This window comes from Crocodylus siamensis, chromosome 3 (genome assembly GCF_052110815.1).
Source record: "Crocodylus siamensis isolate JL-2025a chromosome 3, ASM5211081v1, whole genome shotgun sequence".
Taxonomy (NCBI): domain Eukaryota; kingdom Metazoa; phylum Chordata; order Crocodylia; family Crocodylidae; genus Crocodylus; species Crocodylus siamensis.
The window spans coordinates 50582449-50654537 of NC_143397.1; positions in this window are offsets into that span (position 1 = coordinate 50582449).

The following is a 72089-nucleotide window of genomic DNA, read 5'->3' on the forward strand; positions in this document are numbered from 1 at the left end:
CATGGCATTAAATGGTTCAGAAAGCAACTAAAAAAAAAAAAGTGCCAAGTGAGGAGGGTGGCACTCACTCTGTCTGCATGTGGAGCTTAGGGAACACCAGCAGCAGGAGGTTCACCTTGGGGAACACCAGCTGCTCCATCAAACCAGGATGCAAGGAAGTGTGGTGGGGTGTCACAACATCACCACCAATGCTGAACACCCTCTCACTTGAAACACTAGTCAGTGGAAAGGAAAGGTGTTCTTGGGCAACCGTAGCCAGATCCTGCCACACCTGGCTGCGGACTGTCCTTTAGGTCATGGGATTGCAGTGTGGCAGCTCCACATACTTGGCAAGATAGGTAGCCACCTAGAGCTCTGCGCTACCTGCCACATGGTGGGGTCTGGTGCCTCTGGACCCCAACATTGAAGCCATGCCTTTGGTCCACGTTGGCAGCAGATGTGGTGGAGGAGATTGGCTGGTGCTTGGAGTGCTAGCACGGGAAAGTGGATCCCCCTCTTCCACATCCCTTCACATCTGTCCTTCTGCCTCCCTGACTCTGTCCACTACCATCTCCATCCAGTGTTTTTCTGCTGCAGATGCTCCCTGATGGGAGCACCTGTCCACTAGCACATGGACCATAGTGGACTGTAATGGATCCGGCCATTTCTTGATGCCCTTCTTCAGCTGCTTCATCAGTGCCTGCACCTCTGGGGGAAGCGGCTTGCCCCAGCCAGGAACATTGATCCCCTGGAACTTCTCCACTTGATTCTCATGCTCCTTGACTATGGGGGTCACCTGGCTAAGGAGGGCATCACCAGTACTGAGGCTGTCAGTGGCCTCAAGGAATGGCTTGAGGACCACCAAAATCTGGGAGATGGTATCCCACTCTGTTTTGTTAAGGGAGCCACTGATCCCAATCTCCCTGAGCCAGGCCCATCTCATGGATGGCTGTCTGTTGCTCGATCAGCCTTTCAAGCATCAGGTATGTGGAGTTCCACTGAGTCTCCACATCTTGGATGATTTTGGGCTGCAGGATGCTCAGCTCTGCCTGTTTGTCCCTCAACATCTTGGAGAAGGCTTTCCATCCAGAGCAAGCATCTCCCTAATGCTTTGGGGTGACTTTGCTCACCTTGGGAATGCACCCGTCTTTGTCTCCTCCTTTTCCCCACTGACCCAGGGTGCTCTGCCTCTGCTTCTTGGGGATGGGACCATTGGAGCAAGAGGGAGACTTCTTTTTGGGCTTGCTCCCACTGGTGCCAGGCTGAGGAGGAACAAGGGCAAGAGGATGCTGCCTCCTGAGATGCAAAAACATCACTGTAGTGGTGAAATGTTTGTCATCCTTGCCCTGGCTGATCTGCTTTCAGCAGCGCTAGCAGGTAGCACACCTCAAAATGATCCAACACTACACTACCCACCCACTTCCAGATCCAGATACTCTTTTGGCAATGGAAGGCGTATACTGGGAACTCATGCTGGGGTGGAGACTGTCATGCTGGTGCTGATGGTTATTGGTGGCATTAGTGGTGGTGGTGCAGGTGCAGACACTGCTCCCACCTCCTTGCTCCCACTAGCAGTAGATGACTCACTGATGCTAGGAAAAAAGGTGCATCTATTTTTTTTGGGGGGGGGGACTTGCAGCTCTCCCTCTGCCATCTCTCTGTCCCCTGCCAGAAGACCTGACACCTGCCTTTCCAGCATGCTACATAATACTTGGTGTGCTGCAAAAATGTGTATATGTCTGTAATATATGTTGTGCTTTCCTGCAGTGCATAGTGATAACACTGTCAGGGAAAACACAAAATAAAAGAGAGACTAGCTAGCTACTAGTAACTACCAAGAGACTAGATAGCAAGCCAGAGCCTTTCAGATGCTCCTGTTCCAAGAGAGACAGCTCACAAAAGGCACAGATCACTTCAGACACAGCCTTATATGCTGTTTCTGTGTTCTTCCCCTAGAGCACGGTGATTGGAAGACAACTCAGGCAAAGATCACAGTCACTGGCCAGCTTAGATGTCAAAATCAGAGCAGTCTTCCCCCACACTTCTTAGTTTCTGTTTCCTGTATGTCTGCCTTCTGAATGTCCAAATCTTTCTGAATCTTTTCTGAATTGATTTAGAGGCCTTTTAATAGGTCTTCTGATTTGATTGGGATTTGGAGATTTGGTTGCTGAATCAGGCCGAATCTCCTCCAAATCAAATCGGCTGCTGAAGCTTGCACAGTCCTAATGACAACATACGTTAAACTATGTGTCCAATAATAAAGAGACATTTTAGATTGGTTTGGGTATGTATAGGGTTGTGGGGTAAGATTGGCAGCTGGTGCTAGTTTGTAACTGTCAAGGTGAAGAGCAGAAATGCCAGCTAAGTGCTACTTCTGCATCAATAGCATAATATTTTTACATACTGTGAAAGGACTGCAGAAATCCCTTGGATGAAGAGTCATTCATAATTTAATATTCTCTAGTTGCATGCAAGTCAGGCATTTTGCCTTTATCATTCAAACAAATAAACCTACAACTGTAGCTTAGTTTTTCCTTCAGCTGTTCTACTTATAGTTCATAACACAAGGGACTTTAAAAAACCCACAAGTCAGTTATGCCATGAATTGATCAGCAGTGAACTGGAATTCTGATCTACACTCTCTGAGTGTTTATTCTTTGTTCTCCAAAGGAATAAAGTATTTCTTTTTACTAGAAGTCACTTAGCCTTCAGACGCTTGAACTTGTACTGACCTCCAAGGAAGTTCACTGCCTCCACCTGTGATTTGTTTAAGAATATGTATATAGTTCACATATGTAGATCTATAAAGGCCTTTTAAAGACCTAACTAGATGGATGTAGAAGGAAAACCTTTCAAATTACTGCTTTTTATAGGCTAATAGTCCCTTTAGGAATTCTTTAGAAGCAAAGCGGTCTGTCTGTTGCAAGGTTTTTTGCTCTAAAGGTTTTGTTTTCTTTGTTTGTTTTTTACACTCAGACACACTTGGACCAAATTTGGGTTCTCTTGGTTATTTTTTCTAATGTCTACCATTAACTTTCTCCATGCATCACTCACTGATCACTTTTCACTAACAATTTTGTAAATAAATGTTTAAGTTATATATTGAAGCTGTGTGACTATCCTGTTTGGACTTTGAAGGGAAATGTTATCATCCAAATGCCATATTGCTAGCCAATAGACTTGGAAACAGAATTCAGCAGATGCCCGCAAGGATGAAAAACCTTACTGACACAAAAGAGCCAAATGTTATGATACTGAACAAAAAAAGCTAATACGTACTGGGATTTCTGAGATCCCTCCACCGTATGTGGAAAGGAAGTGTATGTGGGAAGGAGACAGTTTGCATAGTATTTTTTTGCAGCTGGCATTGCCATGTTTGCCAACTTTTCATTTCTCCACAGTTCAATAACAGGTTGGGCATACTTAGTAGTTCTGCAACACTGTCAAATTGTATTGTGCTTTTTCAAATACTGTTACAGAGTCCCCAGTATAGACAGGATCCTCAACTCCTACTATTGTAAAAAATATACCTGAACATGCCCAAAATGTGTAGCAGCACACCTATACATACTAATATGCAGCATCACTATTTCCTAACTTGGCTGGGGGGAACCAAATGTATGTATAAAAAGTAGAATGTGCAAAGGACTTACATTGCCTGTGCTCAGTCCAGGGTGAGGAACAGAAACCCATGAGTCCAGCTCACACACCCAAGGTCCCAGAAACCTTGGATGCATTTAGTAGCCCATAAAGAGATAGGGAGTGTTTCTCTGTTCTCATCTTTTAAAGGCAATTTCTAATAATAATGGTTAATCAAGTAATGGTCTGGAAACATGTTCGCTTGATAGAAAGCTGTTTCAGAGAGTTTGTTACATAGCTTAAGGTATGCTGCTTGGAGTCCCATAGATACATACTTAGGACAGCTAGTTCTTGGAACTCTGTGTTTGTTAAGCTCCCACATCATTTATTAGTTGCCATTTGGAATTGTTACTTTTCCTGGTGATACAAATAACAATATCCAATAAGCCTGCTAGCTTTTGGTAGCCTTAATGTAGTATTCCTTTCTTAGAGTAGCTGACTATTAAAAAAGAGCCCTTGAGACACAGAACACGTCTATACATACCTTTACACCAGCTTAAATTTATAGGAAATAGGCTGGCATCTATACATCAAAGCATTAAAGCACATTAATGCTGTTTGTGGACTGACTTGGGACTAAAGATTACTGTGCAGTAAGGTGTCTACACATGCATTACTGAGCAGTAACTGATTGGGCATCAATTTGATACCTGCATAATGCAAATATCAAATTTATGCTCAAGTTGGCACAAGCTGCCATTTTACTGTATAGTATGGACATGCATATGTACATGCGTGCCTGTACTACGCACTAATTTTGGTCACTGCACAGTAAATGTGCATGTGTAGACACGCCCAGTGTCTATGATGTTCCCCTTAAAAAACACCTCACATTCTTCTATGGGAGAAGAGGAAACTCTTTCCCTGCCTCCCAATCTGCTGCCTGCAAAAGAAGCAATGGTTTTATTTTTCCTTCTGAACCTAGTAGATTCTCTAAAATCTGTATGGAGTTTAGAAAGCCAAGAGACAAACAGGGCCATCCTCCTGAAGCTCGAGTGGAAGCAGTCAGGTTGTCCCATTTGCCAGCTCCTGCCCCAGAAATGATAACTTAGGATCACCAGGTATTTGGTGCTGATTCAATATTCCATCAGGTTTTTTTGAATTGCCTAACTAACTGGTGCCCTAATATTAGCAGCTAGTAGAAGGCATTGTATGTCTGAATAACAGGCAGTGGAACCACTACCTGCAGCACCAATAAAATACATTGTTTACCAAGAAATTCTTCAAAGGTTTTCAAAGGCACTGTTTGTTTGCACTCAGGCAGCAACATTCCTATTGAGTGTTTTCTGAAATGGTCTAATAGATCAGCATTTCCCAACCGGTGTGCCATCAGGCATGTTCAGGTGTGCTGCAGTATTTTGGACTGGAGACACGCCCCCCATCTGTCGCTGCTGTGGACACAGACCGAAGGGGAGTGTGGCTCCAGCCCAAAATGCTGTCCAGCAGGCCATGCACCACCTCTCCCCATCAGCATCCGGCTGACCACGTGCTATGCACCCCCCACCCCCCATTGGTATCCAGATGACCATGTGTATCTGGTGTGCCACGGTGCTTTTCTATTTAGGTAAGTGTGCTGTGGGGTGAAAAGGGTTGGAAAACGCTGTAACAGATAATGCAGTGAACTTTGTGGGGGAGAGTGCTTAATTGTTTTTAAGTTTATCATACAGTCCTTCAGTCACACAGAAGTTGTTGAAATGTAGTAATATTTAAATCTGAAATCAGGCTTGTTGTTTTCAAGGATTTATGAAGTCAGGGGTAATTTTCCATTGATTTCCATTGGAGCAGGATTGGGTCTTTGTACTGCACTCTTTATACACCTGTAGCCTGCCTTTGTTTTGTCTCCTAGCAATGAATTAGAGAAATAGCCTGAGCTGTGGAAAATCCCATTCACAGCTGGCTAATCATTAGGAGCAGTTACAAATAATAAAAAATTCTACAGTTTGGGGAAAGGGGGAGAGATAATAACAAATTCAGGGGTGCATTCATCCCTGAATAAGGCTTCTCAGATGAAGCTGCTGAGCCCTATACAGATGGGAAGAAAATTAGAATAAAGTCCAGGTATGTATGTGGGTGAACATTAGGAAACAAAATCTTGCCTGAAATATTTTAATATTTAAATTATTTAATATTCAAGTTTATATATCTTACACCATCCAAAGACTTTCATGGGGAATAAAATAAAAAAGGAAACTATTTCTTGTTTTGGGTATCTAAAATCCATACTATTTACTCTCTCCATCTTGCATTCTCCAACAAAACTTCAGATGTATCTGAAGCAGTAAGCACCTGCTTACTTTATAGTTTATATATAAGAAGCAAATGTAATCCGCTTGCTACCTGTCTTCAGACACACGTAACTAAATACTTCTCTGGGAAGAATTTTGTAATGTCCCAGTGAAAACATTGTCTAGTTCAAATCAGTTTGTGTTTGCTTGAGATTTTGGTTAGATCTGAATTTTGAACCAAAATTTCTCTGGTTTTGCCTGGTGCATTCAAAAATCACTTTCACATAGAGAAGGAATAAAGCCTTAAATATTAAATTTCAATTTAGGTGAGTAGGGGGAGTGTTTGCATTAGAGTCTTGGATCTGAAACTGGTACGTGCATTTGGTTCCAACACTAGAATAGTTCTGCTTATGAGATCTCTCCTTATCTCTGTCTTATACTGCTTTTGTAATCTCCTTTGTTTTAAAAACTCATGCTTCTCCATATAGCATCTGCTGCTACAGTTCATCTCAACTTTGTAACTGGCTCAGATTTGTAAACTACATATCTAGATGTATTTATTTATATTTTAAATATTGAAATGAATTCATAATAATGCAAAATTATCGCTTGATAGTGTGATGCCTTGTGCCTTTTCTCTTGTGACATCTATATTTATATTGAAATTCTTCAAAGCACTTGTACAGTGCCAGTAAAGGATGGGGAAAGAAAGTAAAAGTGAAATTTAATAAAATTTGGGAAGTAGGATTTGGGATTGAAATTCATAATATGCCACTAATAGAATGCAGTAGACTGAAGTCCTCTATCTTACAAGGGTGACAGGGTTGGGCCTCATTTGGCAATATTTGGCATCATTTAGATGCCGATATTTAGCATCATTTAGAAAAAAAAATTGAGGGGGAAGGTGCTTCATTCTCATGCAGTTAAGGTTGACTCCTCCTCTTTTTCCTCTCTAATCAACTACTTAGTAAGCGAGCTAGTTGAGTTCTGGACACTGAGATGCCACGGACCATGGACAAACTCACCCTATCCGCTGCCACCAGCCAAACCTGGGCACATAACTGGCAGTTCAGGGAAATAAAGGATCTCATCACCATCTGGAGTGAGGAACATATTCAGTGCCAGCTCCAGAAAGGGCATCAAATCAGAGACATCTTCAAACACATTGCCCCACAGATGTGTGGGGCACAGCAGAGCCTGATCACAGTGGCTCACCAAGACCATGTTGAAGAACAAACATTATTACTGTGTGTTTGATGCTAGGAAATGGTTTGTGGATCAGAGGCAAAGCATGCCATTCTACAAGGATTTGTCCACTTCCTTGCCAAAAACAGAGCAGTCAACACCCCCCACACCCGTGGGACCAGGGGGTTCCAGAGAAGTCACCCACAGTGACCCCATTGGAGGAGGAGGTGGTTCAGGGAAGTCCTGGGAGACAATTCCTCACAAAGGTGCCATGGCTGTTCCAGAGCAAGTGCTATCACATGCCAATACACTATACATGCCCCCTCTCCCCCGCTCCCAGTAACAGCCCAGTGGCCACTGTGCTAGTATGAGGTCCTGTATCCAGTCCTCCTGACACCACTCTTGATGAGTCAGGCCACATGCAAAGTTGTGCAACCCATTATGGTAAGGTTCACCTTAGCCCCATGCAACCATGATGGGGATCCAGGTTCCAGGGGAAATATGGAGCCCCCAGGAGGGAAAAGAATGGGGAAATAAGGGGAAGTGGAAATGCCAAACTAGCACAGCCCACCCCCTGTAGTCATAGCTCTGTATCAGGTCATTATGGGTGAGAAGCCCACAAAGGGGTTGTGGCAGGGGGGAGAAGGCAGGCTGGGAGAATTGGGACTTAAGGGGTGGGTGAATTTTCCACTCCCCCCCTGACCCCAGCCCTTACCTGGTGAACCCTGGAGCCCAGCTAAGGTGTCAGGTCCTCCCCACCCTTGGGTGCTTAAGAGACATTTCCCATTCAATGTGATCATTAATCTGCATAATTGACATGTCCTTGCCATTTCTCTCATGACCATTATGTGCTCTACGGGAGATTGGTGTCTAAGCATGAACACCTCAAGCACTTGCACATAAACAGCTCCTCTTCCCTTCAAAACACTCACAGAAAGGCATTACTAGCATTTATTGAATTCAGCAGGCAAATAGTAAACAGCAGTTTTGGCAGAGAGCACCCCTAGGCCAGGGACAGAAGATAGCAGGCCCCTATGTCTGACAACCGCTGCAGTCATGGTGCAGCAGGAATGAGAAAAAAAGGTCCATTTTGTCAAAAACAACCCAGACCTCCCTTCCTCATTCCCTCCTTCCCAGTCCAGGAAACAGACACATGTGATGGAAGGTTTTCTGCATGGGAACTGTAATCTCATCCACTCAGGTTTCACTGCCAGGGTGATTCCAAGGTTGTGCATCTGGGCAGGCTGGCAAGTGGCCCAGCAGCACTTTCCCCCCCCCCTTCTCTGGTCTGGTCCATGGGTAAAGTCTAATGGGTGCTAGCTGATTCTGCTTCTCGTGGTGCAGGCACTCACTGTATCAAACCCTCAGGGCAATCTGAAACCCGCCTCCTGCATCACAGCCCCAGACCTTCCTCCTTTTACTCTTCCACCCCAACCCCTGAAAGCTAAGCAAACCCACCTTGTCTCCAGGCTCTGCATCTATGTGCAGAAGGCCAGCTCATGCTGGCCAGGATGGTGGGTCCAGATTGAGTGGCTGAACACTTGCAGAGCACATGAAATATGTATATATGAGGTGCTGGTGAAATAAAGAAAAGATTTTACAGGGGAGGAGGGAACTTCCTCACTGCAGTGATCCAGGGGAAGCCCTCGAGGAGAGGGTAGTTTTAAGGTTATGGGCCCCCTCCTAGTTGAGTGACCTGGGAGAGAGTAATGATGTGCTTTTAGGTAACAGGATCCTTCCTTGGGTTTTCATTTCTTCTTTGGGCACAGTTGCTATGCCATTGTGGTGTTATGGTTTCTCCTGTCATTGGGATGTTTGATGTAACCCTCATCCTTACTGTTGTATTAGGAAAGGATTGTAAGCTGTTTTATATTTTAATTCATTGTATTGGTTATCTGTATATGCTTGCAACTCTTCTGATGTAATCTGATTATGTATGTTCATTTATTGTCCCATCACTGCCAGCTATTCCTATCATTGATTTGTTAATTAATCTGTGTTTTATATAGATGTATGTAAGTTTATGGTTATAAATGTTATATTATATGTATTCATTAAACCTGTACATGGTTAAATGCCACTGAGTGTCCTGGGTCTCTGCTCTGCTCTGTAGGGAAAGGGAGGTGAGTGGGCCTACAGCTAAGCAGCCATGCTCCTCTCGTTCCCCCCGCCCAGCATACACGCACCTGCTGACATCCCTTCAGTTGGAAAGGGGGTACCTTCTGTGTATCACCCAGGTTACATGGGCATGCATTATTAATCTCAATTTAGCCTTTTAGCTTAAGATAACATGACATAATCGTCCAATTTGGGCCAGTTTTCAGATAAGCACTGAGGCAAAACTTCTAGGTTATATGATTTTGTTTCATTCCTATTCAAACTCCATTGTAAAGTTTTATGCTTAGTTGCTCATAGCATGCTAGAAAAAACATAGATTGCTTACTTTAAAATAGGGTAAGAGAGAAAACAGAGGATAATAAATGCAAATATAGGCATCTGCATTGCTTTTACTGGATATACCTGTGACAGCTTTAGTGAGTGTTTCTTGACAGTGAGAGCAAGAGGGGTAGCCTAAAGTTATCAAGCTTTTGACAGAGAAGCACTAGGAAAAGATATTCAGAGCTGACACAGCTTGAAAATATTTAAGAACTGGTGAGTACACCAGAATCAAATCCAAGATAATGCTGTCAGAATACCTTAGTGGTTTAAAGGCTTTGCATCAGTGACTACATTTTACCAGTAAGGCTTCAGTGATTACTGTCACTAATCAGGTCACAAAAGCAGACACTGAATTGCTGTGATGGTTTTCTGTAGCTTAAATATACATTGGCCTTTCTTTCTAGGGAAAAGCAGAGCAGTTTTCATGAAGATGAAAGCATTGTAGCCTTAAATGGCACTGAGCCCAGTCTTGCTTAGTCAGCATTTCAGTAATGTGACAAAAGTTTTACACTAGCAAACACCATGGAGTGGATTGCACAGTCTGCACTTAGCTACTACATGACACACATACTCATTCTGTGAAACCCAGACTTCTAGAAGAGTGAAGCACAACTGTATTATGGGAAATAAAATTAAGCAAATTTAAGGGATTAACTGAAGTATATGCTAGCAAATGTTCTCATTTATATTGTCAAAGTAGATTTTTTTACTGATAAAATCAATGAAAGTTTTTGTTGTTTTTCTTGTTTTGGTTACATAGAGACCAAAGACCAGGAGGAAGTGGTGGGTAAGACTTTCTTCAAACAGCTAGCTGTAGTTTCCTGATCACAGGTCCCGGTCTCATGGGGGATTTCAATCACCTTGACATCTGTTGGGAGGGCAATACAGAAGTGTGCAGCCAATCCAGGAAGTTTTTGGACAATGTTGGAGTGGCCAACTAGGGGATGTGCTTTTCTTGCCCAGCTGCTCACAAACAGAGAGAACTGGTGGGGAATGTATTAGTAAATGGCAACTTAGGCAGCATGACAATGAGATGACTGAGTTCAGGATCCTGAGGAAAGGAAGAATGGAGAACAGCAGAGTAAGGAGCCTGGTCCTCAGAAAAGCAGACTTTGACCTTCTCACGGAACTCATGGGAAGCCAGTGAGAGACAAAGGAATCCAAGAGAGCTGGCTGTACTTCAAAGAAGCCTTACTGAGAGTGCAGGAACAAGCCATCCCAATGTTCAGGAAGACTAGAAAGTATAGTAAAAGACCAGCTTGGCTTAGCAGGGAAATCTTTGAACAGAAAGCACAAAAAAGAAGCTTACAAGAAGTGGAAAACAACTTGGACAAACAACGAGGGAGAAGTATAAAAGTATTGCTTGGACATGCAGTGATGAAGTCAGAAAGGCCAAAGTGCAACTGGAGTTGCAGCTTGCAATGGATGTGAAGGGTTTCTACAAATATGTCCATAAGAGGAAGATCAGGGAAAGTGTGGGTCCCTTACTGAATGGGGGAGACAAAATTGTGACAGAGGATGCAGAAAAGGTTGAAGTACTCAATGCCTTTTTCACCTCAGTCTTCACAGGCAAGGTCAGTTCCCAAACTACTGCACCTGGCAGCACAATCTGGAGAGGACCAGCCAACAGTGGTGAAAGAACAGGTTAGGGACTATTTAGAAAAGCTGAACATATACAACTAAAGGGTGCTGAAGGAGTAGGCTTATGTGATTGCAAAGCTGCTGGCCCATTATCCTTGAAAACTCATGGTGATTGGGAGAGGTCCTGGATGACTGGAAAAGGGCAAATATAATACCCATCTTTTAGAAAGAGAAAAAGGAGGATCAAGGGAACAGCAGTCTGGTCAGCCTCACCTCAGTCCCTGGAAAAACCATGGAGCAGATCCTCAAGGAATCCATTTGTAAGCTCTGCTAGGAAGAGCAGTCAGCCAGGTCTGACTGCTCACATAGGTTCTTAGCCGAGTTACAGGACCTCCACCTAACCCAGGAGGTGCACAGTCCCACCAGGGGAAATGCATTATTGGACCCAGTCCTGGCCACAGGTGATGACCTGGTGAGGGGACTGCGGGTGCTCGACCACCTGGGTGATAGTGATCATCGCCTATGGGAATTCATCATCCAGCACAGGGTGTCAGAAGCCTGCAGCAAGGCAGCAGCCCTGGACTTTAGGAGAGCAGATTTCAATGAGGTAAGGAGACTAGTCAAGGAGGCACTGAGGTCCCAGAGGGGATGGGATTTGGGAGACCAAGAAGAGTGGTCATTCCTGAAGGAGATGATCCTCCAAGCCCAAAGCGTGACAATCCCCACATGGATCAAAGGGGGAAAGAGTGCTCAAAAACCCCCATGGCTCACCAAATGCATCCAGAAATGTCTCAAAGCCAAAAAGGAGGCATACACCCAATGGAAGGGAGGGGCAATCACCAAGGAGGATTATACCTCCATTGCTCGAGATTGTAGGGGGGCTGTAAGGAAGGCTAAGGTGGAGATGGAACTGGAACTAGTGACCTAGATCAAGGATAACAAGAAATCCTTTTTTAAGGATAGGGGGTAAAAAGAAGGTACCGAGTAACGTGGGACCTCTGCAGGACATGCTTGGAAATCTGGTGGTGCACCAGATGACAAAGCTAACCTCTTTAACAGATTCTTTGCTTCCATTTTTCTGAGCAGGGACAGGGACATTCCCCCCCCACTGGGATGCCTGACAGACCCAGGGGAGGCGCAGCCAGGCCCAGGGTCAGTGAGGACCTAGTCAGGGAACTTCTAAAGGGACTAGACGTGTTCAAAATCAGCAGGTCCTGACGATCTCCACCCCAGAGTACTGAGGGAATTGGCAGAGGTCATTGCAGGACCCCTGGCACAGCTTTACATGCACTCGTGGTGCTCTGGAGAGGTGCCAGAGGACTGGAAAAGGGCCAATGTGGTCCTCATTTTAAAAAAAAGGAAGGAAAGAGGAACTAGGAAACTATAGGCCTATTAGTCTTACCTTGGTCCTAGGAAAGCTCTTTGAGAAAAATTTCCAGGAGCACATCTGCAAGGGACCAGCAGGGGAGATTATGCTTAGGGACAATAAACATGGGTTCATTAGAGGCAGGTCCTGTCAGACCAACCTGGTGGCCTTCTACAACCAGGTCACACAATCTTTGGATGCAGGTGTCATGGTGGACGTAGTCTTTCTGAACTTTAGGAAGGCCTTTGACATTGTCTCTCACCCCATCCTCATTAAAAAATTAGGTGACTGTGTTGTTGATGCCAACACAGTCAGATGGGTCACAAACTGGCTAGAGGGCCACACCCAGAGAGAGTGGTGGTGGAGGGTCATTTCTGACTTGGAGGGATGTGGGCAGTGGAGTTCCCCAGGGCTCAGTCCTCAGGTCCGCACTGTTCAACATCTTCATCAGTGACTTGGATGAGGGGTTGAAAAGCACTGTGTTCAAATTTGCAGATGACACTAAGATGTGGGGGGAAGTGGGCACACTAGAAGGAAGAAATAGGCTGCAATTGGACCTAGACAGGTTACAGGGGTGGGTGGATGAGAATAGGATGGGTTTCAATACTGACAAGTGCAAGGTACTGCACCTCAGGAAGAAGAACCAGCAGCATACCTACAGGCTGAGGAACTCCCTTCTCATCAGCACAGAGGCAGAAAAGGATCTAGGAGTCACTATTGATTCCAAGATGAACATGGGCTGCCAATGTGGGGATGTGGTCAGGAAGGCTAACCGCACTTTGTCATGCATCCATAGATGCATCATGAGCAGATCCAGGAGGTGATCCTCCCCCTCTATATGATATTGGTCAGGCTGCAGTTGTAATGCTGTGTCCAGTTCAGGGCGTTGCACTTCAGGAGGGATGTGGACAGCATTGAGAGTGTCCAGGGGAGGGCCCCTCTCATGATCAGGGGGCAGCAGGGTAGGCCCTACGAAGAGAGGCTATGAGACCTGAACCTGTTCAGCCTCCACAAGAGAAGGCTGAGAGGGCATCTGGTGGCTGTCTATAAACTTGCCAAGGGGGACCAGCAGGCCATGGGAGAGCCCCTGTTCCCCTGAGCACTACCAGGAATAACAAGGAATAATGCCCATAAGTTGACTGAGAGTAGATTCAGGATAGACATCAGGAGGCACTACTTCACTGTCACGGCAGCTAGGAGCTTGAACCAACTTACAAGGGAAGTGGTTTTCACTCCTACCCTGGGGGTCTTCAAAAGGAGGCTAAATAGACACCTTGCCAGGGTCATTTGACCCCACCATTCTTTCCTGCCCATGGCAGGGGGTTGGACTTGATAATTTGATTAGGTCCCTTCTGACCCTACCAACCAGGAACTATGGAGGAGGAGAAGGTGATTAGGAACAGTTGGCATGTATTCACCAGGGGCAAGTCATGCCTGACCAATCTGATTGCCCTCTATGACTAGGTGACTGGTTCTGTGGATGTGGGGAGACCAGTGGATGTGATATTCCTTGACTTTCACAGTGTTTTTGATATGGTCTCCCACAACATCCTTGCAAGCAAGCTAAGGAAATACAGTGTGGATGAATGGACTCTAAGGTGTATAGAAAACTGGCTGGATCATTGGGCTCAGAGGGTAGTAGTCAATGGCTCAATGTAAAATTGGCAGCCGGTATTAAGTGGAGTGCCCCAGGGTTCAATCTTGGGGCCTGTTTTGTTTAATATGTTCATCAATGACCTGGAAAATGGCATAAAGTGCACCCTTAGCAAGTTTGCAGATAATACCAAGCTTGGGAGAGTAGTAGATATGCTGGAGGGTAGGGCTAGGATTCAGAGAGACTTAGACAATTGGAGGATTGGACCAAAAGGAATCTCATGAGAGTCAATAAATACAAGTGCAAAGTCCTGCACTGAAGATGGAACAATTCCATGCACTGGTACAGACTAGGGGCTGACTGGCTGGGCAGAAGCTCTGCAGAAAAGGACCTTGGGGGTTACAATGGATAGTAAGCTGAATATGAGCCAACAGTGTGCCTTTGTTGCCAAGAAGGCTAATGGCATACTGGGCTTTATTGGCAGGAATGTTGCCAGCAGGGCAAGGGAAGTGATTATTCCCCTCTATTCAGCACTGGTGAGGCCAAATCTGGAGTACTGTGTTCAGATTTCCCCCCTCCCCCCCCCCACTACAGAAAGGATGTGGACAAATTGGATAGGGTCCAGCAGAGGGCAACAAAAATGGTGAGAGGGCTGGGGGACATGAATTATGAGGAAAGACTGAGGAAAATGGGCTTATTTAGTCTGGAGAAGAGGAGACTGAGAAGAGATTTAATAGCAGCCTTCAACTACCTGAAGGGAGATTTGAAAGAGGATGGAGGTAGACTGTTCTCAGTGGTGGCAGATGACAGAACAAGGAACAGTGGTCTTAAGTTACAGCAAGGGAAGTTTAGCGTAGCTATTAAGAAGAATTTTCTCATTAGGATGGTAGTAAAGCGGTGGAACAGGTTACCCAGAGAGGTGGTGGAGTCTTCATCCTTGGAGGTTTTCAAGACCCAGGTAGACAAAGCCCTGGCTGGGATGATCTAGCTGGGGATGGTCCTGATTTGAGTAGGGGGTTGGACGAGATGACCTCCTGAGGTCCCTTCCAAACTAATTTTCTATGATTCTAGAGTGAACATGACTCAGGAGTAGACCCAGATCTTTAGTCACACTGTGTTCAAACCATTCATATCTGATGGCTCTGTAATGCTGCAGTGGAAATATTATGTGTTTTGCCGAACGCTGTGTTTCTAAACTGACCTGGAAATACATTACGATCTCCTTTTCCAGTGTTGTTATCAGAACCAAGAAGTATGCCAAAGGAAAAGTTAACTAACATTCTTAAATGAATTTATTTCATAGCTTTCATAGACATTAGGGCTGGAGGGAACCTCAGAAGATCCTAGAGACCAGCCCCCCACCTGAAGGGCAGGAAGTCAGCTGGCGTCATAGGATGCCAGCAAGATAAGCATCCAATTTACTCTTGAAGATGTTCAATGTAGGTGCTTGAACCACCCCTGATGGCAGGCTGTTCCAGACCTTGGGGGCTCGGACAGTAAAGAAATTCTTCCTTATGTCCAGCCTGAAACAGTCTTGCAGTAGTTTAAAACTGTTCAACCTCGTCATCCCTTGGGGCGCTCTGGTGAACAAACGTTCCCCCAGATCCTGGTGGTCACCCCTGATAAACTTATAGGCGGCCATCAGATCACCCCTGAGCCTGCGCTTTTCCAAGCTAAAGAGCCCCATGGCTCTCAGCCTGTCGTTGTAAGGTCTGTTTCCCTGACCTCTGATCATGCACGTGGCTCTCCTCTGGACTCTCTCAAGCTTTTCCACATCCTTTTTGAATTGTGGAGCCCAAAACTCCACAAAGTTTTGTGCAATAGGCAAACAAATTTTGAAGCAATAGGCAGAGCCAACCGCACCCTGTCATACATCAACAGGGGCATCACTAACAGGTCCAGAGAGGTCTTGCTCCCCCTCTATGCAGCGCTGGTCAGGCCACAGCTGGAGTACTGTGTCCAGTTCTGGGCACTGCACTTCAAGAAGGACGTGGAGAACCTGGAGACGGTCCAGAGGAGGGCCACTTGTATGGTTGAGGGCCTCCATGGCCAGCCCTATGAGGAGAGGCTGAGGGACCTGAATCTCTTCAGTCTCCGCAAGAGGAGACTGAGGGGGGGATCTTGTGGCTGCCTACAACCTTATCAGGGGCCAGTAGCAGGGACTCGGGGAAAGTCTGTTCACCAGGGCCCCCCTTGGAGTCACCAGGAACAATGGCCACAAGCTGAGGGAGGATAGGTTTAGGTTAGATATTAGGAAGAACTACTTCACTGTAAGGGTGGCCAGAGCCTGGAAGAGGCTTCCCAGAGAGGTGGTGCTCTCACCTTCCCTGGAAATCTTCAAGAGGAGACTGGATAGGCACCTGGCTGGGGTCTTATGACCCCTGCCACCCCCAGTGCTCCTTCCTGCCCATGGCAAGGGGTCAGACTAGATGATTTGTCTAGGTCCCTTCCGACTCATTGATTCTATGATTCTATGAAAACTGGACGCAGTGCTCCAGTTGTGGCCTCACCAAGGCCAAGAACAAGGGGAGAATGACATCCTGGGATTTGCTTGAGAAGCATCTATGGATGCAAGCCAGCAATCTGGTAGCTTTAATAGCTGCAGCATCACATTGCAGCCTCATGTTCATCTTGTGGTCAATGATGACCCTCAAGTCTCTTTCTTCCATAGTGCTAGCCAGGGTAGCACTGCTGAGCCTATAAGGATGATGCAGGTTTTTCTTCCCAAGGTGGAGAACCTTGCATTTTTTCGGTGTTAAACACCATCAGGTTCTTGTCCACCCATTTGCTGAGTCTGTCCAGGTCAGCCTGGATGGCCATCCTGTCTTCTGGTGTGGATGCTTTGCCCCAAAGTTTGGTGTCATCGGTGAACTTGGCCAGTCCACTTCTGACTCCAATGTCCACATCATTAATGAAGATGTTGAAAAATATGGGTCCAAGGACAGACTTTGGGGGACCCCACTGGTCACAGGACACCATGATCATTGACTTCTGTCAATTACTATCCTCTGGGTCTGACCATGGAGGCAATTCCCCAGCCAGCAAATCGTGGTGGACCCAAGGCCACAATTAGCCAGTTTTGCCAAGAGGTGATCATGGGATACCAGATCAAAGGCTTTTTTGAAGTCAAGATATATGTCATCAATCTCATCTCCCTTGTCCAGATGATAGGTCACCTGGTCATAGAAGGGAATGAGATTGGTCAAGCAAGACCTACCCGCAACACACCCATGTTGGCTATCTCTTGGGATGTTGGCATCAGCCAGTCCATTAAGGATGGCCTCTTTAATAAACTTTTCTAAGACCTTCCCTGAGATAGAAGTCAGACAGATGGGCCTATAGTTTGCTGGATCCACTTTCCTCCCTTTCTTGAAGATAGACACAACATTGGCCTTCTTTCAGTCTTTGGGCACTACACCAGAGCACCAGGAGTCTTCAAAGATCCGTGTCAGAGGCTGGGCTATGATGCTCACCAGCTCCTTGGATGTAGATTGTCAGGACCAGCTGACTTAAAGGTATCCAGCCTCTCAAGGTGTTCCTGCATGAGGTCAGCATTGATGGAGGGCAGAGGATCTCCCTCACCAAGACCTCCCTGTCCTATAGTGGGCATGGGCGTCCCATGGGATTGATGAAAGACTGACGCAAAGTACCCATTTAATAGGTTGGCTTTCTCCTGGCATTACTTGTCAGTTGTCCCATCTGGTTCAGCAGGGATCCAATGTTGCCCTTGCTTTCCTGGTTTGCTCCCTGAAGTACTGGACCAGTGCAGAATATTCCTCCTTGGAGGTGAATCCCATCCTCCATCCTTTGTAGGCTTTTCTTTTTAGCCTCAGGAGGTCTGCTAGATCCCTGGAGAGTCAAGGGGCCTGCTGTGCCCTCTTGCTGCCTTTTGTCTGAGATGGAATAGAATTAGCTTGTGCATTAACAATCGCTCCCTTGATGAACAAGCGCTTTTCCTGAACTCCCCTCCCACTGGGGTCGTGGTCCTTTAGGGCCTCACTGATAAGCCTCCTGAGTTTGTCAAAGTCGGCTTTCCTGAAGTCAAGGACATCCGTGCTGGTGACTGACTTGCCAGCTTTATGGCAGATAGTGAAGGTGATCAGCTCATGATCACTGTCACCCAGCTTCCCATCAATCACTAGGTCACCAATTACGTCATCCCCAGTAGCCAGTACCAGGTTGAGCAGCACTTTACCTCTCTTTGGCCCATAGACTTCTTGAGTCAGGTAGAGGTCATCCACATATGATAGGAAACTTTGCAATCACTCGGATTTTGCTGAGTGATCCTCCCATGAGATGTCCAGTTAATTGAAGTCACCCATGACAACCATGGTCCTGGAGCATGCGGCCTCAGCCAGTTCCCGGGCAAACTCCTGGTCAAGCTCTTGACTTTGGGTAGGAGGTCTATAGTAGACTCCTACCGTTGTTTCCCCTGTGCCATGTTCCCCATGAATTTTAACCCAGAGGGTCTCCAGTCGTCCACCCTGGTTGCCAACATCAGCTTGCAGGGACGCGTAGTTTTCCTTAACATAGAGAGCTACACCCCTGCCCCTTTTATCTACTTGATCCCTCCTGTACATCTATACCCATGGTCCAGTAATGGGTGGAGTCCCATGAGGTCTCCCTTATCCCTATGATGTCATAATTATTAGTGTTAAGCAAGAGGACGAGCTCCTCCTGCTTATTCCCCAAGCTCCTGGCCTTTGTGTACAGGCAGGCAAGTGTCCCCTTGGGGGCTCTTGCCTTGCCCACAGATTGTACCAGGGCTGGAGCAGGGGTGGGGTCCCTTAAGTGCCTTGGCCTGCTGGCTTTGCAGGGGTTGCTCAGCGGAGCAGCAGTGGCAGTAGTCCCCCCGTCCCTCAGCAGGCTTAATTTAAAGCTGGGTGGAGCAGGTCAGCCAGTCTGGCTGAGGAGAGCCTCCTCCTCAGCAGAGAGAGGTGGAGGCCATCTCTTCCCAGCAGCTTGCTGCCTCTCTTGCCAAAGCTGATCTGGTTTTGGGCTATGGTCAGTGTTAAAGACTGTTTTTTAGGGGGTTTTTTTGGACAATCAGGCTCACCCATTCCTAATTTTAACTAAAGTTTGATTGAGGCATAAGCATAAGGGCAATAAAAACACAGCACAAAAAGAATAACACTTTTGATCATTAAACTTTAAAATTTTAGGAGAATGAAATTCTAAGAAAGAAGTTTAATTTGTGCCAGCATGCAGGAGTTTTACCCAACTTTTAGTGAACAAGAATTTATCTTCATCCCATCTTCCTCTTCCTCATAATTGGATGAAGTACTGTAAAAGTAGTTATCTGAGGAGATAGAATGGGGAATAGTAGTGTGAGACATAGTGTTTTACCATCAGGGTTAAAAATGTACTCTACTTTGCACTGAACATTTTTGTCTAAATTACCTTGTCTAAATTTCCCCTGGGGAAAGATTTGGAAGACTGCAGTTTAAGGACTGTACTTTTGTTGAATCATTAGAGCAGTGCACAGCACCCCAACATAATTTAATGTATTAGACACTCACATACTGCATTTAAGAGCAACTGAGCTGAAAATACATTTATGATCATGTGGTTCTTAAAGTAGAAAAGTCAGAGTCAAGTGCTCTCCATGTGAAGGAGAGGGACTATGAAGATAATAAAAATACTAGTGCTAAACTCTTGATCCTGTTCAAAGTGATGGAAATATTGTTATTGATTTAAGTAGGGCCAAAATTTCACTCTGAGAGTTCAGGAAGAAATAACAGATAAAGTACCTGATCTATCAAAGAGTGGGCACTGAAGAGTAATGTATAAGGTCTGATTGAGTCTATACAGTCACATCAATAAAAACTTTAGAAATAGATTTGCAAAATCTGCATGTTAAAAATAAATCATGCTTATGAGGTTTGTCAATCCTAATTTTGAAATCTACTTTCACTTGGATGACCTCCAAAATAAGTACCTCCGAAAGTTCATCAATACTGGAAATGTCTCATCAGATTCAGGGAAAACAAAGTAAGCAAATAATCATACTTTTCTGTATCTCTATGCACTAGGTTATCATGCAACCCTATATCTTATTAAAATTACTAACCACTGCCCCTTGATTAGTGAAAATCAAAGCTGACATTGAATGTTCAAAAACTTTATATTAAGGCCTTGTTACATATTAATTTTAGGTGTCTCCTGGAGCTCTTAACCCCTGCATTATCCACACATTAACACCTGAAACTAGTTTTAAGCACACTTTATGCATCTTAAAATTACACCACTCCAGGGCAGGATTATCTGTATTCCATGTTACCTAGCTCATGTTTCATTAATGTGTGGCCACTCCCCACAGATGAGCTGCCTAAGTTGCAGTCCTCCAGCATCCAAGGATAATGTGAACCCTCTACCACCCTTCTGTTCTATGTGGACAAACTTTCTACCCACTGAACTCTAAAGCCCAGGGAGCAGTACTGTCACCAAACCCCTCCCACCCCCAACCTGGGTGTCTGTCTAAACTCCCCACCTCCATAGGTACAATCCAATGTAAACAGTCTACAGAGTACATGCCAGCTAGCCAGGGTGCAGGGCTTGGATGGGTCCATGAGTGGAGTTTGGAGGGATGGGAGACAACAAGGTAGAGGGCTGGATTTAGATCCCCATGAGCTGGGGCAGCAGCTCCCCCAAAGGTAGTTTTCTTCACTTCTCCCAGCCACCCTAGGAACCATGACCAGTACCTCCGATACCTCAGTCCTAAAGCACAGTTTATTAAAACATGAGACCTTCTTTAATTTACTTCCTCTTTATTTCCTTGTAAATAATTATTTTTATTATTTCCTTTTATTTTATCTTTCAGTGGCTGACTTCTTCCATTGTACCACCCTTTCCCCACCCCCATTTCTTTTGCACCTCCCATTTCATTACTCACCCCAATTCCATTCACTCTGCCTCCAAGCTTCATGTTCCTGTCCCCCACAATCTATGTCCTGCACCCCACACTTAAAGCAGGCATAGAAGCCTGTCCTGGCTTATAAGTCCTGTAGTGGCAACTCACAGGTATATCTCCTGTTCAGGCCACTGCTCACCAGCTCTCTAGTGGATGTGGGGGATAGTCAGAGGAGGTTTTTAGCCTTAAAGTGTGACTGCTTGAAACTTGAGCTAACACTAATGCTGATCAACATTTCATCAGCTCAAAATGAAACGTATAATAAAGTCCTTAGTCAGTGCTTCTCCTAAGGATTCTAGCAAGGAATTCCCAAAGCCCTCAGAAGGAATTTCATAGATTTCATAGACATTAGGGCTGGAAAGGACCTCAGATGATCATTGAATCCAGCCCCCAACCCAAAGGGCAGGAAGTCAGCTGGGGTCATAGGATCCCAGCAAGACAAGCATCCAATTTGCTCTTGAAGGTGTTCAATGAAGGTGCTTGAACCACCTCCGCTGGCAGGCTGTTCCAGACCTTGGGGGCTCGGACAGTAAAGAAATTCTTCCTTATGTCCAGCCTGAAATGGTCTTGCAGTAGTTTATGATCATTTGACCTCGTCATCCCTTGGGGTGCTCTGATGAACAAACATTCTCCCAGATACTGGTGGTCACCCCTGATAAACTTCACCCCTGAGCCTGCGCTTTTCCAAGCTAAAGAGCCCCATGGCTCTCAGCCTGTCATTGTAAGGTCTGTTTTCCTGACACCTAATCATGCGTGTGGCTCTTCTCTGGACTCTCTCCAGCTTCTCCACATCCTTTTTGACTTGTGGAGCCCAAAACTGGACACACTACTCCAGCTGCGGCCTCACCAAGGCCAAGTACAAGGGGAGAATGACATCCCAGGATTTGCTTGAGAACCATCTATGGATGCAAGCCAGCAATCTGGTTGCTTTACTAGTTGCAGCATCACATTGCAGGCTTATATTCATCTTGTGGTCAATGATGACCCCCAAGTCCCTTTCATCCATAGTGCTAGCCAGTGTAGTGCTGCTGAGACTATAAGGATGCTGCAGGTTTTTCTTTCCAAGGTGGAGAACCTTGCATTTTTCAGTGCTACCCTTTCCACACCCCCTTTCCTTTGCACCTCCCATTTCATTACCCACCCCAATTCCATTCACTCTGCAAACACCATCAGGGTCTCATCCGCCCATTGGTGAACTTGGCCAGCCTGCTTCTGACTCCAATGTCCACATCATTAATGAAGATGTTGAACAACATGGGTCCAAGGACAGAGCCTTGGGGGACCGTACTGGTCACAGGGCACCATGATGTTTGACTTCCATCAGTTACTACCCTCTGGGTCTAACCACAGAACCAATTACCCAGCCAGCAGACTGTGATGGACCCAGGGCAACAATTGGCCAGTTTTGCCAAGAGGTGACCATGGGATACCAGATCAAAGGCTTTTTTGAAGTCAGGATATATGACATCAATCTCTTCTCCCTTGTCCAGGTGATAGGTCATCTGGTCATAAAAGGAAATGAGATTGGTCAAGCAAGACCTACCCACAACAAACCTGTGCTGGCTATCCCTCAGGATGTTGGCGTTGGCCAATCCATTGAAGATGGCCTCTTTAATAAACTTTTCTAAGATCTTCCCTGGGATAGAAGCCAGGCTGATGGGCCTAGTTAGTTAGCTGGATCCACTTTCCTCCCTTTCTTGAAGATAGGCACCACATTGGCCTTCTTTCAGTCTTCAGGCACTACACCAGAGTGCCAGGAGTTTTCAAAGATCCATGTCAGAGCCTGGGCTGTGATGCTTGCCAGCTCCTTGAGTACCCTGGGGTGTAGATTGTCAGGGCCAGCTGACTTGAAGGTATCCAGCCTTTCAAGGTGTTCCTTCATGAGGTCAGCATTAATGGAGGGCAGGGGATCCCCCTCACCCAGACAGCCCTGTCCTGTAGCAGGCATGGGTGTCCCATGGGACTGATGAAAGATCAACACAAAGTACCCATGTAATAGGTTGGCTTTTTCCAGGGCATCAGTTGTCATTTGCCCCATCTGGTTCAGCAGGGGTCCAATGTTGCCCTTGCTTTTCCTCCAATTCCCCACATATCTGAAAAAGGACATTTTATTGTCCTTGATGCTCGAAGCTAGTTGGAGTTCAGTTGCAGCCTTGGCTTTCCTGGATTGCTCTCTGCAGGACCAGACCAGTGCAGAAAAATCCTCCTTGGATGTGAATCCCATCCTCCATCCTTTGTAGGCCTTTCTTTTTAGACTCAGGAGGGCTTCTAGATCCCTGGAGAGCCGAGGGGCTGGTGTGCCCTCTTGCTGCCTTTCCTCCAAGATGGAATAGACTGAGCTTGTGCATTGCCGATCGCTCCCTTGAGGAGCAACCACTCTTCTTGAACTCCCCTCTCCCTGGGGTTGTGGTCCTTTAGGGTCTCACTGACAAGCCTCTTGAGTTTGTCAAAGTCAGCTTTCCTGAAGTCAAGGATTCTGTGTTGCTGACTGACTTGCCAGCTTTATGGCGGATGGTGAAGATGAGCAGTTCATGGTTACTGTCACCCAGCTTCCCATCAATCACTAGGTCACCAATTACATCATCCGCAGTAACCAGTACCAGGTTGAGCAGCACTTTACCTCTCTTTGACTCATAGAATTCTTGAGTCAAGTAGAGGTCATCCATGCATGAGAGGAAGCTTTGTGACTGCTCAGATTTTGCTGAGTGATCCTCCCATGAGATGTTCAGTCAATTGAAGTCACCCATGACAGCCATGGTCCTGGAACACGTGGCCTCAGCCAGTTCCCAGGCGAACTCCTGGTCAAGCTCTAGACTTTGGGTAGGAGGTCTGTAGTAGACTCCCACCATTGTCTCCCCTGTGCCATGTTCCCCATGGATTTTAACCCAGAGGGTCTCCAGCCATCCACCTCGTTCACCAATATCAGCTTGCAGGGACGCATAGCTTTCCTTAACGTAGAGAGCTACATCCCCACCCCTTTTATCTACACGATCCTTCCTGTACAGGGTATAGCCATCTATATCCCATGTCCAGTAATGGGTGGAGTCCCACCAGGTCTCCCTTATCCCTATGACATCATAATTATTTGCATTAAGCAGGAGGACAAGCTCCTCCTGCTTATTCCCCAAGCTCCTGGCCTTTGTGTACAGGCAGGCAAGTGTCCCCTTGGGGGCTCTTGCCTTGCCCACAGATTGTACCAGGGCTGGAGCAGGGGTGGGGTCCCTTAAGTGCCTTGGCCTGCTGGCTTTGCAGGGGTTGCTCAGCGGAGCAGCAGTGGCAGTAGTCCCCCCGTCCCTCAGCAGGCTTAATTTAAAGCTGGGTGGAGCAGGTCAGCCAGTCTGGCTGAGGAGAGCCTCCTCCTCAGCAGAGAGAGGTGGAGGCCATCTCTCCCAGCAGCTCACTGCCTCTCTCGCCAAACAGCGGGCTATGGTCATGGAAGCCACAGCCTTCCCTATGACACCAGCGCCACAGTCTTTGGTTAACTATGTGGATCCTCCTCTCCCTCCTCAGCCCATACCGCGAGACTGGGAGGATCAATGAGAACACCACATGTGCCCCCAGACCCTTTAGCCTCAGTCCCATATCCCTCATGACCCACCTGGGAGCACTCCCAGCTGTGTCATTGGTGCCCACATGAATAAGGAGCATGGGATAGTGGTCTGTGGGCTGGAGGAGCTTAAGGATCCTCTCTGCAGTGTCCCAGATGTGGGCCCCTGGGAAGCAGCACACTTCCAGGGCTAAGGGATCGGGGAGGCAGATTAACCCCTCAGTCCCCCTCAGAATGCAGTCTCCCACAACAAACACCTTACGTTTTCTCTTGGGGAGAGCAGGGGCAGTAGCTGCAGTTGAGCCTGTGTTGTCTGTGGGAGCTAGCAACTCAACAGGCTCTGCTGGAGCAGCAAGGGATTTGTACATGTTGCTAAGCTCCAGTGTGGCAGGGGCCTTGGTGTGGTGGGCCTTAGAGCACTTGGCCACCTTGGTCCCTGCCCCTGACACCTTGGTCCATGTCCTGGAGTCCTCCTTTGTCCTGGAGTGAGACTGTGGTCTACCCTCTGGCTCCCGGGACAGAAGGGCCTGGCAGTAGGAGTTGATCTCCTGCTCGCAGTCCCTGATGGCATGCAGTCTCTGGATAGTGGCCTGGAGCTCCTCCAGCTGGCATGCCAGAAACCCCAGTAGGGAGCAGACCCCACAAGGGGAGGTGGCCATGATCCTGGGCCCCAGACCCTGAAAAAGGGACAGGCATCCCCCACAGCCGAGAGCCAGAGGCTCCGTCTGCGTGAAGCCCGGAACCATTGACTACATCTGGGTGGCCATCTCTGAGGTGCCAGATGGGCGGGGGGGGGGGGGGGCCGCAGAGCCCTCAGGGACCCTCGGGGTGTGTCGCGTGCCCATCTGTGTCATGTCTCTGGTAGGCTGGCTATGGCTGAGACTGTCTACCCTGGGAGGCTCACAGGCAGGGCCTGAGCCCTCCCACTTTCCTTCCTGTGTGAACTTCATGCTAACTCATGCGCCAGCAGACAAGCGCACCTGTTTGCGTAGCCTGTTTGCACGGCTCCGGTTGCATGGCTTCCTGGGGGGCTGGGCCAAGGAGGGGACTGGGTGGGACAAGACGCGGCCCGGCTCCACTCAGCCACCTCCTCCCACTCTGTAAGGGGTTAACCCCCTCACAGCATGGGTCCCACTTACCTCCGGCTGTGCTGGGGGTTGGCAGGGGACTCTGCGGCTGCTGGGGGGGGTCTCTGAGGGACTTCAGGGGAGCGGCGGCGCAACAGACTTTTACTCGCACGTCTCTCGCTGCTCCAGAGCCTAACTGGGGCTTTTTTGAATTATATAGCACAGCCTAGTTTTAGCTTATGAGAAAGTCTTTATTCCTTCTCACCATTACCCAGGGTCTCCTGCAGCCAGTGCCCTGGCCCCTGCTAATCCCACAGCTGTCCTGGGGCCAGGGTGGGGTGGGGTGGGGGGGTCAGCTCTTGGGGCCACCGGGCCAGCACCATGGTCAGCAGCAGCTTGGGACACTGGTTGTCATTGGCAGGCAGCATTCCCCCTAAGCTGCATGGTGTGCATGGCCACACAGGCACACCTGGCAGTGCAGCATGAACACACCTGTGCAGCAGTGCAGCTTAGAGGCAATGCTGCTGGCAGGGGCTGGGCTGGAGCAGCGGGGCACTGGCTGTCACTGGCAGGGGCAGGGGCAGGGGCAGCTCTGGCTCGGGGGGGCAGGATGAAGAAGGAGGTCACTGGCACATGCTGCCCTTGCACTGGGCATATGGCTTCTGTGCAGGAAAGTGGCTGGTGAGTTTCCAAGGTGGCTGCCAAGTGTTTGCAGCCCTGAGGCCAGAGGTTGGAGTTCCCCCTGGTGGCCACAGAGGTACATGACATAACTGGATAGACTTGGGACTAACTTTATTCTCAAGTCTCTGCACGTGTAGACACCTGCCAAAAATCATTTAATGAGCATTAGCCTAGCATTTAATCACATTGATTTTGCACGTGCATAAGTGCCGAGTGAGTGGTAGATGGAGTCTCCCTATGCCTGAAGAAGAGTTTTTGTGCCTGAAAGCTTGCAAAGAACTTTGTTCCGACCACTCTGTTGGTCTAATAAAAGATATCACATCTACCCAAAGAACCTTGCCTGCCTATGTCCTTAGATCAACATGGCTACAACCAAAAATCCTGTGAAAAATGTTAATTTATCAATATTAGATCTGACCTGCAGAGCTCTCCATGAGTCCAGAAATTTTGTGGCAGCAATTAACACTGTCACCGGTCTGCTGCTGCCAAATTTCTGAGATCCATGTAGCTGGATAGGATCATGGCATGCTGGCCCTGCATGGGCTGGCCCTTTGCAGTTGGATGGGGCTCCAGTTGCACCTACACTCAGGAAAGAGATCAGGCTTTGGTTATGCCAACCCCACATGGTGGAATGAAGCTTCAGCCATGCTGACCCCATGAACCATGTCTGGATGAGCAGGGCTGTGTGGTTTGTGGGACCACAGAACTCTTTGTGGTGCTACAAATCATACATGTTGAATGTTAAAACATGTGTCACACCAAACATTTGCAGCACAGTGGCAAAATTTATTACTGGGATTTCCCAGTAGTAATCCCCCCCTCAGAAACAGAAGTGGCTCTGATAGTAACTTTGTCTTCGTTCAGCCCTTCCTGCCAGAAACTTACATGCAATAACTGTATTCATGTACTATTAAGGCTGAACAATGAAGCACTCAAGTACAGAAATGCACAGTTATGGTTGAAATAACACTCTATATGACTTCTGTGATTGTGTTTTACAATTCAGCCTGATTATTCAGTCTCTTAATAACACTCAAATAACAGGCTACATTTAAAAAAACTTAGATTACACATATATAATTTTTAAACAATATGGAAATAAATTTTATCTCAGCTTTTGGGACAGTAATATGTGAACCCAATTGTGATACATTGAGGATGGGTGATTATTGAAATTAAGTAAAATTCTATGTTAGAAACAACTAAGAAAACCTAAAGAGTACATTGTTAAAACAACTCTATAAGGGTATGTCTTTGAAAATATGTTTCGTATGCCATAACAATACAATACTGAATGCAGTCATGTTTGTCGTTCCAAAGACAGACTGGCATATAAAACTGAGTGTGTAAAACACTGATGTTGACAGTTATTCAAATACATATTTTAGAGAGAAAATAACTCTTCACAGAAAAATTGAAGGCAATAAAGAAATATTGGATCATTATTGCATCTATATTAGTGTTAAAATGTGATAGCATTAAAAGGTACAAGCTGTTCCATTTGTTGATAGAAAAAGAGCATTGTATCAAAAATCATGTGGGATCGATACTTGAGTGGCACACTTATAAGGGGTAGAGATAAGGTTGCACATTCAACCTTAATTGTGACATTTCCTGATTTTTGAGTGCTTAAATGTGCATCCTTAATGCTGTGTGAACTTACATTTTCATCTGGCAATATGTATCAGGAAAGATGTACAGGGTAATGCTCCATAATGCTTAGCCTGGAGGGCATCCAGATGGCAAACTGCTGTGCACTCCTATCAAACTATAATTGCAATTTAATTGTTTCTGTACAAGCAATTTAACTTTTAGTTGGAGTGATACTTTATGGCCAGCTCAACACAAAACTGTTTTACAGCACTGTACTGACCTCAGACATAAAGCAAAACAATTTCTATTTTCTACAGGTGGCTAATTTTTCCTTTTCTCTCACTTCCTTACTGCTATCACCAGGACACCTGGTTCTGAAGCAGAAGCAAAGATTATCTACACCATAGAACATGAATGTTGTCTGCTCCAAAGAGGAGAACTACTGCATTGGCGGCTGCCTAAGAAAGGTATATTTTCCACAGATAAGTATTAACTTTTAATATTCCCGACCACTGTTGGGAATAACACCCAGTTTATGGCGTTCTGAAGTAGTGAATTTAGCAGTAGACTTGCATGAGTTTGGGAAACATTGCATCTGAGCAACTTCACTTTTATTTTTGTTTTGAAAAACAGCTCAGAATTAGCGGATTACATGGTACAGTGAATTAATGTATTTTTCTTTTCCCCTCTTAAGAAATAAGCCTCAGATTCATCTCACACACATAAATATTCTTATTTAGACTGAGCTCATGAGTTAGTGAATATTTATGGGTGTCACATCTTAAGACATATAACTCTAACTTTGGAAGATTTTCCTTTAAATTTTCAGGAAGAGTAAGGAGCAAATCAAGTTGCTTCATAGTCAGACACAAACACAAATAAAACATAACTATGAGATGAATGGAAACTGTCTTTCTGCCTCATCAAAAATAAAATAGAACCATGCAAGCCCTGGGCATAATAAACTTCACAGGCTGGAATAAAATTGAAAGGTACTCTTGGAGTCCTCATGCATTCCCTGGTTCCCAGCCAAACATAAAAAGGCCTTCAAATCTCTGAAATTCCTTAGTGATTTATATAACTCTTCCTCCCTTCCAAATATATATTGTCTTTTCTATTGGAGAAGGGTCTCAGGTCTTGATATCTTGATGACCAACCGTCCTACCCTTATTTCTGCCTTGAGTCTAAATTCGTCTTTCATCATTCAACTATTTGATGGCTCCCTTTGAGGGAACTTATTATATAAAACAGTCAGTGCTAACAAAAGTTGGTTGTGATTGAAGCCTTAGATTTACAGGTAACTCTCTTGATGCTAGAAAGCAGCTAACTACATAGACATTGAACAATAGGACTAGCATCTCAGAATGTATTGCTGTTTTGGGGATGATACTGGCCTGTGTGGCCTAAAAGACAAGGCCTGACTATAAGGGTTTAATTTTTTGGCTCACTATGTCCACTTAAATCAACTCTGCTGCCTCCTAAATAGAAACCAACCTCTTACCAATGTCCCAAAGAGAGAAAAGGAATGTATCAGGAGTCTGAGGTATGATAGAGAAGCAGAGGCAAGTGCTTACTAGAAAAAGGTTCTGCTATGCTCATTTCCTAGGTTATAAGGTCCCTGGCAGGATTTTTCCTTGGGGTGGAAGTGGCTGTAACCTCCTTTACTCCTTAATTTCTTCTAGGACTACGCATCTGAGAATAAGGGACTTACAAAATCGTGCTGATATTTCCTCCTCTCCAGTAGTTGAAAATTAAGCTGTGAAGCAGTAGGATTGAAAAGATCATTGCAGGTGAAATTTTACCCAGATAATTTCATTTTCTATGTATTTTTCCAGTGTTACACCAAATATGTGATTATTACCTTGATTGGATAGCCTCAGGTTCCTATTTGTACATTTTAACTTGAGCATTAGTGTCCCATTGAAAGAATGAGACTGCTTATGTATGTAAAATTAAGCAGAATGATATCTTAGATTGCTCTGGTTATGATCATATATTTAAATTAATCATATCTTGGTTTAAAAATCTTGTCCTTTGTGACAGTTAATATGAATTAACTAAATAAGTCTGCTTAATGATAGACAAACTAAAATGAATGCTGTCCCTTCAAACATTAAAATCCTATTGTAAACAAATGGTTGAACTAGCAGCTCTTCACCATATCATTTAAAATCATGTGGTAAGGAAAAATCATGAAGGTGTCTGAAGAAAGTGATGAGGATTGATTATTCTACTGTATTTTTAGTCATGGTAATTATATAGTGTCAGTAGCTTAGAAATGACCTCCAGCTATGTTGTTGGGATAAATCCCTATTTAACTGAAATGAACAGATACGACATTGAAAACTTATCTCAAGACCAAAATTGAAAGGGTTAATGTATGATACATACGCAATTAAATTTAAACCCAGTATAGCCATGTGTACATATAAGACACGCATTCCTTATTCTTTTTTTATTTACCTTTTGCTATCCATGAGTCTTGCATTGTAGAAGGGCAGTAAAGACCCTATCTGGCTCTACTTTTAAAGAATTCAGCTCATATGATGACTTGCAGGGGGGGGGTGACTTTCATTTTTGTTAGGGGCCTAAGATGATGGATTGTGCACTGACAGTACTGCACAGTAGTAATGGGCTACTGTGCAGTAGTGTCAGGAAAAAATCATGTGGAGATAGTACTGTGCAGTAATACTGATTATTGCACAGTCATTATTGTGCACTAAATGACTGTGCAGTAACAACTGTGTAGTCTGCTGTATGTGTAGACATGGCCACTGAGTAATAGTCAAACTCTCATCTATACCACTGTAAAATTACTTTTAAAAATTGCAAATGGGGGATCAATGAAAATAATATAGCCGCTTATTCCCCAAACCCATAAAGGATACTCTTTGTTGACTTATTTTATACAACCATGATTTTGTGTTAGAGGGACACGATATAGGGCTGGGGCCCCCAATGTCCTGGTGTCTTGTTAGTCTACGCTGTGAGCAAGAGCCTCTGTGCCCCACTATCATCAACCTATCAGAGCCTGGTTCTCGCCTGCCACATATTGATTTAATTGATAAAATTTGGAGGGTGTTGTTCTGCTGGAGGTTAATCATTAGGGCATCTGGCTCACTTCTACTGGGGCTCTAACCTCCACTTACACCCTAGCCAAAAACCAACCAGTTGTTAATATGCAATTGATAGTTGTTTAGGATTCAAGTTTATGTTCAATTAATATCTATTCCTCATTCTGTTTTTTCATCCCCTTTTCCAGGTTTCCTCCAAATTGTAAGGTTTACCACAGTCTCTCCAAGGGAATAATCCACCGAAAAAATATAGGGTGAAATGATACCTGGAGTGATATGTGTCAGGTAAGTATTTACCCTTTACTATTTTACGGTCTCATTTTCTTTCTAACACTTTACTTCTACAATTTCTTTATTTTTGGTCCCAGTTTCCCTTGGTGGGGTTTTGAGCTTTCCCCATTACACCCCATGGGAAATAATTCCCACAACCCCCCCCAACACCTGACCAGTACTATTCCCTGCCACTGCTATAGTTCTCTAGTACATTTAGAGCCTGATTCTCTCATTTTCTATTAGAGTCAAAGTCAGCCTTTCCTACTATCTCAATTTTGCACAATTTAAATACCCCTGAAGTTCCAAAAGGAAGGGAGAAACATGAAGAAACTTCCCTGTCAGTTCAGCGTCCTTTAGTTTCTTCTTCCTGCTTCCAGGTTCTGGGCTCTAGGGTTACAGTGCTTTGGCATTCAAGCTCCTCCAAGCTCCAAGACTGGCATCTAGTCTTCGCCCTGTTCCCAGGGTGATTCTGCTGGGCATCAGGGAAGGCCGTGGGACTTGCCTGCTCTCTCACCCCAGCTGAGTCCCCTTCCGGGATAGGTTCCTTCCAGGAAATAGGGCACGGGTGCATGGGACACCAAGCTGGATAAACCGGTGGCTTGAAAAATATTGTTCCGGCCACGGTGATGTTTCTGTCAGCATCATCACTTCCACCCACACTGGTAAGTCTTCCCCGGGCTTTATCTTTGTCTCTGAAGAGGTGTAGGGAGCCTCTTCACACTCTGTTATATTTATTAGGTTTTTATGTCACTATATATTTGCCAGTGAAAAGTCAACCACAAAGGCTGCATCCACACAAGTATGGACATTTGGTTCCCCAGATCAATGATCCTGCCATTTAGAGATTGGTCACTAGTCAAAGCATGGCTCCAGCTGATCAGGCTCCAGTTTTGAGTGGTGCACACTGTCCCTGTGTGCACTGCTCCACTTTTTTTGGTGTGTTTTTTTTTGATCGCAGGCCCGCTCCCTTGCTGAATATGTGGTATGTGGCACCACAGATGTGTCTTGGGTGCCTCATACTACATAGTCACACTCATCTGGACATAGCCAAAGAGTTTAAAGTTTGGTTCAGATATACTGTTAGAGTTTGAATTTCCATACATGCTTAGACCTATGTACTTGGATCTAAGTACATCGTGGGAACCAACATTTTTTTTGAGAAATAATTTTCAGCTGAAAATCCAGTTTTCCTAATTTGATACTTTAGAGTACACCAAAATTAGCGTTTAGATCTGTAAAGAAGTCTTGATTTTCAATGAGCACCATGAGGTCATTTAACTGAAAGTTCATTTTATTCACTTAATTGAAAGTTCCAGGCCATAAATATTGATAGCCTTAGAAATCTTGTTTTGAAATTGTTTGCAATGTCCTCCCACCAGAACCACTGACAGTGTATATGATCATATATCCTTGAAGTATGATAGATCTTGGAAGAGGTCTTTACTTTTCCTTTATTTTAGTCTTGTTTTTAGTGCATGATTTAACAGTAGTTTGGCTGGAATGACTTTCTGCTGTTATCATTAGAATGTGGTAATTTAAGTAGTGTGAAGAACCATGACTTCTTTTATATAACATTTTAAAAAATACAGTCATTTTCATATGATTTTTTGGTTGACAATGGATAATTCCATTTACTTTTATGATTTCACTTGATGTCACTTTTAATTTACTACTTCGTTATAAACATTAACCCATACATTTTTACATGCATATGGAAAGAAGTTGTTATGAATTGTGTGTTCATACATAGCCAAACCTTAGCATAGGCACATACATGATGCCAAACTGTCATATTCAACTGATGTATGCCTTAGAGGTATACTAAGGATATAACATGCTAACGTAATAGTGGGCATGTCTACATATGCAATTAATGTGAAGCAATAAACTCCAGAGTTTAATGCTCTGGAGTTAATTGCTCCTGGGTGAGCTGTTTGAATGTACACCCAGGAGCAATAAACTCTGGTACAATAAATTCCTGGAGCAATAAACTCCTGGAGTTTATTGCCATTTGCATGTGTGCCTGGAAGCGCAGCACATTGAACTAGGTTGGAGCAGGCTCTGGCTGGCAGAGGGCCTGGAGGTCAGTTTGCCAGCCTGGGGATGTTCCCACAGCCCAATGTGCTGCTAAGGGGCTGGCTGAGGCAGCCCCCATATGGAAGCACCCTTGTGCCCCAGCCAGCCAGGGCAGCATCTACATGTGCAATGCTGTGGAGCTTTTTACTAGTACTTGTGGTTACTCCAGCCTCATAGTGGTGTAAATGTAGATCCTGAGATGTTTACAGCATAGCTAATTAGTCTACTATAAAGTAAATGTCTTGTGTAGATGTGCCCAGTATGTAGTAAGTTAAACATATTGCTTTAGTCTCAAGATTGCCCATGGGTAGAAATGAGTGACTGGTCCACTTAACCATTTAGAGATGAAGCTAAGACAGCATTAAATATGTTCATAGATTTCATAGATTTCATAGACATTAGGGCTGGAAGGGACCTCGGGAGATCATCGAGTCCAGCCCCCTGCCCAAAGGGCAGGAAGTCAGCTGGGGTCATAGGATCCCAGCAAGATAAGCATCCAATTTACTCTTGAAGGTGTTCAATGTAGGTGCTTGAACCACCTCCGCTGGCAGACTGTTCCAGACCTTGGGGGCTCGGACAGTAAAGAAATTCTTCCTTATGTCCAGCCTGAAACGGTCTTGCAGGAGTTTGTGACTGTTCGACCTAGTCATCCCTTGGGCCGCTCTGGTGAACAAACGTTCCCCCAGATCCTTGATGCCTTCCTTTTGTTAGAGATGTCATCCTTGGTTGAATGGACTAGGGACTCAGTTGTATTTCCTTTCTCCTTTTTCTGTCCCCATAACAGCAGTGGTGACTCCTAAAGTATAATAAAGAAGAAGAATCTGCAGCACAGAAAGGGAAGGAGAGGGATCTAAATCTATGGAAGGCTGTTCAAGGTTGGTTAGTATATGCTCTCTATATCTTGTTCTCTTAGAGATTAAATATCTAAATCCTTCTGTCAAATTCAGTCAGTCAGCTGTGGCCAGGATTAATCATTTTGACATGGAACTGCAAAAAAGGCAGTGAAGAGTTATAAGATCTTTATTTCAGGGATGTACTTGGTAGCCTTGTTGGTCTGAGACAAAAAGACATACAGCTAGAACTCTTGGTTCCAAAATGATACCTTTTATTAGACCAGCTGGAAAATGGCAATAAATTGTCCTTTTCTACAAGCTATCGGGATCAAAGTCCCTTTGTCAGGCTCTGGGAAAAGTGTAGATGGTACAAGATGGTAAAAAGTCCTATAGCATCATAATGTTGGTCGCGCTTCATATGCATATTAATTAAGATCATGAAGGAAAAAGACACAGTGAAGAAATAAACTGCTTTGGGTGGTTCTGGGAAAAAGTTTTAAGGACTGATCTTAGTACTGTATTAAAGAGACAGTTATATAAATTCATTATCTGAAGAATAATATAAATCACTGTTTTTAAAGCAGTGTATGCAAGAGGTACTTCTATTTGTCATATCTTTTTCAGAATAAATGAGATATACTTCAGAATATGATATACCGAACAAATTATTATAATTAAACTCAAGGCAGGTTATTATACTGTAGAAACAAAGCTAGTGTTTACAAGTCAGACATTGATTTTTTTGTTTAGTTTACACTTTAATTATTGACTTCATTTCAGATAGCCTCCAACACAGATGGCAAAAGGTGTGATGGATCATTTTGGCTGACATCATGTAAAGCACTGCAGTATTTCAACAAATCAGATTCTGTTGTGCAGCACTGGTTTGCACGCAATACTGTCAGGTTCAATAGATAATTATATAAAACAAATTAGTTATTATATTTTTGCAGAGAAACAAGGGTACATTTTATGGGACAAATTGGGTACAAGCACATGTATATTATCACACTGATAAAACACATAGGGATATCTCCCATTTCTGTAAATTTAGGATTGGGTAGGGGTGAAATCTTCCTCTGTTTGTAGTAGATGAAGTTGAATCAGATATTGTATTCCAGGACTGTCAACTTGTTCAATGGCCTGTGACCTTACTGGACAAGTTATTATGAATGAGTTATCTCAGCAGCTGAGGGGTCTAAATTTGGTGGCTGTCAGTGTCTCATGGTTTGAGCCAAACTTATTTATCCACTAAACAAGAACAATCATAGAATCATTGAAAACAAGTTCCAACCTCATGTAGCAACTAGTAAAGCCCAGAAGTGTGGTAAAATCAAAACCTTCCATTCTGCTCTGCAGCCTGGGGACAGAGAACATTTCTGTATCTCCTCCATAAACTTACTCTAGACCCTTTAATCTTTTGTCATAACTAAGCCAGTTGTGGAGGTCGGCTGCATTCTTTCACGGCTGAGCAAGGTACTCCCCAATATTCACCTTCTCTAGGCTGCAGAGCCCACCAACCCTCTTCCCCCCCCTCACACACTACCTCATTGATAGGGTCTGGGAAGGATGGGCTGGAACAGTGGAGGCAATGTTTAAAGGCTAGGGGCCGCACTGTGTTGGAACTGTGCAGAGCTTTGGGGTTTTCTGATACTGGTTTGCTCTGTGACTCAGCTGAAGCAGTGGAGTCCTGCGAAGTCATAGACTGTCTCTCTGGAGGGAAGGTGGGTGCTAGAGCACTTCATGCTGGGATGCCAGAAGACTGCAGGGAAGCTTCTGTTGGTAAGGTAAGTGTACAAGCATTTGTTCTTTTGGTAAAAACTCTATCAAAGTTAATTTCTGCTTCATAGATGAGGTTGACGTTTCTATCAGACCTGCCATTTTTGGTCCAGTAGAAACTGCTTGTATCCTTATACACTTAGTGTTTCTACCAGTGGAGCTGTGATTTCACCTGCTTGTTCACATCCCTTATGGTACTATTATTCCAGAATAAATCCAACTGTAAGTAACTTAAGTTTCTTCATGGATTCTATGGGATACCTTATGGCATGCAGATTGCATTAGAGTAATCAAGCTAGGAAGTGCTAGAGGACATTTAAAATATTTTCCTGTCCTCCTTTAAATATGAAAAAGTACTATTGTCAAATAGGTGAGTTCCTTCCTGACTAAAAAAGAAAGATATAAGACAGATTTATTGGCTAACCAATGGATTTTACTTCCAACTCGGGTGCTTATTCTGTACACATGATGGTATTTTGAGACTTCTGTTGTGATATGTTCAACTTCATGTGAATAGATTAGTTTAGGCGTGAATGCTTCTATTTGAATGAATAAAAATTCTTAGCCAAAACAAGTGTTGAAACAAATACTAGTCATATGACTGTTCAAGAAAAATGAACAAAAAAGCATATGAATATTATCAGATTGAATCATGAGCCAGAGTTAGCTAGAATGTTTGAATATTTTTTCTACTATGTACTCCACTGTTTTTCACAAACTTTTGAGTTGAAGTTTTATTCCTCCATTGGCTTGACCAGATGTTCACAAGTGTTCTTACAATGTTTAGATTTTGCCAATTAAATCTGCCTAGACAATCTTGCCTTGTTGTTAGTTTTGTTTGTTTTTTTGCTTTAATATGAGATGGTTGCTCAACAGGAATAACAGGAATGTTCTTTTGGATGGCTATAGCAAAGGAGAACTTATTGCTTTCCATGTGTGGCGGTACAGGATGATGCAGAGATTAAGAAAGAAAGAAGGAAACTACGAATTCTTGAGACTACATTTTTTTCACAATATAATCTTAATTCTGATGTTCATCTTGGTTTCACTGTTTAATCAGCTATGCAACACATAGTGCCAACTACTTTATTATTAACAAATTAGGCCCCATAAATCTCATAACACCCTCATCACCCTCAGGAAGACTTTGAACAACTCCATTATGTCAATAGAAAAAGTAAGGTATGGAAAGATTCAGTTGCATGCTCCTCCACCCATTATCCCCAGTCCAACCAATCAATCAAACAAAACACCAAGAAGCAAGTACAATGGATGAGAATATAAGTCATATCTTCAGACAGGGAGCTGTGTACTTTAACCATAAGATCTACCCCCTGTCCAGAAGGCTACCAGAAATTTGAGGTTGAGGAAAGAAGTACCATTAACATGAAATAAGTTTTGAGAGGCAAGTATTCCTGTGTAACCAATATAAAGGTTGTACAATATCAGCTATCCTTTGGAAAGTCATTAGATGGTACTTCAGCAAGTCAAAAGGGATCACTTCTACACTTGTGAGTGTGTGTGCTTTTCTGCCCCTATCTACACAGTACATTTAAGGCATGATTAACCAATTAATCATGCCCTAAGTGGTCACTGGCCATACAGTCAATCAGTTACTGGCATGACTGGGGTTACACTGGCTCTCTGGGTTAGGGTCAGAAGGGAAAGCAACAGGGGTGATGTCATGATAGGTGTCTGCTGTAGACTAGAAGACCAGAGACCAGGAGGATGGTGTGGATGAGGCTTTCTTCAAACATCTAGTGGAAGTTTCCAGAACATGGACCCTGGTTCTCATGAGGGACTTCAATTGCCCTGACATCTGCTGGGAGGACAATACAGCATTTCACAAGCAATCCAGGAAGTTTTTGGAGACTAGTGGGGACAACTTCCTGATTCAGTTGTTGGAGGGGCCAACTAGTAGCCATGCTCTTCTTGATCTGCTACTCACAAACGGAAGAATTGGTGGGGAATGCAGAAGTGTATGGCAACTGAGTTCAGGATCCTGAGGAAAGGAAGGAAAGAGAGCAGCCAAGTAAGGATACTGAACTTCAAAAAAGCAGTCTTTGATTCACTCAGTTGATGGCTAGAAAATGGTATTTAAAGGTTTGCTTTTGGGAATTGGCTTGTAGGTAAAGCAGATATGTATAAATGGTCCAGGGCAACAGCAAGGGTTAATTGATTTCTAAAAGCCTGCTTCTGAAAGTTTCCTCAAGGCCAGCTGTGTATGACAGGCAAGCGGACACACAGGCTGGAAAATTAAAGACATGTACCCCAGAGTTCCATAACATGAGATAAGGTGGTATTAGGTCACACTGCCCAACTGCAGAGCCCTTGAGATTTCTAGTTTTATTAGGAGAAGACTGGAAAAAGCCCAAATTAGGGTGTGTGCATGCAAGAGGTTTATTAAATAAAGGAGTATGCTGACAAGACAGAATATGAACATTATGACAACTACAGAGAGACCAATCAGCAATGGCCAGAGATAGAGTCATCAGGAGGGAAAAAGAATACAAAATGAGACATTTTAGAGCAGCAAAGGGTCCCTGAGAGGGGAACCCAAGGTTACCATGGACAGAGGATACACCACTATCCTGTCATACGTACCCCATTTGAGGGGGTGAGCTGTAGGGTTGTGTGAAATTTTGGCAGCCATTTTGTTTTGAATTTGGACATTTTGATGGTCAAAACACTGAATCTGAAACAAAATGCAACAGTTCTGAAAGGAAACAGGCCATCTGAAATGTTTCAGAAGTGTTCTGAAATTATTAGGATGTTTCCAAAATGTTTTGGATATTTTGGAGTTGTTTCCAAGCTGTTTCAAGCTGTTTCAGAGCTGTTTCAGAGGCAGGCTTGCAGGGAAAGAGGGAGGGGAAGGTGGGGGAGGGAAGGACTGCTCTGATATTGGCATCTGTAGCTGGCTAGTGATAACAATTTGTCCCTAAGGTCCCATCCAATCCCAATGTTCTGGGGAAGGGACAGAGAAGCACCATAAAAGGCTGTTTGTTAACTGAGTGTCTGCCATTTTGCAGCTGCGTTTTTCTCAGCAGGAGCAGCAGAGACTGAGAGTACTGCAGCATCTCTAAGCTTGCATCTTGGTAGTGCCTTGCTACCAAGTTGTAGCCATTTGCCAATCCTTTCCTATTTATTTACCCTCGCCTACCCTTCCCCCCAAATCCTGTTGTTTGTTCTTCTTATTTCCCTCCCCCGCCAAAAAAAACCAGTGCTTTGCCTGGAAATTTAATTTTATTACACGCACATACACTCACACAGGCACAATTTGTTTTTGGCACACAAGATTTGAAGCGTGCTGGAAAGGCAGGTGCTAGGTCTTCTGATCAGGGAGGGAGAGGGGGCAGAGGGAGAGCTGTAAGTTCCACTCCCTCCCAAACTTAGATGCAGCTTCTTCCCTAGCACTAGCAGGCATGAGGCTTTTTCTGGTGCTAGTGGCAGCAAGGAGGTGGGACCAGCATCTGCATCTTCATCCCCTCCAATAACACCAGCCATAATAATAACCCCCAGCACCACCAGCATGACAAGCAGCACCAGCATGTCACTGACAGTTTCCTTCAGCCCTATTTCAGTTCCCAACTTGAGCCATCCATTGCCAGAGGAGGAGATGGATCTGGAAGCAGTTGGCCTGAGTGCCCTAACAAAAGAAATTCTAGGGGCCAAGGAGGAGTCCGAGTTTGTGCTCCACACCCATCAAAGTTTCCCTAAAGCCATGTCTCCTTCCCCAGAAGGCAGTTCAGAGGAGGTTGATGGTGAGGTTGTGGAGGCAAGTGGCTCAGCTGAGTCAGCTCCTTCTGTTGTTGTGCCTCTGCCTGCTGAGGATGGGGAACAGTCAGGATATGCACCCACACCCCAGAAGCAGGGGGGTAGTATGGTGTGGGATCATTTTGAGGTGACAACTGATCCAAGGTATGCTATCTGCCTGCACTGTTGATGTAGGACCAGCCAGGGTAAGGAGGAGAAACACTACAGCACCACAAGGATGCTGATGAATCTCTGAAGGCACTGCTCCCTTGCCCTCGCTCCTCCTCAGCCTGGCACTAGTGGGAGCATACCCAAAAATAAGTCCCCCTCTCACTCCAAAGTCCCTGTTGCCCCAAAGCAGAGGCAGGCCACACTGGAAAATGGGGCAAAGGTGGACAGGAAGGGGGTGAATTGCAAAGGTGAGTAAGATCACCCAGAGCATTAGGGAGATGCTTGCTCTGGATGGTCAGCCCTTCTCCCTAGTTGAGTGGCCAGGGTTTGGGCAGCTTATGGCACTCATGACCCCATCCTACCAAGTGCCCACATGGATCACCTTCAGCAGAATGGTGGTACCTGCCCTGTATGAGGCATGAAGTAAGTACTTGAGGGAGGAGCACAAGGCAGGTCTGCAGGTGGCCTTGCACTTCACCTCAGACATGTGGAGCAGCCGGGGATCATCCCTACCTCTCCCTCACAGGGCACTGGTGCCATCAGTCAGGCTGTTGATCTTAAATCATCTCAAGAACATCTTAAATTAAGATAGTACCTCAACATGAGCAGCAGTTTCCTTGAGGATTTTGAGGTTATTCATGGACTTGGAATTTTGAAAAGAATAGTGATATCTGAAGAGATGATACACACAATAATCACTATAGAATGCTTGAAATGTGCCTTATCTAGAAAACAATGTAACTCGTTTCAGTAGTTTTACTTCTGTTTACATTTAACAATGTTAAATGTTATTCTTTTTACTAATGTTAAGGTTTTATTTTATGTTTATTGGTAAAATATAGAGTATATGAGAGATCCATTATAATATCATTACTTTCTTGATATATAACAGCTTCTGAGGCAGACAAATTAAATGTCCCTTCTTGTTTATTTAAATTATACAACTTTGAATGGGAATATGAAGAAATAGTTTATTTTCCATTAAATATATTGGATGCCTTTCAGTTTAATTATTATTTTGACTTCTGTATTTAAATTGCTACTATCACCATTAAAATGTCTTTGCTTTACTTGATCTATATTTGAAATTGTTCATCTTTTTTATAAGAGTATTAACAAGCTTTGTTCTTTGTAGTCTGTATTTCCTTTTTCTGCAGACAGTTAGTTTTAGGTATTATGGGTACTTATAAGCATTACATTTAGATGGACCTAACAAGGCAGTGGTAATGCATAAGGGGTACACTGGGTGCACATGTACTCCCTGAAAGCACCAGTGCAGCCCCTGACAGGCCACATTCCCTGCTTAGGCAACGAGCAGGGGGGCAGGTGGAAGCACTGGTGCCCCCCCCAAGAGCCAGTTGGGGAGTGGAAGTGCTGGATGAAGCACCATGGCCACTTCCTGGTCAGTGAGATTGGCCATCGGACCCCCCCAGTCAGCAAGATTGGCCACAGGGGGACCCCCTGGTCACTGACTGATTGTTGGGGGGGGGCATGTGCCTCCCCTGACTAAGGTGGCACCAGTTGCCCATGTAACCAGGGTTAGGTTGATCTAAATGTCCACCTATGCAGGCATTCTAAGTGTTAAAATTAGCTTAAAAATGTTCTGCCCAATCTAAATTAGCTTACTTCAGGACATGAACTAACTTAGATAGAGAAAATTTTAACCAAATCTTGGAAGAGGTTAACCTGATCTAGGAAACACTTTCACACATTTGCAGTACAACCCTGGGGCTGGGAAAGCCCACCCACTTGCTCCAGTCCCAGAGCTGTGCTGTTCCTATCCTTGCAACCCTGACCTGAACATTTTTTACCCCCCATCCCCTCTGGTTGCATAAACCCCTTCCCTGCAGACCCCCCAATACCCCACCCAATGTCTGTATCCTCCATTTTTCTGAAGCACACAAAAATTATGCTTCATTTTTTTTTGTTGACTCTGAAGAAATTACCTCACAATGTGTTTCAACCTGATTCTGAGAGGGGCTGAAAATCTCTGTGTCTCAGTCATATTACATCATATTAAATGTGGGGTAAAAAGTGCAAGTGTATGAAAGGGAGTTGTCTCATCAACTTCCTACCAAAAAGTCTTTTATAGATTAAAGCTTCTCTGTTTCCCATATTACCAGTTCTCTGAGCCACTAAGTTCTCCAACAGTCAACATCCACTGCTGTTCCTAGACTTTTCCTAGTGTCTCCTTGACATTATCAGCCACAAGAGATAATCAGGAGATAATCTTTCACCATGGGTGTCTATACACATGCTCAGGCAGTGGGAAGGAGGGAGGAGCTTTAATTAGAGCAGCTCTGAGAGCTGCTCTAATTCAAGTGCCCAGAGCATCTCATGTATCACTGTCCCTGCACTTCAACATGATGGTGGGGTTGCTTTAGCTAAAGCTTACTTGATGAGGCTTAAAGCTCCCCCACTGTCTTTTGAAGCACAGGGACACTGATACACAAGACGCAGAGACTGGCATCACAAGACGCAGAGACTGATTAATCAAGTGTGTTCCAACATGTTGTAATTACAGTGCATTGGAGCAGCCTCTTCACTTATGTATAGGCACTCCATGTTCCTAGCTGGAAGAGTTTTAAAATGAAATAATTGGGAATGGCAACTACTGAACATGAGGAATGTAGTTCCTGTTCTTTTAAGTTCCAGGAAATAAACCAAGTATCTTACAAGACTTAACAAAACACTGTCAACCTCTTAGCTTCTCAGAGGGAGAGAATAAAAAGTGATAAGTTTAGAGCTTAAATTGTAGTAAAAAGGTTTCTGAGCACTGTCATTGCTCAAAGCTCATTCACTTGACTTAGTGAACAGCCCTAGTATGTAACACTTTATAAAGAAAAAAAGAACAAAACAAAACCCTACACTAGATTGCAAAGTCAAAGACTCAGAAGTGACAGATTTATGGTTCACCATGTGTATTCCTTGTGTGTCTATGCTGTGTCCTGAAAGAGGCAAAAGTCCTATGGAAAAATAGCGTGAGAATATGGAATTAAAGTTTACATCATACTGCATTTGCACAAGGGATCTGTGAGGTCTGGTACTGTCTCCAGACATTTCTAGTTCAGTGTCTGTCACTGCTGCTGTTTTGGCAACAGCATGAGTCCAGCCTTAGCATGCTTGTGGACTCACTTATTACTTTGGCAGGATGACAGATTTTTTTGAGCATCACTGGGAAGAGGGAGAAAGGAAATCACGTTTTAAAATTGGACAAGGTTGAATTTATATCTGAGCCAAAACTGTGAGAAATTTTATGAAGGGAAAGATAACGCATGTAAGCAATTTGAAGATATTCTCCTATATAACAAAGACCCTCTGCAAGTCAGATCTGGAATTGCTTCTCAAGAAAAGGCCACAGGACTCATTTATAATGGAAAGCATTTATGCAACCTAAATATAGGAGGTGCTACCAAGTAGGGCTGTGTGAAATTTCACCGGGTGTTTTGTTTCAATGCTGTTTTGACTCATTTTGAGCTCAAAACAGCAAAATAAAAATGGAACAAATGGCTTCGAAACAGCCTCAAAACATTTCGAGCTTCGAAGCTGGGTAACAGAAACTAAGGAGAGGGAGGGGGAAGAAGGGGAAAGGACTGCTCTGATATTGACATGTGTAGCTGACCAGTGACTGTGATTCTTCCCTGAGGTCCCTTCCAATCCCAGTGCTCTTGAGGGATGGAAAAACAGCTGTTTCTTAACACACAAACACAGTCACACGTCACAAGTTTTGCTTGTCAGCAGCTTGAGGTGCAGTTTCCCAGAAACCCCTGCATCTATCTCCTTGAAACTTGGCAGGCCTCATGACCTCAGAAGGGGCTACCATGCCTGCAGTTTTCACCTCGCTGTGCCTTAACACACACGTGATATGAGTTTTGCTTTCAAGATTTTGAGGTGCAGTTCCTGAGAAACCCCTAAACTTATTTCCTTGAAACTTGGTAGACTTCATGGTCTCAAAAGGAGATACCATCTCTACAAGTTTTATCTGAATCAGGCAAGGAATGATACAGTTATAGGTGGTTTTGTGCTTCCCCATTATAGCCTATAGGTAAAACATGGAAACAGCGTCAAAACAGCTGAACAGTTTTGACAAAACAAAATGGAACAGTGTTTCTGAAATGAAGCAAAACTCAAAACTAAACACTATCCCATCAAAACGGTGAAACAGAAGTTGAAATAAAACGGTGCTGTTTCGCCCTATTACCAAGTTCCCCTATGATCAATGTGAAACCATCAGTTTTATCTTTAAAAGTCTATAACCTCTTCGTAGTAGGCACAGAAGGGGGCACACAACATACTCTGACTAGGGAGTTATGATTGCAGACCATCAGTTAAAATCCCATAAAATCTCCCACCCTTCCTCTTTCCCAGCCCTGAGGGCATTTTGTGCCCAAAAGCTTGCCTAACATTTCTCCCAACTATAAAGTTGGCTCAAGAAAAGCTGTTACCTCAACTTACAAATCTTGCTTCTTTCATATTCCCTAGACCATCATGGGTACAACAACATTTCAACCTCACCCCTGTTACCTAATATGATAGGCATTTAAGTAGGAAGCAGAATTAATAAATAGCATAAGTCTCTACAGCTTAAGTTTGGTCTTGAACTAAGATCTTCAAGAAACGGATATAATCTCTGGACTGGGAATGGAGAGGACTGTGTGACACTAGCCACTGGGTTATGGAATCAGATGAAAATTCAAATTGTTTGATAATACCAAGAAACTATAAAAGGTAAAATCAAATTAATTTTCATAGAGCCTCTTTCAATATTTTCCCTACTCATACAAGTTCAGTGTTCACAGTTTTTTTCAATTTGTTAATAATATTATCCTTATGTTTTATTTCTATATATTTCCATGGTATTTGTTACCATATTACAGACTCCCTTGGCATTACTACCTAGTTATATTATAGTATTGCACAGAAGATATAATCTGGATATGGGTTGTGTTGCAAAAACAAGGCAGTGAGCAGTTTCTGTCCCTAAATATTACAATCTAAGACACTAAGCAAGAAAATGCTTATATGTTTCTTTCTTATATATTTGATAATCAGAGATCTGGGTTTTCTGATCCCACAGAAAAACAAAGAAAACCATGGATTTTACCCTTTGCTGGAGAAAAATATGGATTTCTCATTTTACTGGAGACACCTGCAGTTTTGCAAAAAGCTCTCTGCAGGATGGCAGAGTTCCAGCCTGCAAGGGGTTTGGAGAGAACAAGAGGAGGCTGGTTAGGGAAGGGGCACCATGTGGATGTATATCCACATGGCCATCAGGCAGCCTGGAGAGCAGCTCCCACAGGTAAGTGGGGGGAGTGATGATTGAGGCCCTCATAGGGAGGGAGGGAGTTGGGCATAGCTGGGGCTGGACCTGCTGCCCAGCTGGACAGTGCATGGGGTTTGGGGCCCAGGGCCACAATTCATGGCTGCAGGGCCCCAGTGGGGAGTGGGGCTGGGCTGTGGGTGGCTCATTTGGGAGGCAGAGGGAAGTGGGCCAGCTCCCTGCTGCTGCACATAGGCCTGGGGGCTGAGGGTTGACTGCCAACTGTGGGCGTGGGCTCCTGCCATGATGCTCTTCACCAGGGCCTCTGCAGCCTGGCAGGTGTGACCATGTGGGGTATTTCCTTGCTGCTGTGAACTCCGTGCTGCCTGGGTGACATGTCCCCTGTGCATGTGGCAGCAGTGGGGGCAACAGAGCAGGGTTGTACCCCTCACTGCTTCTGGGAACACAGGGGACACCCCACCAGGGCAGCGCAGAACTCACAGGGGCAAGGAAATCCCCTCACAGCCCCATTCTACCTTGCAGCACCGGGTTGCATCTGCCAGGCTGCGGAGGCCCAAGAACAGATCTGGGGGTCACATATACCCCCTGCCACCCTAGGAGTGTGCACAGTGGCAGGGAATTGCCCCCTCCCCCGCCCCAGCCCAAGCCTAAAGCACACAGGTAGCAGGGAGGGAGCTGGGCTCTGCTCCATTGCAGCAGCCACCGTCTCATGCTGGGGGCAGGGGGCTGCAGGCCTGGGTCCATGGCCCCATAGTCCTGGCAACTGGAGGCCCCCTCTGGCAGGGCTGGGAGTGGCAGGGGGCTGTGGATGGGGGGTTAGGGGTACCACCAGGGCCAGGGGGCTGTGTCGGGGAGTGAGAGAAACAAGCAGAGCTGGGGAGGAGTGAGGGGCATGAGTGGGACCAGAGGGACAGGGGGTAGGGGGAGTGAGAGGCACCAGCAGGGCCAGGGGGAGCTGTGGGGCAGAGCAGAGTGAGGGGCCTTTTATTTTAATCACAGATTTTAGGTGTTTTATCAGAGAAATGTTGATTTATTTTAATCAGAGAATTTGTTATTTTTTAATCAGGAAAACCAGGATCCCTGTTAATAACACAATTCATACATGGTTATGAATTTAGTTGTTGCTGCTTTCATCTCACAATATTCTTGTAATCATAGGAGGGATGGAAGGAATTTCAGGAAGCCATTTAATCCAACCCTCTGCCAGAACCATCCCAAACAAATATTTCTCTGACTGGTACTCAAAAATTTTCAATGATAGATATTCTAAAGCTTCTCCAGGAAATCTGTTCCAGTGCTTAACCACCATCATCTTTGGAAAATTACAGTTTAATACATTTTTAGAACTGATTGGTTCACTACTCTTTTGTTTGACCCACATTCTTACAGACCTCAGAACTACTTGCTTTGTATGAGTTTTGTTTATCAACAGATAGATATATCCCAGCATGCCTTTCTGGTGACTTTCCCTTTAAATTTTGCAAAGACAAGCCACTGCAGTTCTAAAGTGGCCATTTTGTACCAGGCTGTCAGATGTTTCTTTCTCCTATCAGGCTGGTAAGTAGCTTTGTTTCTTCCCTTCTCTATGAGAAGATGAAACATCTCCACACTCAATTCTTTGTAGTACCATTATCATTTTTCTTTATAGGTCAATTGACTCAGAACACAAAGACAGCTTGCAGAGCTTCTAAAATCCAAAGTGGTGATGGTGGTGCTTTGTTTTGGAGCATTTTTTTATTTTTTGAACAAAAACTAAAAGTAAGTCTGTATCCTTTTCATGGTAACTCTCAAGAGGACCAGAATCACACGTTGGAACATGGGCAAATGACTCTAGGTAAGTATGATAAAAAGACATTTTTTTCCTAGTCATTTGTCTTTTAGGCCTTGCTCAAGCTATTTAACAGGAATAACTTGCTGACTATGTAGCAGTACTCTCATTTAATTCAGGACAGGATTTTCCTGGTGTGTTCTGCTCATTTGTTTTGTATTTTTGCAACTCTGTATACTTATGCTAAGAGGATAAAGCCATCCCAGTGGTAACAGAGCAGAAGTCCAAATATGGTGTGTGGAACACTCAAGATACACAAAGTACTAAAAAAAAAATCATGATTACTGAAACCAATCCACACTGGTAAGAAGACAGAAACAGACAAAAATCCTTCCTGTCATTTTTAGTACTTGAGACTGGAAGAGCATCATATTTCACTGCATTCTTAGGCCTGTCCTCCCCCTCCCCTCAATTCCCCCTTCCCTCTTTTCAGGGCGCACTCATAATATTTCAGAAAAAGCTGCATAATTTGTGGTTTTGTCTAAATGGAGATTTTTCTGTCTTTTTTTCCCCCCAGTCTCTCTCTTTCAGCTTCAGATGTGTTTGCATGCACTATCGACAGTAATTTACTTTGGCATCTTGTTGCAAAGCCATATAGAAAGAGTGCTTCCTTCATCATGCTTATGCATGCTTTAATATGGAGGCTTTGTCAGGAAGCTGTTTGTCAGACACCCTGTTAGGAGATATTGTTAGAGCAATCAAAGCCATTAGAGCTAAAATTATTCCCTCTCAGACATTACCCACACTCAGAGAGGTGACATTTGCCTACTCTAAAAAGCTGCCAAGCTCTTTGGCTTCTGAGTGTGAACATCTCTTTTTAAGTTCATATTTAAAACTGAAGAATGCAACTGGGAGAACATCTTTAATTTGTATTTGTATTAAAATCCTTCTTAACAGGCTCTGTCTGACACTGAGTGTAGAGCTCAGATGTCTTGTATATACGTGGCTTACTGTACCATAAATGTTTAATACAGCAAAAGAAGCTTTATTAGAATTTAATTTATCATACTCTGCTAACTTCATTATATGATCATATTTCTGTGACCTTGTACTGAGAGCTAGAGGGGAGGAAGAATAGTGGTTGTGCAACTTTTCATGTGAGACTCAGAAAATCTATTCACCACCCTGTAAAGATATTTATACTGTAGGGGGTTAAGTGTTCTTTTTCAGTTTCCATCAAATGTAAGTGGGTCAGAGTCATACAGAATACCTTCTAACTGAAGTGTTGGAAACTATTTTTGAATTTATATTAAAAATCTGAAAGTAGGGAAGGATATTCTGTATCCTGTTATAGAATGTCAAAAGGTAAAAAGTGTCCCATGGAAAGAGGCAGTAGGAGAGGAAAAAACAAGTCAAAGGATAAAAATATTCATACGAGTCTGCGTGCAGTCATATTTTTAAAACACTGCTGTGATTTACTTCTGTGTGAACCATGCGATCATAGAAAAGTAGGGCCGGAACAGCTTCACAATGTCATCGAGTCTAGGCTTCCTCCTCAAGGCAGGATCATTTCTGACTAAACCATTCCAGCCAAGTCTCTGTCCAACCTGTTCTTGATTTTTTTTTCCATGGATGGTGATTCTACATCTTCTGTAGGTAGCCTGTACTAATGCTTGACCACCCCTCATAATCAGAAAGTTCCTCCCTTCAGGAATTTCAAAACTGTTATCAGATCCCCCCTTAGTAGTCTCTTCTCCAGATTAAATAACCATAGCTCTTTCAACCTTTTGTTATTAAGTCATGCTCCTCAGGGCTCTAATCATTTTTGTCCTTTTCTCCTGGACATTTTCCAATTTGTCCACTTCTTGAAGCGTGTGGCTCAAAACCAGATATAGTACTCCACTTACCAGTGCTGAATAGTGTGGAAGAATCACTTCCCTTGATGTGCAAGTGACATTCCTGTTAATACAACCCAGTGTGCTGCTGGCCCTTTTTTTGTAACAAGGCCTTTTCTGCAGCTATGCTCTGGGCCATTTGTGAATGAAAATCATTTCATTTCTGCATCCCAGATTTATACAAGAAAGGGTTTGATACAGATTTTTTTTTAGCTTATGGGAAAGGATTCTGTTGGAAGTTAGCATCTCCACTGACTCTATTCTATCTTCAAAAATATCTTGTCATAGACCTGTGCATTGAGGTAGATTGGATTCGGTGTCTCAGGCTACTTGTTGTGTGGCTATAGGCAGCCATATAGGCCAGGTGCAGACAATCAAAAAGCTTAAGACTGAATGGATTCAGTATTTGCAGGTTAGTCTAAACTGCACAGATTAAATTGAAACAGAAGTGAACGGACATTTACCTTTTATTCGGGAAATGCAACCACATAGCTGCAGTGGTCAGGCCAGAAGCCAGGGGGCACCAGATCATGGCTGTCTGGCTGTGTGTTCACTTCTTCTTCCTGATACCCCTGAGGTCTCTGGGATTTGCAGTCCAGAATGGCAGCAGAAGGACTCTTTAGATTTTCTCATCATTTCCTCTTCCTGCTTCCAGGTGCCTCTGGGATTTCTGGTCCACAACTGCAGCCAGTAGTAAGTTTGAGTGGGGGAAGGCCTGTTTAACCCCCCTCCCTGGCCTCAGCCCCCAGCCCCCAGCTGGGGCTTGCCTGGCGGGAGGCAGTCCCTGTATCCCCAGCCAGGCTTGCCCACACCCCAACCACTTGTCAGCCAGTCTGTTCCAACTAAGGGAGCGGAGGGGTAGGGCCAGCCTTGCTTTCTGGATCACACAGTATTGACCAGTCCGGGGCTGGAAAGCATGCTGGGATGCTGCAGGACTGTGATTTTAACTTGAACCAGGAAGGGGTCTGGGACAGAAGTTTCATAAACTGGTTTGACCCAAACCAGTTCAATCTGATACTACATTCAACCAGGTTTATTTTAAACCAGTTTCAGCCATTTTGAGCCTGGTTTATGTGCACTGAGCTTCTATTCTGTTACAAGTTTATTCTGTTACCAGTTTCTGATCACTTACACAAAAACAGCTTTAACTTCTGTCCCTAGCAATATAGAGGGATTAGATCGTGTCCCAATTTATGGATAAAAAGGAACTTAGAATCTAAATTGAGAACTCCAGCTAGAAAGCATATTGTATTATCACTCAGGTCACTGGGCTGACCTCTTTTTTAAAATAATGTATTTCTAATAAGGTCTAGTTATTGATGATCGTTGAAGTATAATAGGTTCTGTTCTTCTCTTGTGTGTAGTAGTTTAATCAGGAGAAACATCATTAACTCAGGTTATGTTGCTATAAAAAATAGGTTAAGGAGAGAAGAATTGGGAACTTTGGATAACATCTGGCACGGGCACTAGCTCTTGTACTCAGCTTTGGTAACCTACAGGGATTTAAAAGGGCCAGATGATTTTTCTGTAGCGCAGAAGTGAATCTGAAGCCTATTTTTCTACAGCTCAGCACTACAAGGATTCAGTGCTGCTATGCTGCCTGTGTACATGGTGCAAGTCTGCTATAAATTAGAGTAGTGATCAGAGATTGTAATATCCCTTACCTTAGCTCAAAGACCACGTGAGATAAAAATAGGTGCTTTCTCTGACTTGTGTTGAGTCTCTCAAATACTGCACAGCATCTAGCTTTGTATATGTTTCCCCCCCTAACAAATAAAGGTGATTTTAAGACACATTAGTAAAGGTACTCATTATTATATAAGGTCAGTTTGCCTCTTATATAATGAGGTCAGCTCAAGGAATCCAAGTAGCAGCTACTAGAGCTGCTTTAGTAAATGATAGAGGTTTCAAAACTTTAGTTTTCAATTTACAGAAGGCAATAAATGTTAAATTTGGTCTAAAACTTGGGATAAATAATGCACATAAAATATTGCACTGGCACAATATATGCTAAGCCTGATTCACTGCATCAAAATAATAGTTTGAGTAGTTTAAACCTGGTTTAAACCACCCAAACTCACACAGATCCTGGATGAAAGACATGATTACACTCATATAACTTATGTTGGTTTGTGACAGTTACAGAAATTATGCTGGGATCTGCAGAGATAGTGGGTAGCTGCACACATGCAACATAACTACCCAGTGGACAGCTGCAGAAATTAGGTACCATTTTAGATTGTGAGAAATAATAGCCTGTGGGTCTCCAGCAAATGACTACCCTAGGGTACATTGCAGAGAGATGGCACTTATACCAGTCTAAATGACACCAGTATAGTATTCCTGCTGATTTTCTTCTGGAGTAATTATACACTAGCTTTATATGTTAATACTGGTATTCAGTTGTCCATGGTCCATCTTCTCCTTGTGCCAATATAAAGGAAGATTACAGTGGTGCTGGAAAAAAATGGCAGTATGTTATGCTTGCTGGCTTGCAGATGACTATAGATAATGTACAAATCTCGGAACAATGTATTGTTGTTGTTTTCACAGTGGTAACCGGTGTCTGCATATGCAAGACTATCATCGATCAGGATTTGGCAATGTTTTCCTGCTGAGGGGCCAGAATGTCACAGTTAGAGTTGGAGCGGGGTGGGCATACTAGGAGCCAGCTGCTACCACCACCATCAGGTGTAATGTAGCACAGCGAACGCTCCCCACCCCCACTGAAGCTCCAGGCAGCTGAATGCTAGATAGTACAGGAATAACTCTCCTCCAGCAGAGACACAGGCCACTGAGTGTGGCATGGCATGGTGCAGTGTAGGCCAGGGAGATCCCCTACCACCCAATGCTGCTGAAGCCATAACCCCATGGGCTAGATCCAAAGGCTCTGTGGGCCAGATATAGCCTGCAGGCTGCCACTCCCTGTCATAGATGCCTTAATGAAACTGTAAAAGATAGACAAGAAAAGTCTAGCACTGAAAGAGCTGAGTGGTCCAGGTGTTTATCTTTGTATCTAAATGTGTAGGAAGGCAGCTCAATCAATGTTGACAGTTTTTTAAAGAAAAGATGGGAGCAGGGGGGATAGATATGGATCTTTCCCAACTATTTTTTTGCCTTAATCCTATATCAAATTACTTGTGATTAGATTTATTGAACTCAAGGGCACTGCTGATGTGTGCAAAGTTGTTACATATGCCTATACAAATTGTTGTTGGACTAGTACATATCCTAAAAATATGCATGTGTATAACTTTGACCATGTGGGTTAGCACTAGGGAAACCTCGTATGAAGCTTTTGGTTATAAGAACAATACAAATATTATTATAAGCGCTTATCTTACAATCTGATTTAGTTAGGCAGAGTCCCATTGATTTCAGTGGGAATCTGCAGTGCCATGGTTACTCACCCATGTGGATCAAAGTACAGGATCAAGACTTAGGGGACTGAAGTGTCATGTGGACTCTAAAGCCAGGCACCAGGGGTAAGTGGAGGATGAAGCTTCAATTTAACTTGCAATTCTTTGCTGCCTTTTGTTAAAAGATTTTAGTAAGTTTACCCATTTGGCTTAATCACACCCAGATCTGAACATGTAGCTGTTAATATTGTTTAAATATAAACTGAAGACTTTTATTCTGCATCTGTCCACTTTGCTGGAACATGGCACTTAAGATGACACATGTACATTTGCAAATAATTCCTCTCTACACAGCTTTTATGTACTTTGTGCTTGCACACCAGTTTAGAGCCATGTTGAGGGGAAAAACTTGTATGAGCAAAATGAGGACCATTTATTAATAGCATTTACCCTTTAAGCATCAAAATAATAAATTATCACAGTTGAGCACTACATGAAAATAAGAGTGCCTCCCCACCCCAAAAACTCTCTAGAAGGCTGGAAAAGAAGCATGAAGATTTTTCTGCACACATGACACTCATATATCAGGGGTAACATGCATCACTGATGACTAAATGCATTACATATCTACATTCCTCTCGAGTGACTCTTAGTTGGATGGAAGTATCAGATCTCCCCATAAATTTTACTTTCCTTCCTTATCCTGAGGCTCTTCAATAAACACTAAAGTTTTATACTCTGCAAAAAACAAGGACTGATCTGCTGAATGAGTTTGTCATGAAATGCATGAATTCTGTTCCTTAAATAGGCCTGTGTGTGGAATGTCTGTTTTAAAATTTGTGCTCCTTCGTTTAAAAGTGACATAGTTTAATTTCCATTTTCATAAAGCTGTGAGAGGCATGAAAGAGAGGCACACACTTTTGAAAATATATTGAAAGTGTATTGCTGTTCTGTCTTGGTTATTATTAATGGTACTAGAGTGTAATTCCAAACCACTATTGTGTAGGATCCCAGAGCATTCTCAAAGCAATTAAATGTAGGAAGCTTGAATAACCCTGTAGAATACCACTGGCATACTGCAGAAGCAGTGATATAATTTGTTTTACGCACTAAATTACTTTGTTTTGCCCATTCTCAGTGGTGCTCAAAGCCAAGCTTTTCTGGATTTATCTGGGAAAGTACTTTTTGGGTGAGATGACAGATGAAAATTAATACTTTATGGGTGTATCTACATGAGATACTACAGCACAGTAGCAACAAACTACTGTGTCATAGCTCGTTGCTGTTGCTAATAGTAATGCCAATTACTTTGCAGTCATTTAGTACTTGGTTAAGCAAGTACTAAATGACTATGCAGTAACAACTGTTCAGTCGGCTGCTCATGTAGATGCAGCATATGGCACTTTCCACCTATGAGAGAACTGTTTGTGCATGTATTCGTAGAAGGAACCTTGCTTCTGTCCTAGTGGACAGATAATCCGTAAATGGAATACTCAAAAAAAGCTCAGCTCAGTTAGTGCATGTTGCTATGATCTATTTAGAAGAAAGGTGAACCCTCATTCTTTTTGATGTTTCAGGAAAATGTGAATCAGAAATCAGTGCCATGCTTTGATAATTATATGACTCCTTTTGTAGTATAGCCAAAGTCCTAATCCTCTGAAATCAATGAAACTACTCAAGCATGTAAAGTTACTCATCTGAGAAAGTGTTTGCATGCTGGAAGCTTAAGTGCTAACAAAGAAATAATGAAGATGGAGTGCCATTTCATCAACAGTTATTTGTGCTATTTATTAAAGAAGGAAGTGCTGAAAGCCATTGTTGCCCACAAATGATCTATATAACTTCAATTGTCTGTAAATCCTTATTCAGAAATTCAGAAGGATGTTTCTTTACCTTTTTATTCTTTTTCATTTAGCAATCATGCATGTTTTCTCTTTATGTGTAGTAGAAGCCAGAATGCCTTCATGTTTGTTTCTAGACAAGTGATATCAGAGGAAATGTGAATTACTGTGAAAATGATTCTTGTTAATTTACTCCTTCTGGGTGCATCTACATGTGCCATTAAGGCAATGTGATAAACTCCGGTGCAGTCTGCACCAGAGTTTATCATGAGGCCTTAATGGCACGTGTAGCTAGACACTTATACTGTTGTGGTCCAGGGGGCATGTACAGATGCTGCATCCAGGACTGCAGAAGTTTGAGCCAGGGCAGAGTAGCCCCAGGCTGGTAGGTGGCCCATGGGGGGTCAGGCCAGGCAGCAGCGTTGGATGGCAGAGAAGCTGGCTGGGGCACAAGAGTGTCCAAGCAGGTGGAACCCTGTGGCTAGGCGGCAGGCAGGGGTTTGACCAGGTGCAATGTATGCTGGGTCAGCATTTACATGTGCATTTAGGTGCAGTTATTTTCGCCATAGTAAGATAGCACTATCTCTGACAGTACTATCTTATGGTGCTGAAAATTAGTTTGCTGTGTCTAATAGCATCATAACTGTGATGCTTTACACAGCCCCAAATTAGTCTACTGTGTAGTTAAGCACATATGTAGATACATCTGTTGGGTAGAAAACAGTGTGTCAATGTTTCAAAACTTTTTATTGTTACAGAAGAGCACAATGTGCTTTATCATAATGATACATTCATTAGAAAATACAATGCAAAATGCAGGGTCATAATTATTGCCTTATTCTTGGTATTTTTTTCTTTGGTGGAAGTCATATGGATTAAAATATCTACAAACAACAATATAAGCAAATATATTTGTGTACATTATTTAAAATCTTTCATAAAATTCACGATTCATTCAGCTTTCCTTCAGTACTCTCTGCCCAATGCTCTCTGTTTCTGCTCTGGTACCAAACTGTTGATCTTCTTTAGAGTGTAAACTCTTCAAGGGATAAATACTGGCCGTGTCTACATGAGATACTATTGTGCAGTAGTGTTGGGAGGCACTAATGAGCCTGGACATGTCTACACATGCATATACACCGGCTTAAATTTATTGCACAGTAAGTTACTGTGCAATAAGCATGACTAGGCCAGTGTCTACATGTGCAGGCATTAAAGTACATTAACGTTGTGTGTGGACTGACCTGGAACTAAAGCTAGTTCCAGGTCAGTCCACACAGACACACAGTGTTACTACACAGTAAGGCATTTATATGTGCATTACTGAGCAGTAACTAATCAGATGTAAATTTACATTCAATTCGTATAAGCTGCCATAGCTACTGCATAGTATGGGTATGCATGTGTAGATGTGAGCCCATACTACATAGTAATTTTGGTTACTGCCCAGTAAATGCACACGTGTAGTCATGCCAGCTAGCTCATTGCTATTGCATAGTAGCATCAGAAAAAATACCATGCGGGGATACTACTGCCCAGTAATGCTGATTACTGTGCAGTCATTTAGTACTTGGTTATGCAAATACTAAATGACTGCTCAGTAGCAACTGTACAGCCTGCCACTCATGGCCATACATGGCCAGTGTATTCCTACTTGTATGACTTTGATGTTTTGTTCCTTTCTGGCATATCATGGCTACCTGATTACAGGGAAAAGAGTTCAATAATAGTGTAAGAGAAAGGAGTGATGTGGGACTGACAATCCATATGGGAAGACAAATTTATCTGCATACTATGGAGTTATAGTCCTCTGCCTCAGAATAATTATGGATGATGAAGAGCAGGATGAAGTTTTTTTATTTCAGTCTTCCCACATAGGAGCAAATAAATAGGGACAGCTACCAAATGATGAGTGCAGTTGACAACAAATATAGGGAAGAGGACAAACAACCTAGAGTAGTGGAAAAGCAAGTTAGAGATTACTTAGAGAAGCTTGATGCTTTGAAGTCAACAGGGCTGGGTGGGATGCACCCATCTGAAGGATTCAGCTGAAGTAAACTCAGACCCATTATCTATCCTCAAACTTGTAGATGTTGGGCAGAAACCCAGGTGATTGGAAAAGGGAAAATATAGTGGCCATCTTTAAGAAAGATAAGAAGAAAGATCTGTGGTATTACAGCCTGTCAGCCTGAACTTGATACCTGGCAAGGTCCTGGGTCAGATCCTCAGGGAATGTATTGTGAAGTAGATAGTATAGAACAAGGTGATCAGGAACATCCAGCATGAATTCACCAATCATGAATCAGATTTGTTTGACCAACCTGATTTCCTTTCTTGATAAGGTGACAGGCTCCAAAGATGTGGGGAGAGCAGAGGATATGATATACTTTGACTTTAGCAAGGCTTTTGACACCATTTCCTACAGCATGTTCATGAACAAGGTAAGGAAATACAGACTAGATGGAAATATTATAATATGGATACATAACTGGTTGAATGATAAGTCACAGCAGGTAGTCATCAAGGGTCTCAATGGATTGTTGGGAGAAGGCTTCAAGTGGAGTTCCCCATGAGTCTGTCCTGGGTCCAGTATTGTTCAACATCTTCATTAATGATTTGGGTGATGGGATTGAGTACATGCTCAGCAAATTTGTGGGCAGCGCTAAATTAGGTGGAGTTGTAGGCATTCTGGAGGCCAAGGCTAGGATCCAGAATGGCTAGATGACTGGATTGGTCCACAGTCAATAAGATGAGATTCAAGGACAAATATGAAATCCTTCATTTTGGATAGAAAATTTGCTTGTACAAATACAGACTGGAGGATGAATGGCTAGGCTGCAATACTGCAAAAAAGGACCATAAACTGAATACAATCTAATAGCGTACGGTCTTGTTGCAAACAAAGCCAACAAAATATTAGGTTGTATGAATGGGGTGGTTGTGGGATTTGATAACAGTCTTCAAATACCTGAAGGGTGATTTACACAGAGAATAGCAATGGGCTTTTCTTTGTGGTCACAGCAGACAGGACTAGGAGCAATGCCCTCATGCTGCAGAATGGGAAATTTAGGATGGAGATTAGGAGGACCTTTCTGACTATGAGGAGTGGTCAACATTGGAGCAGGCTACCTAGGGAAGGTGTGGGATCTCCATCCTGGAAATTTTCAAGAGCAGGTTGGATGGAGACTTGGCTGGGATGATCCTGCCTTGAACAGGGGGCTGGACTAGATGACCCTGTGAGGTCTCTTACAGCCTTACTTTCCTATAATCCTATGATTCTATGGGGAGCTAAAGATGAAGAGGGAGTAAATGTGTGAAAGGGCCTTGAACATTTTGGAGAGAGATAGAGAAAGTCAAACTGGAGCCATTTTCTCTCTATTTGCAATTTTTTGAAGGTAAAGGGCATCTTCAATTAAATTTTAGTGGGCTTTGAATCAGGCCATGAGAAAGAATATATCGTGTCCCGTAGTTACCGAGGTTCTTGGAACAGTTATGAGCCTACTAGAGAAGGTATCTTTCTTCGGTAAGATCTGATTAGGACTTGATCTAGAGCTATATCTCGCATCACACACATGCATGAAGGAGATTCCCAGTAAGTTTATTGGCTTTATAAATCTAATAAAATGTACGTTTCTCTAAATTAAAGGCTTGTTCTCTTAAAACTACTTAGGACTAAATTGATCATGGTTATTCAGTACCTAATTCCCTATGAATGTAGGTGTTTTTAATTAGTCCGTAGGTATGGGAGAAGTATTTCTAAAACATTCCGAAGCACTTAAATAGGTCCATATTGCTCAAATGGTTGGAGTTCCATGCTGACAACCTTCTTGGCCTCCCCACGTGAACTCTTCTTTTCTCTGTCTGACCTGCTGCTCTACTTCCTGCTTCTTGTCCTGTACTATCTGTCTGATCTTCTGCTCTATCTTTTTCTGCTACTGTACTACCATCCCTGCCCAGATCTGCTGCATGCAACACATAGGCTGCTTGTGCCAGTTGGGGCACTGCTGCTCCAAGTTGGCCACCCCTGTTTGAGGGTTTAATGAGATGCATAATGCTGTAGAAGAAATTCTGTAGAAGAAATCAGACCTGTGCTATGGTTGTCACTACAAACGCAGATTTTTAAAGGTGCATCTTTAGCAAGACTAAGGCGTTTGCAATATGCATATCTTTAAATCTTCTGGAACAGAATAATTCATTCTAAATTTAATAAAGAACAAGAAAAGCAAAAAAGCAAGTAAGTATGTATAGAATAAAAAGCATCACAACTGGAGAACACTGCAAAAATATAACCAATATGGCAGAGAAACAGAGTAAGTAAGGAATACATACATCTATGACAGATCATGAATTTATGAAAAACCTACTATCTTGCAGAATATATGAATATTCACATTGATGACATCTCATTAAGGAGGAATATTTAAATAACTCAAAATAGAGATGAAAGATGTATGAAGCACTTCGAATTAAATATACGGTTTGACCTGCCCATCCTTTAAAACAGTCCCCAAACTAGGCCACATGCAAGTCTGAGGGGGAAAAAAAAGTGCTTGCTTCCATCTCAAACTTCTCAGGTAGGTACTTCAAAATGGAGATCTCCTCTTGGAGTGAAAGTGGTGGTCTTTTTCATCACTACCCTCCTTCTTTCAAACAGTGATAAGGTATCAATTGTACGCACTCCTTGTCTGATGTCCTCTTAAATTTTGCTGTGGGACTTTTTCAGATCTTGTTCTTTGTAATGCACTATGAGGTAGTCAACACAAATTCTTTCCTTTCTGCAAAAATGCTTATACCATCCTCTGAGGAGCACAGTCCAAAAATGAAACGTTGCATTTTTAGATATTATTGTGGTCTTTCTTATTCTAAACTCTTTCCCCAGATCAATTAGACACTATAAAAAACAGGGTTAAGATTCAAATTACTTTGATAGACTGGAAAAATAGTCTGAATTTAATTATGAAATTCAATGAAATCAAGTGCAAAGTATTGTACTTAGTATATGTAGTTGTTCCATCCTAACAGAAATTAGGGCTAACCTTCAGTACTTTTGAAAAGCACTAGGGAGGTAGAGTGGAGAGTAAGCTGGATACATTCAAAGCAGTTATGCTGTTGACTAAATCACCTCCCCAGAACAACCAAATAGACAAACAAACAAACAAACAAAACCTTTTAGCTTGTGGGATATATTGATATATTAACAGAAATATTTCATGCAAATCAGAGAAAGTGACTATTTTATTCTATTCTTCACCCCGATCACTGTGGTCAGTTTTAGTCACTACACTCCAAGAATGACAGGACAAAGTTGGAAAGAATCTGTAGAAGACCAAAAAAAAAGATTACAAACCTAGAAAATATGATATACGAGGAAAGGTTGGAAGAGTTAGAATTGTTTTGTTTGGAGAAGAGAAGCCTGAAGGAGAATTTGGTAAGCCTTCAAATACAAAATGCAAAGAGGCTTGTTATCAGCTTGTCTCTGTGTCCATGACAAGAAAAATTGGTCTGAAATTGCAATAGGGAGATTTAGGTTGGATTCGGAAGAACTTGCTAAACATAAAGGTGGTTAAGTACAGGAACAGGTTATCTAAAGAATCAGTGAAATCTCTGTCATTGGAAGTTTCTAACTTCAGGATAGACAAATATTTGTCTGAAATGGGTTAGAAAAATATGTTCCTGCACTGAGTATGGGACTGAGCAACATGACCTCCTGATTTCCTTTTTGAGCCTAATTTTCTATGACTTTGATCTGTGCTGATCATTGCCAAGGATCTCTCATTCCCTTTGTGACCTGCTTTCATTGATTACCAACTCAGCCACTAGTGCCAGTCCATGACATTGTGATCATATGGTCTTCTTTTGTTATAAAAATAGGCCATGCTCAGTTTGGGCAGCTTAGAAATCTGAAAATGAATATAAGAAGAATATCATCATGTACAAAATGCAAATATATAACTAAAATTGCGAATCTAAATAGCTCACCTCCTACAGTGGAGAAGCTGTCTGGGATCACTTACTTACCATGCTTTGTGATGGCAATGATATGATGGTGCTCAATAATACAGTTTCATATTAGAAACACTGCTAAACTATATTGTAAAATTAGCCTTAATTTATTTTGTTAACACTCTAAATCTTTTAGAACATAAGATATAAGCAGGATGTTTTCATTTAGTTTTCTTCCACCATCTTTATTGTGCCATTGACCACTTTCTGCCAAAAGCATTGCTTAAGGGGATAATGAAAATGTCTCATTTTCCTTATCATAGTCCCTCATTCCAGGCAAGCAGTGGCTGGAATACGGTAGGAAAGTAAAGCAAAAACACCTCTCTGTTTGCTTTTGGATTGAGGTTTTTGATCATTCAACAAGCCAAATTGTTACAAAACCCATGTTCTTAAATTGATTTATTACCATAGGAGGGAGAATACAAGAGTTTGATGTGTTATAAATTATTTTAGGACTTCAAAATATTTCTAGGTGATTGATGAAACATTTTTAAAAGCTTTGAACTTTGTTTAAGCAATATGGTGTTTTAAAGGAAATGAATCAGAATGCAAATTAAACGAAATAAATGTTGATTCATCTAAATCATGTTAGTTGGAAAGAGAGAATTAATTTATATTTTTCTTGCTCAGAGAGAAACTATATAGTTCACCTAATCAGAAATCAGAATGATTATTTCTTTGAAATTTAAAATGTCTCTTCAATGCATATGGGAAAAATCAACTTTCAGTCCTTTGGGTGTAGGAGCTCTTCATTTTTCTAAGCAGATGTTCAGATTTTTACTTCACTTCATATATATTGCTTTTTAGGGCCTACCTCTGTAAATGATGGTATCCATTAAAGGTATCTGAAGTGTAACTTGTGAACATCAGAGAGGTCAGATAAATATCAAAAGACAGGGAAATTTGACCCACATCTTTTCTATTAGTGAAATAGAATCAAGAGTAATTGGTGTCACAGTTGGTGACTGAAATAATCAATACCTCATTCAGAGAAATCTTTAATTCTTCTCTTAAACAGGCAGCAGTCTTACTTACACAAGCAATCCACCTTGGATGCATCTGATCTAGTCAGCTACTGCGCGGTAGCAAAGCTTCCATTTCTGAGCAAACTTATAGAGATGTTAGCCGCAAATAACTGTAAACTCATGTAATTGATACCAATATCCTAGGTACAGCAATATCTGGATTAAGGTCAGGACTGGGCATGGTATAGAAACAGATTTATGGGTAATTCTGTTAATGGAGGGAGGACAGAGGCACATTCTCATGAGCCTCTATGTAGCTTTTAGTACTGTCAAGAATGCGATATTACTTCTCTTTTTTTAGCGATGTGGCAGAGGTTTAGACAAATGTATTAATATGGTCTAAATTCATTTTGTACTAGCTCACTTAAAATGGTGATGGGGAGAACTGCAAGTCTTGATACCAGTCATCTCCTGTTCTATTCAACCTATCGACAGCCATTTGATGAACTGGCCAGACACATACGGATAACACATCTTTTACTATATATGACCATAGCATTATCACCAAATGGTTGGATGGAATGTACTCACAGATGAACAGCAGTTTGTGGAAGCAGCACTTGATAGAGACAGAGGTTGAGGGGATTGGTGGAAGAAGGCACTGTAAAATGTTGTAGCCACGGTACAGTCTCCTTTGATTGAAGATAGAAAAAAATGGTCAAGTTAGCTCCTAGTTGAGAAATTCACTTGGATTCCTTGCTAACACTATGCGTTTAAATTAAAGCATTTGCAAATATTGCTTGCTGTCATCTTCAGTCAGCTAAGGAAACTCCCATCTACTTTTCTGGATGATGTCTGACCACAGTTATGCTATGCCAATGTTTGTCATCTCTTATCTGGATTACCAGAAGCACATTGAATCTGCCCTCAGGTCTCTAGGTTGACTTCTTACAGTATACTGAACCAGAGTTAGTCTTCATTTTTACTGGTGGTGGAGCAAAGAGTATCTAAAAAGATGACTTTAATCTCTAGTATAACAACCTCAGCCGAGAACTTCACTGTATAGTCAAAACGGAACTGTTCACTGCAAACAGGTATTTTCAGGAGCCACTTCAGAACTGATGATAGCTTCCATAGTAACTACTATCACAAGCCTTCCCATCTTTTGTTCCAAATGCAAAGTATATTCCTTTTGTCCTGGTTTTATTAATAAAAGGGACATACACAGCATAGCACAGATGCATGCTGTTACATTTACCTATTACATAGGTACATGTTGGGTGTGCATGTGACATTTCTGCATAAACAAAACACTATCATATACAGACTATTGTTTCTAGCAAGTAAGTGAATGACAGAATAACCAGGTGGTAGCTATTAATTATGTAATAAGGCATTTCTGAATGAAAAATTTGCTATTAGACCCCATATACAGAACAGACTAATAAAATAAGAACCCTTAATTTAGCCAATTTCTGCTAAAAGCATTTCCAAAAATGTGAAGTAATTTTTTTTTTTTACCTCCATTTATGCTTTGTGGCAGATCCCTGTGTGCGCATACTTATGGGGCAGAGCAGGTTTCTTCATTTACAAAGAACACTGTTATGTTAAAGGGCTGAGAGTTTTGATTCTAAACATATCGGTGTTGAGTTTCCATTTCTAAAAGTGTTACTACCTGTCAAAATCATTCTTCCCAGGTAGTCAAAGTGGGTGGTGCTGGTGAAAACATTTATATTGAAGATAAAAAGCTTTATAAGGGAAAAATAGGTATATACACTCAAGGTGAATTTAGTGATAACTGCAGGAAATGATAGGAATTCATGTTTCCTATACTATCTACTTTAACTGGTAGGCTAGGAGATAAGAAAAGGTCATGCTTCCCCAGTCAAATTTTCAACAGTTCCAGAGAATCTCATTGTTTTTAATTCAAAGGACATAAAGTTATTAAATTGTTGAATTTACTGTAGGGAATGTTTTTATTGAACAATCCAGAGAGGTAAATTAATTGAACAATGAAACATGACAGTTCTGTAGGTGAGATTATCAAGAGATAACTGTACCCTCAGGGCACAAGGCACAGCTGGATATCTCTGCTTCTCTCAGAATTGTGATTGCCTCATGACAAAAAATATAATTACCCCTTATTGTTACCTAATGCCTTAATGAGATTTGTCCAGTACCTACATATAAATGCATTAGCTTGCTTGTGTAGTGGTGAAGAATGAATAGCTTATATTGAAATACGTGAAGTTTTTAAAGAGGGAGAAACAATAGTGTTCAGTGATTAGCAGGAATATAATACATTTTTACTAAAAATATACTTTAATAATTACTTGAGCATGTCAAAGTAATATTTTATGGAACTTCATGGACTATGGGATAAGAAAGAAACTAGAAAAGGAATACAGAGAAAATGTAATGGCCTTGAATATATTATCGATAAAGCCAAGTTGTAAAGAGTGAAAGTAAACAACATCTTTATAAAACTACATATGTAACCATGGCATCTGCAATATCCTGCAGTATGCTTGCATCATACATGCAAATGGTTCTACATGTACATGCAACTCAGAATCTGAACACACTGATGTATGTACATATTCCCACTTTGTCTATTTGTAAACCTTTTCAGATCTTTTGATCCTGAGAAGTGCTATGGTATGTAAACAGTATAGCACAAAACAATATTTTAATCTATTTGCTCCATACCACTCTATCTTTGCAGAAAAACACTTTGTTTTTACTTTTTCTGGTATCTTCTCTCTCTTTTCAAAGCTTGCTTTAGGATTTTATAGTTTTTGGAACTTCTAGTAGGATTGGAGTGTTGTTATGGTCCAGAAAATGTGTGATTTTTTCTTTTTTTCCTTCTTTTTTTTGACCAATAGTATAATTAGGAAAGAAGTTAGACAAACTTTTGGGCACAAAGTGGGAAGAAAGTGGTAAAACCTAGGCTAAGTACCAGATAAAAAAAGTCTTATTTTGAACTCTGTGTATTGAAAGGAGTGGTGGAAGGCTGTCAAGCAATAGCAAAGAGAAGTTATCAGAGGCTGCTAAAAGATGTGCAATTGATAACTTAATTATGGTATGTAAAAGAACTAGACCATTCAGAAAGGGAAAGGGCCATTTCCTGTGGAGCACAGTGAGATTAGAAAAGACACCAGTTAAATTATTCATCATAAAAACATTAGGGGTGTGCAAAGTGGGTCGTATTCGATTCAGATTTGGCCTGATTCAGGGGACAGTGATTCAATTAATTGATTCAGATCACTGCCCCAATTCGATTTGGCCAAATCTGAATCTGAAGATTCGATGCTGATTCAGAGAATCAGTGATTCAGCCATAGACACAGCTTTAAATGTTTTTTCTACATAACTTGAGGTACCAGGTGCAGCTCGTGAATGCTGAGATGGTGGGGTGGGTGGAGCATCCCACAGGAGCATGCCACCTCCCCCCCACATGCTCAGCAGTGGACCTGAAAGTGGACTGGAAGTACTTCCGGTCCACTTGTGGGTCCATTGCTGAGTGCACAGGGACCCCGTCTGTATTCCCCTGACTTGGTGATCAGCCATGGGTGGACCCTGAGTGCCCCCCCCAGACCCAGGAGGCGTCAGTTGCCAAGCTGGGGGGAAGGGTTTCCCTGCGTGCTCTGTGGTGGACCTGGAAGTGCACCAAAAGTGCTTCTGGTTCATTTCTGGCTCTGCCACCTAGCACTCTGGGGACACCCCTGTGTTCCTGTGGGATGCTCCATCCGCCCCACCATCTCAGCTTTCATGAGCCACCTGGTACCTTGAGGTATGTAGAAAAAACATTTAAAGCTGTGTCTATGTCTGAATCATCAAATCTCTCTGAATCGATTCAGAGGGTTCTGATTCAATTTGGAGAGATTAAAGGGTCTCCGGATTCGATTCCTGTTTGGAGATTCAGCTGCCGAATCAGGCCAAATCTCTGCCAAATCGAATCACTGACTGAAGCTTTACACAGCCCTAAAAATCATCGTCTGTATGGTCTGTGTATTTAATGTCCAGTAAAGTTATGAATTTGTGTTCCCAGACCTGATTTTGAAAGTGTTTTTTAGATTTTGCTTGAACATAGCTGTGAGGTCCTTATATTCCCATTGGTGAATCCCAGGTGGTAATTTCTGTCCTTTATCTTTTTTCTGTGAGAGTTCATTTTGGGGTGTAGTCCTTGTCAATCGAGTTGTGAGAAAGTAATGGAGCCAGAGTGATAGCTGAATAGAGAACTGAAGGTTGGAAAGTAGTATTTCCCAATACTAAGACAGGGGAAAAAATCTGGTTTGTTTTATTGACATGGCTTTAGAAATCCTGACATAATTTGAATTTTCTGATTGGCTGGGGCTTACATCATAGTCACTTATATAAAGCCTAGTGCTTGAACAGCTCACACAGTTTTCCTTGTTTTTATGTATAAATTCCATCTCCTAACAGTAATGTGTAATATGACACTTTTGGCAGAGTATTTCAAAAAGATTATTACGTTTCTTGGGTGGTTAAGTCACTCGATTTTCTGCTTCTTCCTTAAAACACTGCTCAAAGTGTGCTATAATCACCCAGAAATGTTCTGCTTGTTGTGTTTTATTACTTAATTGAAATACATACAAATATGAGAAAGTTCTAATTATGCACAGATTTCCAAAGTCAATTTACAATGAAACATATTGATTTCCACTTCTTCAGAGCTCTTTTATTTCAACCATTTTTCTTATTTCAAACAATGTGTTTCTCCCCACATCAGCAAGTTAGGGTGATTTAGGAAACTCTGATGCCTGAAGGATTTAAAAAATGTTTTCTCTTACCTGAACCAATTTTACACTAGTGTGTTACTTTAATTTTCATTAACTTATAACCAATGTAAACCTGCTTAAAAGAAGAGGAAAATCAATTTCTCTATTTTGAATGTAGAGCTAGTACGCAGTTCTTTGTGCATCATTTGTGTTCATAGTTATATTTACAGAATGGCTCTTTTTCTTTGTTTCCTTGCTGTAGGAAAGTTTTGCATATAAATGGAAGGTGGAGGTTTTGGGTAATGAGGCTTTAGATAGTCATTTCAGGATCTGTAAGTTTTATTCCACTTCACTGAATGATTTGCTTTTGCTGATCTGTTGATTTTTTTGCCTTTGTAATATCTATTAAAAGCCATAGTACTGAGAGCAGAACTGAATTTCTTACATATTTCATCTTATTACCCCCTAGTTGTATACCAGGTTATTGAGTTTATCTCTTTGTTAGTACTAAAGCAATCTGTGACAAGCCTTGAGAACTAGATACACAATGTAACCAATTTCTTGTCCTCAGAGAAAAATCTTCATTGTTAATCACACATCATACTTCACTGCTTCAGCGTGGAAAAAAACATCTCTATACTTTTAGTTTAATTTAATAACTAAATTTAGCTCTTACGCTGACAAAATTTTATTAGTTATCTTAATAATGGAAAATATGACAGGAATCAATATGAACCAGATAAATGTTATAGCCATGCAGTGATTAGAAACCAGCAGTAGTGGAATCATAAAAGGTTTTAGATTTGGACTTGTATATAATACTTTCAAATTGCATGGATTGAATCATAACTCTGGTTGCCTGAATGCACTGAGAGATGATGACCAATTTCATGTAATTCATAGAATAAAAGTTGGGTTCATATTTTCATTTAAAACAGGGAATTCAGCCTCCTTTTATGCGAAAAATACATTGCGGTACATAAAAAAATATAATGAATAATCTGAGTAAATAATGAGCTTTTTTGGAAATTTCAAGCTGTTACTTAGAATTAAAATGAATATGAATTAAAGAAAAAACCATTTCTCATGTGTCTCATCTTTTATGCCCATTTTCTAACAAATGGCTTGTTGTCATTTACACTACCTATATAATAAAACACATTGCCATGTAGTGATGAATATAGACTCGAATAAATCAAATGATAGGCAATCCAATTTCTATTTTACCCATTATATTCACTATTTCCCAATGTTCAAGATGCCTACCATTTCCCATAATTTACAATGGACTAGAACTATCTAATGGAGTTCTAGTGATTCATGCTCACAGAAAAAATGTCGGCACTATTTCTTTAATGTGGGCAGAGGAAAATGCAGAAAAGGAGGAATGCTGCTTGTAAAGATGGCAGGCTTTTCTGATGGAAATAAAGATGCTGTTTGTCTTCAAGGCAAATGCAGAATATTTCAAATTATTCCTATACAACTTCAAGCCTATTAGCTTCAACACAAGTAACTGAAATGAATACCTACTGACTAGGTGGAATATTTAGGTTTCATTATGCAACGTGTCATAATTTCCAGGTACCTTTTTAACCACAAGCTCTATTTTAAAGGATATGAAAACTAAACAATTTTTTTTCTAAAAAAAAGTTCCATCTTGTGCAAACATAAGGACCTTACCCACAGGGATGTTGAACTCAGCTGGGGCAGCCTGATTCAGCTACATGGGGCCAGCATGTCTCAGCTCCTACCCAGCCACCCAGAGCTTGGAAATTTGGCAGCAGAGGAGTGGTAGGAGTGTTTAATTTCACTGCCCATCTGCTGCCAAATTTATGGACCCAGGAGGAGACCCACCAGTTAAATGACACAGCTACACATGCTGGAAGTTGGGGGGTTGAGCACACCTGTTCTAGTAGTAGCAATAGTAGTAGGCGTCTGTCTCATGAAACAGTAGAATTGCACCAAATGTGGTGTCAGCCCACTGAACATTTGTGGATGTGACTCAATTCTTGCATGACAGTCCCTTCCACACTCATCACATAGGAAGTCTGTATTGAGCAATCCTGAACGTGGTGCAGGGCTCTTTCTGAGGTTTCTTCTTTCCTTTGCATGTTGGGCCTTTCTTTCTTCAAAAGCCTTCAATCTATGCTTAATAGACTGTTTCTAATTCTAAGGTACAGAATAATAATTTAGATCCCGAAGTTCCTGAAGTATAAACAGAAGTGGGTAGGGGGCTGAAATTTGAACATGTAATCCAATGCATCTCAGTCCAGTACACTTTTCTCCATGCAGAAAGTATTTCAGGGATCTTTTTTCCTCTATCAACTGGATTCAATTAAAATCTGGCCTTGAGAGCTCTGCAAAACCTATACGATTGTCTATGCTAAGAATGGCAGCTTGTTTAGGAACTCACACTCAGATATCCTGGTGAACAGCAAATAAAAACTTTAAGATGTTTTTCTACTCTCTGTTCTCTGAGGAACTATGGCAAGCCAAGTAGTGCTGAGGTAGCAAACGACCATTTCTTACTACAACATGAACAGAGACACCATTGCAGTGGAGTTAAGCTAGAAAAAGGTAAATCCACCAAAGCCTTTCTCTTTCACCATGTTGTCTCTGCTTGCCTCATCCCAAATATCCTTGGGATCTCCATATATTTTTGTCGGAGAAAGAAGTTAATGGACACCCCTGCTTTCGTCTTATATTGCTCCATGCAGGGAGAAAATTTGCTGTATGTTAAACTAGGAAATTCCATAAACAAACTCCATTTAAAAGAAATTAAGGATGGTAGAACATGACAGTCTCCCAAATACAAACTCATAAATAGGGAAATTTGCAAAATGAGGTTCTAAAGCATTTGCAGCAAGTGTTCAGACTAATAGCCTGACTGATGTACTGGATACCGTGCTTATGTGTGTGTGCATCAATGTGCACACGTGTATACCCTAGAAAAAGGTATATAAACTGATGCATGAACTACTTGGCATTTATGCCAACTCAACTTTTGTTAAATATTGTGCTCTGGTAGTGTCTAGCAAAATGTCTAAGTCAACTTTGTAAGTTCCTCTACAGTTCATACCAAACCCTCCACAGAAACTGATATACTTTGGGATGCTTGGCAGTCACTGCCCAAGGAGAACAGAGGATAAAGATCAAACAGGTCACCATTGTAACACACTATTGGAATTGTCTGGGTAAGCTCTATTAGCTTCTAACTATACTTCAGTCTGTGCTATCATTTGCTCAGTTTCCTGAGGACCAAAGCAATGTACCATGTTTAATGGAAAATGAATTGGAACAATTCTATCCCTGGTGAAAGAAAAACTGAACCAATATATTCTCCTTTTTATATAAGACAGTGCAGTAATATTAATAAAGCACTATTATAATCACTTCCCTCTCTTGGTAAAAATGACATACCATGAGAGACTGAATGCCCCCAACTGCCATTGAAGTCAAGGAGTGCTGCAGATGACGAGTGCTTTGGAAATCATGTGTTTTTAGTCAGTAGTGCGTGTACTGTTTCTATAGAAATGTCATGCAGTAAGACATGAACAAGAATGTAATATTATTTTGGGAACAGGGTGAAACCTTGTGTGAAGCTCCTGAGCATAACAGCTGCTCTTCATTTAGGATTAATGTAAAAACCAATTAGGTTTCTTTATGGTATAAATAGCTGAAACAACAGGAGCCACTGCCTAAAACGAAGGCCATATGTAAGGCTAGAGTATGACCGTGTGGTCTGATAGATTTAGAGCAGGTCTGAATACAAATGAAGGGTGTTGGGTATTTTGTGGGTGGGCTGGTGGGTGTACATATTGGTGCATATGTGGGAGGTATGTGAAAGTGTGAAATGCAAGAGTAGGCAGTGCAAAAGCTTCAGTAAGGTTGAAAAACATTTGTAGCATGACCCTTATAGGCAGAAAACTGATTTGAACTGTGGAAAAAGAAATTGTTTATTGTTTGATTTCAACTGTTTTTAGGAGGGAAAATGAAGCCCTGAACAAGACTTCACAAACTGACCATCCGGTAACATTGCGTTTGTTAAATCTTGGGGTGGTAACCATGTTGTATGGTTTTTAACTAACTATAGTACTAATACTGTAACTGCTAAGGGCTTAATAAACTTGTTGTTGGTTAAGAAGTAACTGTTTTCTACATTTTCTGTAAATAATCAGGATTTAATCAAAGAAATAAATGACTCCATTATAATGTTCTCCCCCAGTGGAAACAAACTATCTGACCCTGTACACTGGCTACCTGGTAGGGTCAAAAGGGACCATTGAGTGCTTACATAAATCACAAATTAAATTTAGAAATAACCATAACTCTTTAAAAGCTTTATATAAAGTAGCATCTTCTTATGGCATGTTCAGTATTTTTTCAGTCTCTGTGCCCAAGAATTTTCTTGAGAGGATTTGAGTTGAAATTTAACTGCATTGAACATATGTGTATGAGCCTGTTCATATACATACATCTGCAAATACATACAAGAAAAAGAAAGTGCTGTGGACTTTAGCTGACATTTTATAACCCTCTTGTTATTTGGGAGTCTGCATCTATTAACACTGATCCAAACCTCTGTGAACTACAGCTGGCATTATGCTGAAAGTGTTTCCCTTCGTTTCTATTTCAGGTAGAAAAATTGCTAATTTGTCCATCTACTTTCAGGATGTCTTGTTACTACTGAAGTTTGTATGAATATAGAAAAGCTCATGGCTTAATTAGAGATACATGTTACATAAGGCAGAGCAGACTTGTATTTGGCTTAACAATAATGTGTCATTGTACATAGATATTACAAATTCTATTGGAGATGATGCTTTTTCCTCCAAGAAAAAGTTTATGTATCCTATAGGTGATGACATGCAAGAATTTTAATGATGCTACTTTCGTAGCACAGATACTGTGTTTCCATCAAAACATAGGTAATTGATGAACATAGTTTATTAAATGACAGCATTCAGCTTATTGTACATATGGGAATGATTGTGCAAATTGTATGAAAATCAGTAATGGCCACTAGCCAAATGAGTGGGGGTGGCTGTATCATGGGGACAATCTGTTGGTTCTAGGGAGAAAGCTGAGAGGAAATAAAATTAGATTAAAACCACTGAGTGAGCAGGTATTATAAAAGTGCATAACATATGCCAGAATGTTGTTGCCTAAGGTGATGCAGTTCAACATTGAATACCCTCCATAAATATATATTCATATGCAATGATGCAGAAACCAATACTATACTTATCTTTTCTATCCCAGTGCAAAATCATACATGACACAATTGACTCTGTTAGCTAATTACTCTCTATACTCTGTTGGAAAGGCATCAAGAATGGTCAGAGGTCCGGTACTCAACAACACTCAGATAAGGAGAGAACGTTATTGTACTGTTTCAGGAACAGTACTGTTTGAGAACAGAAATGATTCCCCTAAGGTACTGAATACAGTCTGGTGTGTTTACAGGTAATTCTTTGTCCATTTCACAGCCCACAGTCTGAACACCCAATTGAAAAAAAACAAAAAAACCCAAATGAAACAAACTTTACAATTTGTCACAGGAAATAATTATGTACAAGCCATACCTTTCGACTGTAGTGGTTGGAAATTATTTAAATTACAATATGCTTATAAGCTCCTAGAAGACAACACTCTGTGCTAAAGTGCAAAGCTGGAAAATTCCAATCTGAGGAAAGCTAGAAAATATTTCCTGCCTCCAAATCTGGCATTCTGCTTGACCCCACTGCATGAGGCAGGCCTACCAGAAAGGAACCCGAGAGATTTCTAAATGCAGTTGGGAATCCTGGTGCACTACAGTCAAACTACTAGCTAAAACTTTGGCCAATTCCCATTGCTTTAGATAGGCAAGCAGTGCATATGTGGGAGCCGGGAGCAGAGCAAAATTCTGGATATTTGATTGTATTTTAAAAAAATCGCCCAGACCAAGATCACAGGAGCTAAAACAAGGACATGTCCAGGAAAACACAGACATATGGTAACCCTAATTTTTACTATAGTGTTATAAGAGGGCTTGCCCCATACATCCCAGGTTTCCCAGACATGTCCTCTCCTTGGGTCCTTTGATCTCCATCCAGGTGTTTTTTTTTTTTAAATATGAACAAATGTTCAAGATTTTGCTCTGCTAGTCCTTTTTCAACATTAATGCTGGTAGAACTGCATTGCCTGGCTTGCCCTAGTGTCATACAGGTTTTATGAAGGATCCGGGTTTTCCTTTTGTTGAGGAAAAATGCAGATTTTTCTTTTCAAAGGAGGAAACCAGAGGTTTCCCTTTGCAGGCTGGCAGCCTTCCAGTTTGCAAGGAGCTGCTTAGGGTGGTTGGAGGCAGGGGGAATCACGTGTATCTGCAGGCTCACATACATAGCTGGCATACAGCCAGGCAGGATGGTTGGAGCAGCCTTGGCAGCTGGATACAGATAAGGCTATGGGGTGCAGGGATTGGAGGGCCAGGGC